A 72,089-nucleotide genomic window follows, 5' to 3' on the forward strand; every position below is an offset into this window, starting at 1 on the left:
CCAGAGATGGAGCCAGGAGGCCGGTGTCCCTGGATCGGAGAGGGTGTGTCGGGGCAGTAATGTGTGAGAAGATGGGAAAGGAGGGGTCCAGGTTATGGAGGGCTTAGAATGCTCCACAGAGAATTTTGTGGAGAAAATCCAGAGCCACTGGAGCTGATCAAACAGAAGGTGACATAGTTGGACCTGGGCTTCAGGAAAATGTCTTTAGTGGCAAGCGGAGGGTGGATAGGAGCCAGGAGACTTGAGGCAGGCAGACTCCCTCCAGTCTCTGCCCACGTGTCACGGGGCTCATTGGCTTCTTTTGATCTTCTGGTACATCTCTTCTAATTCATCCCTGGCTTGGCTTCTCTCACCACTGTCAGTGAAATGTATTGAGTCACTCATTCTGTTCTCTTAAGTGTTGTATTCAGTCTCTTTACAAGCCTCCAGAGCACCCGGCTGGGGAGTGAAGGAGACACAAAACTGAGAGAGTCCCGAATTCTTGATGTTTAGAGTTTGGTATTGCAGACAGAGTAGAATATGTGTTCGCGTTAGCATGGCAGAACCTAGAGCTCTCTCTCTCTCTCTCTCTCTCTCTCTCTCTCTCTCTCTCTCTCTCTCTCTCTCTCTCTCTCTCTCTCTCTCTCTCTTTCTCTCTCTCTCTCTCTTGCTTCTTGGTGAACCAATTGGGGGTAAGTGACCTGACCAGGGTCACACAGCTAGTGTCAAGTGTTTGTTCTGAGGCCATATTTGAACCCAGGTTCTCCTGACTTCAGGGCCAGTGGTCTATCCACTGCACCACCTAGCTGCCCCTCAGGGCACAGTCTCTTAAGTCACAATTACTAAAACTGTTTTAAGATAGCCCTGAAGATTCTAAAGATCTGAATTAAGGGAGCCAGTAAAGTAGGACAGAGGCAGGTAAATTTGGGGCTACCCAAGGTCAGGAGCAACACAGGCATCTGGAAGTAAGAAAATGAGCCCAGCTGAACCAGGGGCCATCTGGTCCCAGAGCTAAGTCACCTGTGTTGGGAGCCCAGAAGCAATCCTGAGCCTTAAGCAGGAGCTGTTGGCCATAACATCGCTTAATCAAAAAAAAAATTATGAGCCTAACCATCATCTATCTATCTATCTATCTATCTATCTATCTATCTATCTATCTATCTATCTATCTATCTATCTATCTATCTATCTATCTATTTATCTATCTATCCATCTATCCATCTATCTACCTATCTATCTAGACTGATTTGTAGCCATATGGTAGTCATCTCTAGGGCCTGGGGGGAGGGAAAAAAAGGGGAAAAAGAAAAAAAAAAGAAATTTACTTGATAACTTTATTATATATTTTAAAGGAATAGCAAGTTATATATAATAGACTTGCAGTTTCATGTGCAATCTTTTTTTTTTTATTATGCTATGGTATTGACAAGCTTGTCAATTCCAAAAATTAAAAATAAAATAAAATTTAAAGAATTAAATTCACCAGGATAGTGACACAATTGCCCGCTTGTCTGGGTCCCCAAATGACCTTCCTTCTGCTCTCCTCTCTGTAGTACTGAAATGTTTCGATGATGCTCAGGACTTTGTTTTCCTCTGTTTATAGCACCACTATCACCAGACACCTGGGCCCATCTCTCTCTGTCTCCTATTCCCCAGAAAAGCCCTCTTGTAACAAGTATAGTCAAACAAAACAAAGTCACCCATTGGCACCATGGACACTGTATGTATCATTCTGAACCCGTAGGCCGTCACCTTTCTGCCTAGTGTTTGGAAGCAAGCACCCCCATTGGTCTTCCAGAGTTCCAGCTGGCCACTGTTCTTCAGTCGTCCATAGCTGTTTTCCTTTACACTCTTGGCTCATGTACATCCTCCTGGGTCTGCTCCCTTCGCTCTGCCTCCGTCCCTGTGAGTCTTCCCAGGTTTCTCTGAATTTGCCTCTTCTCTCATTTCTCACAGCACAGTAAAAGTGCGTTACATTCTCATACTGTAATTTGCTCAGCTATTCTACAGCTGATGTGAATCCACTTTGTTTCCAGGTCTTTGCTACAGGAAAAGATCCTGCTAGAGACATTTTTCTACATCTCTGTCTTTGACTTCTTTGAAATTGCTGGGTCATAGTTTCGTAACTTTAGAGGCAGAGTTCCCAACTACTTTCTAACATCACTTTTTCATGGTCTGGAGGGGCAGATGTGAGTAGCCTTGGACTTATCATCCTAAGGCCTGGGTTTGAATCTGGGCTCTGCTACTGAATATGTGACCCCGAAAAATCCATTTCCCCATGGGGATCTCAGTGTCCTCATCAGCAAAATGAAGAGGTTTGTGCTAGGTGATCCCAATGCTCCAGCTGGGAACCCCTGGGAGCTTAAGTGCATCCACTGGGAGGCAAAGGCTACTGCTGGCTGAGGGTGGGCTCTGCTGTTCCTCTGTGGCAGGGGAGAGGAGCTGGGATTATATAGATGTTCTTACAGCCCAGATTGAAAACAACTTCCCAAGCCAAACATAAATCCCCACTGGGGTTTACCTGGACTGTCTCTCTTCTCTTAGGATGGATAATGAAAAATTGACTTGCTCGCCCTGGGTTTTTTAAGATGACCATAATAATGTCCATTGCAAGCTCTGGTGTGTAGAAAGGACCAGCATGCAATTCATAGGCCCCCCCCCCCCCACTATGGGCTCTTCACCATCATTCTCTGGCTTGTGGCAAGAGCCAGTCTCAGACAAGTGGGTTGTGGCTTATGGATTTCTTCACATGATGTTTCCTGGGTTATCTCCTGCCTCTATGACTTTGCCCAAGTGGTCCCCCAGGCTTGGAATGAACCGTCACCTCACCACCTCATTGTAGAATCCCTGGCTTCCCTCAAAGCCCAGTTTGGGGGCCACCTTCCACACGAGGCGTGGTTTGATTCAACCTAGCTATTAAAACGCTCTCACTCTGAAAAGTAATGTTATTGCTTTGCATATACTCTGTGTATGCTAGAGGTGGTAGAAGAGTGGCTAGAGGTCCACTTTCTGGGGTCAAGGGTCATCTCTGACCTACATGGACTGGCTCAGTGACCCTGGGAAATCACTGAGCTCTCAGGGTGCCAGGCTACTCTGCAAGGCTGGTGTAGAGGACTGGCTTATCTGCATTGGCGAGGGGATCAGGAAACTACAGTTTGCCTCCAGACGCCTCTTCTTGTCCCTTTGACCCTAGTGGTAACTAAGAGAGGCTGTGCTCACCCCAGGACATTTCTACTGGGAGGCCATCTCCTTCCTTTGCTTCCTTCCTTCCTTCCTTCCTTCCTTCCTTCCTTCCTTCCTTCCTTCCTTGCTCCCTCCCTCCCTTGCTCCCTCCCTCCCTCTCTTCCTTCCTTCCTTCCTTCCTTCCTTCCTTCCTTCCTTCCTTCCTTCCTTCCTTCCTTCCTTCCTTCCTTCCTTTCTTCCTTCCTTCCTTCCTTCCTTCCTTCCTTCCTTCCTTCCTTCCTTCCTTCCTTCCTTCCTTCCTTCCTTCCTTCCTTCCTTCCTTCCTTCCTTCCTTCCTCCCTGCCTCCCTGCCTTCCTGCCTCCTGTTTGTAAGTAGCATTTTCAAACACTGGATATGAAGATCCCAAATTGTAGAAATCAGCTAGGATATCTCTGGAGTATTAGGGAAATAACCATTTTTAAAGCATCTATTATGTTCCAGGCACTGTGTTAAGTATTTAACAAACATTATCTCATTTTATAATAAGATATTGATAGGGAAGCCATGATTTCAGTAGCCAATGGGAAGCCAGGGCTTACTCATACTTCCAAGCAGCTACTACCTTAATTAGCTGCTGTTGCGATTGTCTTCCCATCTCTTCTAGGATGGATTTTTCGACCTTTTTTGACTAGTTTGCTCTGTGTGTGTGTGTGTGTGTGTGTGTGTGTGTGTGTGTGTGTGTGTGTAGACATGCATGTGTGTGTGTGTGTGGGTGTGTGTGGGTGGGTGTGGGGGGGTGTAGACATGCACGTGTGTGTGTGTGTAGACATGCACGTGTGTGTGTGTGTGTGTGTGTGTGTGTGTGCGTGCACTCGCGCGCGTGTACTTTAAAGCAAGAAAGCAATTGATTCCTCTATTAATCCACCTGGGCAAGCTGAATTGGGGCAGAAAACGCACTTAGATGACAGGCGCTCTTGCAGTAACGAATCTTAAAACACCAAATACCAGGGAGAACTGATCTGTGCAAAGAGCCCCACCTAATTCAACTCCAGGTGTATTAGGTTGTGAAGGACGAGAGCCTTGGGGGCACTTGTGTGAGGATGGGGAGCCTACACGGTTTCATGGGTTTCAAAGCAGGTTAGCGCTTTGATCTAGTCCTTAACAAAAGCAGGTTGCTGAAGACCATGAGCAGACACGATAATTGTCTCTCAAATATCTGAAGGGCTGTCATGAGATTTGTTCTCTCCGTTGTCCCAGAGGGCAGAACAGGGAGCAGCAGGTGCAAAGAGGAAAAATTAGATTTGACACCAGGAACAAGTAGCTAAGCGTTGGAGCTCTCCTCCAGTGGAATGGCCAGCCTTAGAGGGAGAGGGCCCCCTCCCTGGATGACCACCCTGTGGGCTGACTGTGCTGGGCACTCTTGGTCGGTGATGGCTGACTCTGAGTCTCTTGTCACTCTGAGATTCTGTGATTCTGAACCATATCAAAGGAAAAATGTGTTAAATAAACCATTTAAAGTTGTTGTCAAAGCAATAGCAAATGAAGCATCATTTAGACACTAAGAAAAAGGAATGTGGCTTGTGAGCATTGCAGCCCAATGCCGAATTCTCAGGATGAAAGACACTGGGCAGCTTCACATCCGCTCCAGCTGAATGTCAGCGCTCTCCCATGATCTGATTCACAGCTATAATCACAGCTATCATGGAGCCATTCAAAGCTTATTAACTTGAATTCCCATAATTCCTTCAGGGCAAGGGCAAAAGCTGAGCAAAAGAACTTCTCATTTAAATGTAACATAACATTTAAATAGAGGAAATTTTTAAAAATCACTTGAGTGAAGGAAAGCGAAATAATGGTTATATCTTTCATGAACAGATGGCTGAGGTAAGGATGTCATGTGAAATCTCACAATGCCACAGATGTTACAAAAAGAACTTTTAGAGTAAAACGCCATACCACAGGTTCAAGTCTGGAGCATCTGCCCCATGATGGGGGGAGCAAAGTATTAGCGACTGAAATGTTTAACTGCTGTTGAGGTCATCTCAATGAGTGGAATGAATGAATGAAAAAGCATTTGTCAAGCACCTACTGTGTGCTGAGCGCTGGGTATGCAAATGCACAAGGGAGGCAATCTCTGCTCTCAAGGACCTCCCCTTCGAAAAGGGGGAGACAACACTTATAAGGGAAGTGTGTGGCCATGTTCTGGAGAGTCACAGTGATGGGGAGTCGAGCCACAGGGGAGAAGCACAATTAGCATTGATTTCATTACGGTGCCCAGAGCAAGAGGTAGAACACAAGCCGGGTTGAATGTTGCAGAAGGAAAAAAGGCTAGATGATTGGGGAAGATACCTGTGGATTGGATGTGAAGCCCGGTCTGGGATCACCCAGTGCAGAGTTGGGGAGGGTGCTGAGAGGGGAGGAAATCTGGTCCTGGGAGGCCTGGTCCAAAGGTCCAGGTAAGGGGAAGGGGGCAGGGGTGGAGTAGATGGTAAGGTGTCTAGGTGGATGCTTGTGGATAAGATACCTGGTAGAACCGCTCTGAGAAGAATCGCTACAGAAACACCATAGAAAGAAGAGTCCAACAGATAGTCCAGTCATCATCACATCCGAGAAATTGTCTGTCATGACATTCTGCCCTTTGGGGCCTCTGTGGACAGCTTCCCTAACTGTGCTATCCTGTGATTGGTCTGGCAAGGTGTTCTGGATATGGGAAGGATGAACCCGGGATTTTGGGGGGGCAGGAGCTCCTGCCACCAGTCCTTGATAGCATGCCGACTGCCCATAGCCCAGGGACACACAGCTAGTAAATGTCAGAGGTGGCATTTGACCCACGGCTTCCTGACTCCAAGCTGGGCACTCATCCTCTAAGGTGTGGTACTTCTCTGATGAGGTATCAAAATCATTAAAGTGCAGTGAGAAGCCAGATAAAATCATGTTCTTCTTCTACTTCAGAGTAATTGCCATCTTCCAATCACTCCATGGACATTTTTAGACAAGTCTGTTATGTGAGTAATAGGATAAGTTTTTGCTTCCAAATCTCTGAGCCCACTATACCATGAAGTCCCTACCCAAGTATTTTAGTATTTACAGCAGCAACAAGGATGATGATGAGAAATGCTAGCTGTTAGATTTAAAGACTTTTTAAAAATGTTAATTACTCATACTTCATTTGACATGATTTGGGAAGAATGTTGAAAATGGGCTGAGAGAGTCAGGGGACCAGAGGTCTGGTGCTGGCTTTGCCACCAACTTCCTACATGACTTTTTCACCTTCCTGGTCTTGAGTTCCCTCATCTGTAAAATGAGGTTTGATTAGATGATCTGAGTCCTCATCCTACTTGAAAACCTATGATTCTAATAACAAGTTTAGGTCTTGTTAGCCTCTATTAATTCCTGGGGAAAATACGCCTAATCACACAGTTGGAATTTCAGAGTTGGAAGGAAGCCCAGAGGCTGTCCCTTCTAACTAGTACCTGAGCAAGGACAAGATATTGCTAACAAGGGGTGGTCTAGACCTTGCCTGAAGGAACATGGCAGACTCGCTTTGAGATTCTACAGTCCTGGAGAGATTGGCCCCTCCTCCCAGCTTGAAGCCTTGCCTCAGGGGAGGTGTGCAGAGAGGAGGCAGGTGGGGGGGGCAGAATTTACTCTAGCCCAACCTCTGATAGCTTCCCATTTTAACTGATTATTCTCACTAAAGAGGAGGCAGCTCCAAAAGTGGATAGCCGGCCATGGCCTCAGGAGTCAGGAAGACCTCGGTTCACGGCCTGTCCTGCCACTCCAGAGGAGAGTATGAGGTGGACAATCTGTGTGGCTCTGCCTCACTTAATCCAATTCACCAGAAAACCAAGACATCACCATGATATCACTGGTCCTCTTCAAAAGTGAAGGACGAATGACAATCAAAAGTCTCTTACACGTGCCAGATTTGTGACCTCGGACAAGTCATCAGTAACATTTCTTTCCGGAGCATTTCAAGTTTTACAAAACACGTGACAGATATTATTTCATTTGACCCTCACAACGACCCTGTGAGGTAAGTGCACTATTATCCCCATTTCACAAAAAAAGGAAACAGAAGCTGAGAGAGAGTAGGTGACCTGCCCAGGGTCACACTGCTAAGAAGCATCTGAGGCTGGATTCCAACATTTGTCCAAGATGCCATCTAGCTGCTGGAGGGGAAGCAAAGTATGTACAGACTAAGATGTTGAGAAAGAACAGGGTGCTGGGTTCTGCTGTTCACCCCCTGGGGGGCTTGGGTAAGTTGCCTCCCCTTCCAGCCTCATTTCCCATCTCTATAAAGTGATGGGTCAGGACTTCTAAATCCAGAGAGAAGAGTTTGGTTAGGCACTGACCTGTCGTGGAAGTGCCGTCCCCATGGAAGCCATCCTCACGGGCTGCCAGACCCAGCCGGCTTGTTTTCTTCTGCCAGCTGATTTGATCTGTTTGCCAGTCCTGCCTATTTCCTTCTCCCCTAGCAGGTGGTGGTCAGAGCTACCTCTACTGCAATGAAAAGGGAAGGGGGCTGGATGCTTGGATGGTCCCCTGGATACAGCTGACGGTGGTTCAAGAAGAATCTGCAGTAACCTGGATTTGATGGGCAGAAGAGGCTGGTGTAGCACCCAACTCCATAATCAGTTCTCACCTGGGCACTGTGAGAGGTGCTGGGGCCATAAGGGTAGAAACAGTTCAATGAGACAGGGTCATTGCCCTGGAGCCAAAAGGGACCTTGGAGGTCATTTAGTCTAGCCAGGGCCTTTTGCTTATGGACGCCCAGAGACGGGCTTGTTCCAAGTCCCCCTGGAAATAAGGAGCAGATGTGGGAGCGGGAGCAGCTGCGCCCTCTGACCCTGCCTCACCTTGATGATTCCTTGCCCTCAGGTTGCTTATTTTCTGGTGGGCAGGGAGGGAGTAACTTCAACAGGAAGAGAAGTATGTTCCCCCAGCCCCTACTCCCAAGCCTTCAACTTTCTGGGTCAACTAAACAGTGAAAATGTATTACATCATCCTCATCTTCATCATCATTAACATTTCTTTTTTTTTTTGGTGAGGCAATCGGGGTTAAGTGACTTGCCCAGGGTCACACAGCTAGTAAATGTCAAGTGTTTGGTCTGAGGTCAAATTTGAACTCAGGTCCTCCTGACTTCAGGGCTGGTGCTCTATCCACTGCGCCACCTAGCTTCCCCTTTAACATTTCTTTCTGAGCCTTTTCAATTTCACAAAGCACTTGACACACATTATTTCATTTCATCCTCACAACGACCCTGTGTGGTGGGCGCTTTACCTGTTGCTGGAATTCATCGGGTATATGTACTTCCCATTCAAGAAAGGTCACATTCAGCACCTTTTCCCAGATGCCTTTTAAAAGCTGGGCCTGTGGGGCAAAATTGCCCTGGGATGTTAATAAAGGACCAAAGGCACAGCAAAGGAACCGTGTTTGTGTCTATATGCCCCATTAACTCAGCCAATGAACCTTGGGCCCCTCTTGAGATGGAGAAACCAGAGCCTGGAGCCATCACCCAACCTGGCTCCATTTTTTACAACTCCTTTTTAAAAATTCTTATTATTATCTTTGTAATGAGGCCATTTTATTAGCCCACAGTTTACTGCCAAGTTGATGAAATCTCCATCATGTTTTACAGTGCACAATCAGGGTATAAAATAGTTTTTAACTTTTATTTTAACTATCCGAAGATTGCTCTTTTGCTTCCAGAACCCTGCCTTTCTCCCTGTGTGGTGCCAGAGCTGACCCCTCTGTCACTGCCCCAAACACGGCTAATTTTCTCCTCAACAAAAAATGTTTGGTTGTAAGGAGCCAGAGACTTGACTTGCATTTTCCATTCCCATGGGCTTCATTTTCAACCAGACTTATAATTATGACTCCTTTCATAGTCTTCTTAAGAGGATTCCTCAATTCAAACCATGGAGAAACAAAGAGGAGTCACAGGTAGTCCCAGGGATGTTAAAACAACATCAGAAAGTCACCAAAGAAAGGCCCCCTGGAAAACACGACAGACGCACCACACCAGGACCAAAAAGGAGGATCCCAAGAAAGAGAAAAGCGATGAATGGAACCATTACCACGTCTACCCCAGGGATGAACCATGCAAGGGGGCTCTCAACATTTATAATTTGATTGGAATATAACTAAATGTATGCATTGATCTAACTAGTATAATTTTATTATGTATATTATATTTCTGTGTTATATATGTTATCATGGATAACATGTTATTCTATAATATATATAAAATGTTATTATGCAATATGATACATGTGTTACATATAATACAAACAATATATTATGTTGTAGATAATATTGTTGTACATTATATAATATGACATAGTAATATAGAACCCATCATATTAATATAATATACCCCTAAATATCAATATATTATATCAATATTATATAGCAATATACTATAATAATAGGTTATTTATATGATTACATATTATATTTTCTAAATGTAGAATAAATACATATATAGATACTATATAATATTATTAATATAGCTATATTATATATTATACATATGGTTATATGTTATATATGATGTCACATTATAAATAATATATTATATATTTATTTTATTGGCATAGCCTAGTGATGAATATTGAATTTCTTTCCACTTATTTAAACCTTTCTTTATGTCTATAAACATATAGTTGTAGCTCTATTTATATAAATCTTGTGTGGCTGTCGGTAGGTTTCAATATAACTATAAAATGCACGTGATATCTGAGAGCTCACCAGGTCTATTCATCATTTGGTTCCTGGTTTGCGTTAGTACTATAGAGAAATGCTGATGATTCTTGTGGATTTACTTTGTCACCATCTATTTTACTGAAACAATTAATCATCTCCATCAGTTTCACTGATGATTCTTTGGAATTTTTCAGCTACATCATCATGTCGTCTGCCAAAAGGGATCATTGCTGTCTTGATTCTGTGTGTGTTTGTGTAAAGGAGAGGATTTCTCCCCCTTTCCCCCTTCAATGAGTTAGAATCTCTGAACCCAGAATATAATCCTCAAGTGAGGTGTTGTTTTCTTACAACCTCACAACACGGTTAGCTTTTTAGATGTTTAAATTAGATTCTTTACCCCTGGATACCCTTTTCAGGTAGAATTTCTTCTTTGGGTCAAAAATGGAGCTGGAGTGATTGGCTGAGAAGGTATGTTGGACAAACCTCTAGGGGATTTAAATAGCTGTAGGAATTACAGCAATTCCCTAATCCAGCAGGGGAGAGTCCTGGGTCCAGGAGTTGGAGCCAAAAGTGGAGGAAAAATCAGACCCCTGAGAGACAATTATTTAGGAGGGGCAGTGGAGGGAGAAGTAATTTTCTCCACCTTCCCTTCCCTTGACCATGTCATCAGACAGTTGGAGGTATCTGCCTCACTCAGCTGTACACGAAATGTGAGCTGCCTCTTCCCAGTGTCCTTGTGGAAGAGTGCAGTGGGGAGGGGCTGGGGAGAAGGCTTCATACCCACTGTTCTTATTCTACTATCTTAGCAACTAAATGCCTTTGCAAAAAGTTAGTTAAGTCTACTTTGCGGTTGTTGGCTTTTTTTTCTTTTTTAGGCAATTGGGGTTAGTGACTTGCCCAAGGTCACACAGCTAGTAAGTGTCAAGTGTTTGGTCTGAGGCCACATTTGACCTCAGGTCCTCCTGACTCCAAGGCCGGTGCTCTATCCACTGTGCCACCTAGCAGCCCTTACTAAGTGGTTGTTAATGGGACACACGAAGGTGGTAGGATCATAAGAGCAATAGTATTCAAAGTATGGTGTTCAGTCATTTTTCAGTTGTGTCCAACTCTTTGTGACCCCATTTGGGGTTTTCTTGGCAAAGTTATTGGAGTGCTTTTCCATTTCCTTTTCCAACTCATTTTGCAGATGAGAAACTAAAGCAAACTGGGTTAAGTGACTTACCCAGGGTCACACAGCTAATAAGTGTATGAGGCCACATGAGTCTTCCTGACTCAGGCTTGGTGCTGTATCCACTATACCACCCAGCTTCCTGAAGCATAGCCCCATGGGAAAACTGGGCCTGATATCCTACCTCCATCACTAGCTGTTACCATGGACAAGCCACTCAAACCTCTAAGTCTGTTTCCTCACCTATAATGTAGGGATAACAATACCTATAAAACCTGCCCCACAGGGTATGAGACTAACATGAGGTAATGAATGTAATGCACTCTACCAGTTTTAAAGCTCTATCCAAACAATTTTGTGTAACTATGGGATCAAGGACATACGGTGAGGGTTGAGTCTTGGCTGTGGGGAGAAAGGTCTCTCTCCCCCTGTGCTGGGACAGAGCAGGGAATCTTGGTGAAGACCTTGAGAGATTAGGGAGGGAGGAAATGGGGTCCTTCACTCTGATGACTTTCCTATTCTCAGTGCCCTAGTAAGTGAGGTCATCTACTGAGACAAAGGAGGGAGCTGGGGGCTTGAAGAGAGAAAAGAAGGTTGGGAACAGCTGCTTTTGGGAGGATGACAGAGGATCAGAGCTGAGTCAAATGGTTTCTGTACATCTGTGAGAGCAGAACAGAGGTGAACTAATCATCACGTTGAATGACCCTAGTCAGCCGTGGTTTGATGACTTTCTCTAGGAGCTTTCAGTGGCTGGGCATAGGAGGAGAAGGAGAGAAAGCAGATGGTGGAGCAGGGTGTTACCAGCACGTGGACATTCCAGGTTAAAGGACAGTGTCTTGTTGAACTGCTGAACTCTAGGGTCAAGTTTGAGAAGGGGGCAGTGAGATCAGAATGGAGGTGACTGGCTAAGAGAATGGGTAGAAAAAGGGGTGAAGATGAGGACTGAGTGGGGCACTGGGAGAGCTGGAAGGACAGGAGATTATACTCAGAAAGAGGCATTTCAGAGATATGGAATGACTTTGGGTGACTAAAACAGAGGGGAGATCAATGGCATGGAAGTCAAGTGGCTGATAAATTGGGAGGCCAGGACATTCAAAGGCATATTCAAACCTGTACATTGCCATCCCCAAGTCCGAGGGTGCCTGTGAGAAGGAGAATGACCTAGAGGCCAGTAGGGATTACAGCAGGTGATGGAAGAACAGTGGTAGATTGGAAAGGATGTTGGGATTATAGCCAGGAGACCTGGATTGAAATCCAAGCTCTACCAGCTGTGTGACCTTGAGCAAGTCACTTTGCCTCAGTTTCCTCATCTGTAGAAAAGGGGGCAGGCTTTGAAGTGAGCTTTGAGTCACTGATCCCCACCATCCTGACTGAGTCAGGACTATAGCCAGATGCAGTAAACCTTGGAGTATATGTGACTGGGTGTGTGGAGGTCAGGGGGTACCGAGGGATGGGAACAGGGAGGAACAAGGACTAGGCCAGCTGACCTTCCCAAACCTATATGTGCTGGGGGGATCCACCATTGTCAGGGAGGCAAGAGGTGAGATCTTCAGGAGAAGTCCAGGTTTCTATTATGTCTGGAAGATGGAGGACATGTGTGAGGGAGAGATTAAGCAAGAAGATGTCAGAGGAGGGCTCAGGGGAAGTGGGAGGCCTGGAGGATGAGAAGGGACTGTGGAGGAATGGGGCTGAGCAGGAAACAGTGGACAGGTGGGAGGAAGGGATGGGGGATGGGGCTCAGGCTTAGACCGGCATGTTTATTTTAGCTCTGCTGTTGCCTGGTTCCCGTCCAGTCCTGCCCAGGCAGGCAGAGCCTGGCCCTTTCCCACTCGCCTAGGGAACCCTCCGTTACAAACAGCAGGCAACACTGAGGGTCCCAGCTCCCCCATCCTGCTAAGTTTTCTTCTCCTTCTATGACAGCCCTGGAGTTCTAACCTACATAGAGGCCCAGGAATCTGAACCAGAACCCAGAGCAGAACAAAAGACATGTAGGGAAGAGGAGACACTCCCTAATCCTCAGCCTTCATGGAGCGGCCTGAGCCAAGCAGTGCCGCTGAAAGCTCCCTGACCTCCTGGAGCACATCAGGCTCACCAGCCTCTACAGCCACCCCCGTCTCACCTGCCTTTACAGCTACCCCTGTGGTCTCACCAGCCTCTACAGCCATCCCTGTGGTCTTACCAGCCTCTACGGCCACCCCTGTGGTCTCACTAGCCTCTGCAGCCACTCTTGTGGTCTCACCAGCCTCTGCAGCCATCTCTGTCATCTCACCAGCCTCTACAGCCACCTCCTCAGCCTCTGCAGCCACCCCAGCTGCCCAAGCCCATCCGACTCTCCCTTCCTCATCTTTGGTGTATTCACAAGTGTCCAGGATCATTGCCTCCAGGAAACAGAGGGCAGGGATATGGGTAAGAAAGCTTGGCCGAACCTAGACGTGTTTTCTCCCAGGAGCCCAGGGTGGTGGTGAAAGCCAGTCCCAGAGTCCAGTCCAGTCCATTCCCAGAAACATTTCTGAAGGGTCTTCTCCTGGTCTGAGCACGTCCCCTCCCACAGGCTCATTCATCCCTGTCCTCTTTCACGTACTCCTACTTCAGTGAGAGGGGACAGATGGGCTAGGGGGAGCTTCAAGGTCAAGGGCAGGGTACTTTGAAGACCTTGGACATGGAAATCTCACTGGTTACAATGTAGCAAGGTCACAGCCTTTCCTCATCTCTTCCTCTCATTTTCACATGGAGAAGGATCTTTAATATTTCAGTCATTCCATGATTGAATGACTGCAGCAAAAATCGCACCGCCAACGAGTTAAAAAGCCATATTTCACGGCTATCATATCTAACAGAAGGGTTTATTTCACAGCTATAATGTTATAGCCATTAAATATATTTTTAAAAGAGTGAAATGAAAACGCCAGTGATTTTTTTTTAAACAGCAATTTAATTCATGGAATCACAGAATACAAATGAACCAACATCAGGTTTGTCACTTAGCTGGCAGGGGCGTCATTCCCACTGCTGTGCTAGGAGAAGAATGTAGGGCTGGTGGCAGTGCCTGTCCTGCTCAAGGGTCTGGAGGCAGGAAATGAGATGCACTGGAGGCAGCATTGTACAATGGAGAAAGCCAGGCCGGGCACTGGGAGGGAGGGGAAAAGACTGAGGCTCCTGTTCCAGTGCTGGCTGCTGATACTTACCATGTGCCAATCCTCTCCAGTCTCTGGGCCAAAGCATCCTCACCCATAAGATGAGGAAGTCAGACTTGAGGTGTGATACTGTAAGGCCCTTCTGCCATGACTGTCCCTAGGAATTTTTGCACCTGGGATGAGAACCACAGGCTAAATCCTGGGTTGTTGGCAGGGGAGGGGTAGGGTGAGGGAGGAGACAGTGACCCTGAGACAGATGAGAGCTCTGGAAGCTGCCTACCCCTCCCCTTCGATATCCACCCAGAGGAAGCAGGCCACAGGGGAACTCCTGGTTTTCATTGATTGATTGATTGACTTCATAAGCATCTGCAAAGTCACCTCTACAGCACCAAGGTTTCAAAAGGAAAACCAAAATGACTGTTAGGAGTTCACTTTCTCTTGGGGGGAGGAGGGGAAGAGGAGACAACAGATATATACATAGACAAGTAAACTCAAAGTAATTGGGGGGTACTAACAGTGTGCATGTATGTGTGTATGTGTGGTCCTCCTGGGGGGTGTCACCTGAGCTGAGCCTTAAACAAAGTGAGCAATTTCGTGAGGGGGACCTGAGGAAGGTGCACTTTCTAGGGATGGGGGACAGCTTGAAGCAAAGACTTGGAGATGAGAGATTGTAGACCCTTCAGGCTGGAGCGTGGAGCATATCAGGGAGAAACCCCTGGTAACCATGGAAATGTGGGCTACAGGCAGGTGGTGAAATGGTTTAAATGCCAAATAAAGGATTTAATTTTGAGTAAGAGAGTGGCCCAGCCACGCCCATGTTTGGAGCACCCGTGTATGAAGGATGGTTTCCAAAGGGTAGATGATGGGAACAGGGAAGCCTCGTAGGAGGCCTGAACCAAGGGTGGCTATGTGATGGAGAGAAGGGTATGCACATGAGGCCTGTTGTGGAGGTGGGATTGACAAGATGGCGGCTGGTGAGAGAGATCTGGAGTGAGGAAGAAGGAAAGTGCTGACGTTGTGAGCCAGGCAAATGAAGGGCTGGCAGAAGGCAATGAGGAAGATAGGAGGTAGAGGAAAGGGCTCGCTCTGTGACCCTGTGATTGAGGCTCCAGTTTTCTGGAGGAGACAGAAAGGGAGGAGATCAAGGGAGCGAGTAGAGGCCTTGGCCCTAACCAGGAGAGAGGCCACTTCTTCCTCATCCAAGAGGAAAGGGGACAGTGGGGGAGGATGTCAAGGGGCTCTGAGATGAAGGGGCTGGGGAAAGGAAGCCCCCGGCGGATGGAGGATGGTGACCTCCCAGTTCTCCTTGAGTGTTCACTTCCTTCCATAACTCAGGAATCATGCTGTCTGTCCTTCCATCCCTCCCTTCAGCGCTGCTCTTCTCACGCCATCTGTCCTTCCATCCCTCCCTTCAGCGCTGCTCTTCTCATGCCGTCTGTCCTTCCATCCCTTCCTTCAGTGCTGCTCTTCTCATGCTGTCTAGCCACAAGGACATGCTCCTTAGAATTAGAAACATTTCCATTTGATTCAAGAGTGTTTATAAAGTGCCTTTTGGTGAGGACATTACTATTCTGTCATTTCAGTTGTTCTGATTCTTCATGACTTCATCCAGGGTTTTCTGGACAAAGATACTGAAGTGGATTGTCATTTCCTTCTCTAGCTCATTTTACATGTGAAGAAATTGAGGCAAACAGGGATAAGTGACTTGCCCAGGGTCACACAGCTAATAAGTGTCTGAGGTTGGATTTGAACTCAAGAAGATGAGTCTCTGACTTCAGGCGGGTGCTCTGTGCACTATGGTGCCACCTAGCTGCCCTATTAAGTGTCTATTTGTGTCAAACCCTATGCTAAGCATTGGGGAAACAGAGCAAAATAAAACATCCCCTGCTCTCAGGCAGCTTACATTCTATGGGGTGCTGTGGGGGCCTGCAAGACATAAGAATGGATGGGTTCCAAAGCGGGGGGACAGTTACACAATTAGCTATAGTCCAACGTCATAGATATTCTTCCCCTTGGGAAAAAATATCCTTATAATTTCAAATTGTAGGTGGTTGTCACAATGTGCCAGCAAAACCCCAGGTGCATTTTAGCCATGTTAGAAAAATCTGAAACAAAAGTCTACTACAGCAAGGGAGTGAAGTGAGAGAAGCGGGCACAGCTCACTTTTGTAGCACGTGGGCACTGGTTCGGTGATCCAATCAACTTTTAAACCATTAGTAAGGTCCTGGACTCCACCCATTAGGGCTAGGATAGGTCTAGTTCATTTGAGTTACACTCTTCCTGGACAGCCCATCAAATGTTCTTCCGTGTTCTGTTAACTCCGTCTGCTTCATGGGTCCTATGTTCAAAAATGGTGGCTATCTCTGCCCTTGGGGTGTGTCAGTTAATATTTAATAAGCTTATTAAGCAAGTGCCCTGTAGAGGCCCGTCTTGAACCCGAAGGGTTGCAACTGGTTTAGCCTCTGGGGCTCTTTCTTTTTTTTATTTTTATTTAATTTTATTTTTAAATTTTTATTAATTTATTTAGATTTATCAACAATCGCTTCCATATACTTTCCCAGGTCTCTTTCTTAAGGAACCGATTATTTACAGAACGTTTGGTGTGCCTTCTGATTGGCTGAAGGGCTATCCACAAGATCTTGGAATTCCCTATCCTGCAGTGGAAGCCCAACCCCCTAAAGCCTTTCTTACAGTCACTTCTCACAGGAAGCCTTATGCTGGGTCCATAGAGTCCGACTGGTCTGGTTCTGATCCAGACCTGTCATGTTTTCCAGTTTCCTCACCTCGGTCTGATTGAAAAAACTCCAGAGTCCACCACCACCGCCATGCTGAAGCAGCCTTTCCTCCCAGAAAGTAAGCGGAAGATGGAGGAGCGGCTGCCTTCACGCTACCAGCTCCGCCAGCAGGTGAGTTACCTGGGCAGCTGGAGCTAAAAATGTGGGAGACTGAGGTTGGGCCAGGTAATGCCAAGAGCCTGGACTCAATTCTCGGTCCCAACACTGTGTCTGGAGGCCAATCACTTCCTCTACTCTGGCCTCGGCTTTCTCATCTGTGAAATGGAATATCGACACCTATAGCTCCCCCACTGCATTTTTGTGATGCTCAAGTGAGCTACTATGTGAAAAGGGTTACATGCATTTGAATGAACTACACGCGATCATAGGACTGTAGCATCCTAACTCTGAAAGGCACCTCAAAGGCCATCTATTGGAGTCCCTCCATTCTACAGATGGGGAAACTGATGCCCAGGAGGTGTAGTGATTTGCCCAAGATAACATAGTAAGCATCAGAGATGGGATTAGGTGTAATTACATGCTTTGTGCATTGCACACCAAGTTTGGAAGAGATGTTCCTTCCATTCCCTCCAAGTGAGCCACTTGAGGGAGGATTTTCCCAATGTCTATGAAGTTGGCAGTGAAAAAAATGAGTGTGTGTTTTGAAGTCCTGTGCCCAGGGCAGGCCGACTCTCGCCTTGCTCTTCCCGCTTCTCGTCTCTCCTCATTGCTCCTATTGGTTCCCTAGCCTTCCTTTTACGTCATTAGAATGACCAAACCACCTGAATTCTGTCTGACCCATCCCTTTCTCTCTCTCGTCTCTTTCTTTTCCAGCAAGCCAACAAAAGCAGCTTCCCATTTTCAGTGCACGATAACAGGCGTGGCTTGGAATTCTGTGGCCACGGTCTGGACGAGGTGAGTATTCTTCGCTTTCGTGCCCTGGGGAGACTGCACTGAGACCCGCTCTCCCTGCATGAATGGAGCACCTCCCTGAAAGGTGGCACAAGCTGGAAATCCAAACAGGACTGAAAGCCAGTGTCACAAAGAGCTCAGAAAAGCCTGCAGTCTTTGGCATTCCTAGTCACCTTGCTAAAGCTGCCGGCTTTGGGACTGTCCCTTGCAGCGCTCTCATCCTGCATCCTTTGTAAGATGCTTCTAAAATGCTCTGTCAGAAGGTGGATGTTGGGACATTGGCCCAATGGCCCTTTTCCTGTACCTACCTGCTGCCTCTTTTTCTTACTTCCTAGATCACCAGGCTAAGGCGGTTTCCACCAGTACATGGCTGGTGGAGATCTGAATAAAGATCTAATCCTTGTTTACATAGGCAGGACACCCCCCAAGAGACGAGGAGATACTCTGTGCTTGTCCTTTCATGCTCACTTGGTTTCCTTGGGAGAGCCTGGTAGTCCCTGAAATTCTCCCTTTGGCAATAAGTAATATAAAATAGAGAAAACATTATGGCTTTTCAGTGTAAGACTTGAGTTCAAATCCTGGGGCTGATACTTCTTACCTGCATGACTGTGGGTGTGGGTCTTAAAACTCTCTTAGCCTGTTTTCTTTTCTGTAAAATGAAGGGGTTGTACTAATCATAATCACTAAAGCCCCTTCTGGCTCGAAATCCTTTCTACAAGGAACCACAAGTGGGATGGAAGAGCCCTATGGAAAAGCTGTCTTAGGTGTAAGCAGGAGGCTGGAAACCAGGCAGAAATCAAGAGGCTTCAGGATAGGCAGCTTGAGCAGAAGAGAAACCATTATCATCTTGACCTTGTTTCTTGCCCATCTTCTCCTCCTCCTTCACCAGAGTCTAGGGCGTAAGAAGCTGGAACAGGTACAAATGCACTTCCATTCTACCAATTTCAATCATTGGACAAGCGACTACGTCCCCACCCCAGAAGATAACATGAGCACTTACCAAGCAGCATACACGGCTAAGTCAAGAGCAAGAGGCCTCTTCTTTCCACTCTACCCCAAACATCACTCTGACAGGTGGAATGCTCGTTTTATATGAGAGTGGAGACAGCTCCAAAGAGAAGCTGCTGGGAAGCATTGCATACTTTCCATTAAACTCCTAACCTCAGGAGAGTTTTCTCATTTTTTTATATAAGGCTATGATAAAAAGAGGTCCCTTTCATTTAGCACCACTTCTAAAACACAAACTTTGGACTAGAATGTGGACGTGATAGAGACTTTGTTTCATAATAATAGTTTTGGTGTCTAAGTTTTTTTAAATAGCAAAATGTTCATAGAAGTGATTGTACTGGGGAATAGAACTCTCCCCCTGCCCATTTATCACAATAATGCTGTCTTCATCTGTAGATTTTTTAAAATGATATTTAGGTAAAGGGAAATTCCTTGATTATGTATATTATAACCCAAATTATTTGAGTAAGATACATTGATAAATAGAAATAAATTCATTGACAGAACTCATCCATAAGTTTGCATTGTGACCAATGAAAGAAGTATGAGGTTTGTCAGCTTTTACAAGTGCTCATTGCTGCAGTCCTGCAGCCTCTGCCATAGTTATGCCCCAAAGAGTAGGGAATGATTTGGAAGATTCCAGTGATGGCGATATCTGTTACTGACCTTGTTAGCTCTGCTGTTAATAAGGCCTGAGGGAAGAGGAAAAAGCCTTCTGCTTTCGTCATCTGTAGCGTCTGCTGCAAATCTGTAGGGATACCAGGATTCCTGGAATCTTGTGGGTTTGGTCTTCCAGCAAAACAGAACACCTCAAATGACTAGGGTTTTTCTTTAGAAAGAAGTATTTTGTGCGTTTCAGCAGTATGTAGTCTACTGTGTAATTCTTGGTTCGATAAGGAATACGCTAAGGAATATCAAAAACGACTCCTATATGGTGAAAGTTACCAACAGCTTTCAAGACAGAAAGCATACTCATTTCTACAAGGAGGATTACAATTGATTAAAATGTATCCTGTCCTGTATCCAGAGCCTTCCTGGTTGGTGGAACTCATGAAGTTCCCAACTCTAACTGAGAACAGGTCCAAGCCTCTCCTCAGCCCTGGGGGAAAGAAAGAATGGGAACAAAGGAGAAGGAGAAGGAGGAAGTAGGGGGAAGGAAAGGTATGGGAGCCATGGATGAAGAGACCCACTCTGGTCACAAAGCAGCACACAGGAGAGGAGCGTATGGGAGCAAAGTGGGGGGAGGCCCCAGTGCAGTCCAGAGGCTGTTCCTTTGTCTCCGTTCAGCAGGGGCTAAGGGAGACAGATCAAGGTCAAAGGCCTTATCTATCTTCCAAGTCTTCTAGTCAAGCTTTATGAGGAACACCTCCTACCTACCTCCAATGGAGGCAATGCTTATTTATGGGGGAAGCTGCCAGCAAGGAATCAGTTTGGAAAAGGGGACGGCTGACCCTCATTAAATGGACAGAAACCCGCTTTTTCAGTCCAGTCCACATGATGCCTTGGGGACCTTATCATGGAACCAATCTTACCTTCTCTATGACAGAAAATGTCCCTTTGAATCTCTGTGACCTATTTGGGAACTAAGTGGAGGTGGAGGGCATTATTCAAATAACTACAAGGTGTCAGCTATCAAACACAGTCACAAGAGGGTAGTGGATGGTGGCGGACATCAGCCTAGATGTCACTCACAGACAGCACCTCCCTCCCCCTCCTCCGCGCCACTCCAGGTCACCCCGGCTCTTCCTTACCCACTCACTCTGTCCCCATAACAGAACACTCAGGTCAGATCCCTTATCTGACTGAATGTGACCAAAAGCCCTTCTGAGCCCCTCAGGTCCTGCCTGGTGGCATGCATCACTTCATGTGGAAAACACAAGGGCCCAGACTGCAGACAATTTAGATCTAACAAACACGAAGGACCTGCTTTGTGCCAGGCATGCTGTTATGTGATGGGTATGCATGAGTACCTTTCCATCCAGGGCTCAATACCTAAGCTGCCCAGACTATGATACATTCACTTCTCTGTCTCATTCACCCAAGCCCAGAGCTGGAAGGAGGAATTCTGCTGCCCAGAGCAAATTCAGTTTGGGGGGATGGGGGCAGGGGTGGGAAGACAGGAGCATATAAAGGAAAGCTTGCCCCATCCAGGTAGAGTTATAATGTGTGAACCCCAGGAAGAGGCAAAGAGTGGGGAGGGGTCAGGCAGAGGGAGCATTAGTGGGTCTGAAGGACAGGACCTTTGTGGCCCCACATAGAATGGGACTGGAGAAGGGGAATTTTTTTTTTAATGAGTTGAGCCCCAGCTTAGAAGGCATAGCCCAAGAGGGGCAGAAAGTCTTAGGGGGAGAGCATTGAGAAGATCTGAGTTAAATCTTACTTGAGACACCTAATAGCTATATGAACCTGGTCATATCACCTCCCTGTGCCTCAGTTTCCTTATCTGTAAAATGAGGATCACAGTATCTACTTCATAGGCTTGTTTGGAGGCTCAACTGAGATAGTGTGTGTAAAGCACATTGCAAATCTCTTATAAATATAAGCATTGACTATTATTGCTATTATTATTATTATTATTATTATCAACATTCTTAGAAACACCCCTCTCCATCTGCTGCTCTGCCTTGTTTTGACACCACAGAACAAGATGTCCTTCCTAGGTTAAGCTCATTACCTCTAATCTCATCACCTGCTGCTGAGGAAAATTAATATTGTGCTGTATTATTTAATAATTTCCCCCTGATCCATCCTTCCCTCACTTTGACAGGACCCCCCCTTTGGAAGGGCAGGCAGTTTCTGAAGGGTGTGATGGAGTAAGGTGATCGCTCCCAGCCCCCAAAGCACCTGCTCAATTAATCAGCCTTGCCGAGACCCTTCCCAGTGATGACTCTTAATGTCCTTGCTTTACCTCATCAAAATGAGGGGTGACCTGGTCTACAAGGGGGAGACCAAACCAGGAAAGAACCTGACTGGGATGGCTTTTGTTTTTCTTGCCAAGATTGCTAGAGGCAACTGGGTCTCAGGGAGGGGAGTAATGCCAGCCCACCTTCCCTAGCTACAGACTAATCCTTTCACCTAAGGATTAGCCCTGGGCTCCACCCTTTACAATAGAGTAATAGGGAGGAGCTGAGAACTATTAACCCACCTCCTCATTAAAATGCTCACCAATCGGGATTCCCTTGGGGAAGACCAAATGATGGACTGTCAAGCCAACCCAAAGGAAGACACACCTAGGTTTAAAAAGCTCTGTTGGCCCTCCCTCCAGGTCTTTTGGCACCAATGGAGGCAGACCAGAGATCCCTTTATAAGTAGTTCAGCACACTATTAATAAATATGTCGCGCAAAAAATTGCCTCAGTTTACCTAATTGTCCAATTCCACTCTTAACCCTGCTAATTCAAGTCTTGCCTGACATGACCTGTTTGCAAGGCTAGAAGGCTATGAAACTCCCCCCCACCCTGCCCCATGCCTTCCTTCCTTTGTAGAGGGCAGAAAGTGGACCTTTTGGCTTGCTCCCCTCTGCTTCTGCTGCTCTGCCTGGTTTTAGATACCCTCTGGTCTCTCCCTGTCCCACTTCCTTGCTTTCCTGCCTCCTTTTGTGTGTTATCTCCCCTTTGGATTATAAGCTCGATGAGAAAAGGGACTTTCTTTTTATTGCTCATATCCTCAGTGCTTAGCTCACAGAAGGTGCTTAGTAAATGTTCAAGGGATTGGATTATTGGACTGGATATGTATTGTCTTAATTATTAAATTATTATTATTGGAGACATAGGATGATCTTGACTCCCAGGCTACCCCCTTACACCCCTGAGAAAATAATGTGTGGGTAGATGGTGGAGAAGCCAGAGAAGCAAGGATGAAGTGGGAAGGAGAGAACATGAGGAGGTGATCTGGGGTGGCTTAGGAGACACTATGCGAGACCCAAAAAGATATCAGGGCAGGTGGGCTCAGAGACTGTTTGCTGAGATTTGCTTCCATAGCTTACCCAGAGTGAACAGGGAAGATGGGAGATTCCCTTCTCCCCTCTTCTCTCCATTCTATTTGTCCACCTGAGGGAAAGTTAATCTCCTTAGCATTTATTCATTCTCTTCCTGTCTGCTCCTCCCCCTCCCTATAAATGTTGCTTTAGTTCTTAGAGTTTCTAGCCTGGGATAAAACTGTTGGCCAATATATCCGAGCTTGTGCACTTAGTGTTTAGGAATCTTGATGGAAGTAAGAGAGAGAAAGGTAGTGGAGAAGCTAGAGATGAGAGACTTCTTGTCTGGCTGAGTAAGCCTGTGAGCTTGGAGGTCTTAGGACAAAGTGGGATGTTTGGCACCTGGCATGCAGCAAATGTTGACTATGAGCTCCTTAGGAACTGCTTCATTCATTGTGTTTGTACAGTGCCCAGCACAGTGGCTGGCACATACTAGGTGCTTAATGAATACGTGTTGATTGATTTTGGAATTTAATTGGATTAAAGGCAGAATGGAAATCAATGTCTTGGGAGAGGCATGAAATAACTTGAATTCATTCTATGTTCAACAGATAGTCTCCTGCTACCTTTGTAATGAACACTGTGGGAAATACAATGTTTAAATAAAACTGTCCCTCAAGGTTCTTGTAGTTTAGTAAGTGGAGAATAAATACATAAGCATAGATAACTATAATATATAATGTCACGTGATAAATATAGCCTAGAGAGCTGAAAATTTGCTTTTGAGTCCTGAGGCCCAATTTGAACAGAAATGGAAAAACAATGAAAGGGAATGATCTTGATATGGGGTTGGGAAGAACATCCATCAGCATGTCAGCTCAGCTTGTATTGTCTCTGGGGGGGTACAAGATCCTTTCCACAGAGGTTTCTGCCTCCTTACCCCAGTGGTCCAGTAGAAAAAACCCTTTCCTAACTTACACTGAAGCAAATTACTTGCCTTACTCCCCTTTAGCTGAGGTTAGTTTGATGTTTGAATAAATGAAGAGGTAAGTCGGCTGTAAAAAAGAATCACAGAAAATGTTTCAAATCATTTCTGTGCAAGTGTTTGTAGATTTGTTCTATTTTAATTAATTGGACTTGCACCCATGACATTCTTGAGACCCTTAAATATTGAAGGGACCCAGGGCAATTTTAATGAGTTTTCTTTCTGCTATCCCAAGCAATCACAGCTCATCTTTTTAAATACCACTCTTCTCCTGGGGATGCTGCCTGCCTGCAGATCTTGAGAATCACGAGCTCCGAAGAATCAGAGTGGTGTGGGACCCAAAGGCCAATAGCAAACGCCAGGCTGGACTTAAGTAGTCTATGGATTATTCCCAACAATGACTCCTACGTGAAATTGACAGTGGTCAAGCTGGCTGGCTGGTTGTTTTCCCTTCACTGCCTCTGCACCCCTGTCGAAGTGGTCTCTCATGACCAGATAGCACTTTCTTCTCACCTCCACCTTTTGGACTATACCTCCTTTCAAAGCCCAGCTCTGAAGACATCCCCTTTTCTGATCACTTCCATTCATGCTCTCTTCATCTTGAAACTATTGGGTATAGGGAGGAGAAAGTGAGGTTGGTGACTTTGTATAGCCCTCACTTAAATCCAATTCACTTGCAAGTCATAGCATGACCCTCCTGATGTCAAGGTCCTCTCTGAGAGTGAAGGACAAACAACAAATTGGGTATATGCTTTGTATCTATTTACTTATGGACACATTTTATTTCCCCGAGATGTTCATAGGATCATAGACTTAGAGCTGGGGGAAACCTTAGAGGTCACCTAGTCTAATTCTCTCATTTTGCAGGTAAGAAAACTGAGGCTCAGAGAGGATTAAGTGACTTGTTCAAGGTCACACAGGAAGTAGGAGGCAAAGTTTGCATTTGAACCCAGGTCCTAAGACTACAACTCCAGAAGTTTTGGTTTTTTTTTCTCAACTAAATCGTGTCAATATAAACTCTTAGAAGACAATAACAGCTTTGTTTTCTGTCTTTGGATCCCCAGCACCTCCTGTAGTGCCTGGTATGTGGTAAGCACTTCATAAATGTTTGTTGACTTGCATTAATATTAAAGATGGGGACTAGAAATGTTGATGGGTCAATCATGTAGATAGAAGAACAGGTGGACACTCTAGTGCTTTTTTAGTGTCCATGAAATAGTAACAGCTCCCTGTCTACCCCCCCTCCCCAGAAGAACACACACACACACACACACACCAGACAGCAGGTCTCCTGGGCATGGGGTAGATCTTCCATGGAGGACTGAAAAAAAGGACATGGGCAACAATGGTCTGACAGAAGAGGGCATGGAGCAGCTGTGACTTTGCATTGGAGGAGGAAATGCCCCCATCGTGAGATCACTGATCTAATGGAGTAAGGAAGCTTTCTCTCTAGAACATAACTAGAATGTAGAAGTTAGTGATTAGCCAGCATGGGCACATCGATGCCTATAACAATTTCTATTTGTGCTGATCACTTCAAAGCCGCTCCAGACCCTCTGGTTAAAGTGATGGGGGGATGCACTGGTCTGATGGCTCCTTGGTAAATCAACTCTTCTTTTACTTAAAAGGTCATGCTCTCTTCAGTTTTGATTGTTCTCATTTATTGTAAAAGTCACATTGTACTCACTCTTTGCTTTTTAAGGAAGTTTTGCAAAAAGCCTTTCACCAGAAGTGATCCCAACCTGAGGCCAGTGGTCTAGGATGGAAGCAGAGTTGCACAGATTCAGAGGACTGGCTACCAGTCAACATGGCAGAAATGACCAGAAAAAACATTTGCCAGTTTCCGTGTTTGTGATTTTGTATTGGATGATCCTCTGGATCTCCAGAGACCCTACCCGTAGTCACCCCACCCCCACCCCTGCCCTAGTTCTAAGGGAGTTAGTCCTCTCAGACCTGGGTCTCTTCTTGATTGTATGTGTTAGACCTCACCTCAATCCCAATTTGAGCTTCCCAGACCACCATCCCGTTAGGACATCAGAGCCTAGCTATTGTGGGTGTCTCATTAACCTGCCTGGACACTATACTTATGCCTCTACCCTATGCTCAGGAAATAATAATCTTTACTGCTATAAAAACATGACGCTCTACTACCCCTATGAATCTTCTCAGAATGCCTGTGGTTTCCCCATAAGACCCTGCACCTTTCCTCAGGACTTGATATACTTTCCCTTCTGCCTGCCCTCTCCTGTACACACACTGGGCCAGAAGGAGGAGGGGTCATGTGCCTTGTTCCTCACTGTCATTTTCCTCCCCCTCCCCCTTTTGAGATCGGCATCCATGTCCTGCTCGCCATGAGTGGTTATACCCTCTGCCTTTGTCTTGGGCTCTCTCTCTCTCTCTCTCTCTCTCTCTTTGCTAACTCTTACGGTGATCTCAACAGCAATCGTGAATCCAATGATCTTCCCTATATAGATGGAATCTGTATCAATGCATCCATCCCTAGTCTTTCTCCTGACTTCTAGCAGTGCATCACCGACTGTCTACTGGACATAACAGGATGTCTCATGGGCATCCTGGATTCACTATGTCTAAAAGAGAATTCCCCTTCACCCCTAAATTCAGCCTGCTTCTGAACTTCCTTATTCCTGTAGAGGGCACCACCACCCTTCCAGACACCCAAATTCACAATTTCAGGGGGAACCTGGGCTCCTTATTTCCCCCAGCCCCAACCAATCCAATCAGTTGCCACATCTTGTGTCTGCTATCTCCTCCTTATCTCTTGCATTCATCCCCTTCTCCCTCCTTAGCCCACAGTCCCTGTCCAGGCTCTCATCACCCTTTGACCAGACCATTGCCATAGTCTCCAAATATTCTCCTTGCAGCCAGTTTCTTCTGTCTCTCAAATTTATGCCTCTGCACAGATGTCAAATTAGGATTCCTAGAGGTCGGGTCTGGCCAAGGAATTCTCCTTTGCAAGGTTATTCTGATGGTCCCAATTGTTAATGCCATCTTCTTCTCGAAATCACTTTGCACATACCTTGCATTTACTCCCAGGGGAATGCTGTATCTCTTCCCCACTCCAACCCTCTCTCCCCCACCCCAAGTAAGTTTATTTCCTTCTCATTGTGCCTGGTATAAAATATAAACTCTCCTGTTTGCATTTAAAGCCCTTCACGGTCTAACTCCAGTCTGTCTTTCTGTCATGATTAAATATTATTCTGCCCTAAGCCTGCTACATTCCAGCTGAATTGGCTTACCAGCTGCTCCTCATACACAGCGTCCCATTTCCCACTTTTAGGTCTTTGCATAGACCGTCCCTTCTGATTGAAATGTTCTTCTTCCTCATTCCCCCAGCTCCCTGCCAGGCTCAGCTAAAGAGCCACCTGCCTCAGGCATCCTTTCTTGATTTCCCCAGTTATTAGTGTCTCTCCTCCCCCCTACCCCCCATCACTTGATGTTTATTTTGCACATAACTTACGCGTACTTGTATTTGAACACCCCTTAATTTCTCCAGGTAGATGTAAGCTCCCTGAGGCACAGTCTGTTTTGCTTTGCACGCTTTCACTCCTGGCACAGTGTCCGGGTCATAGCAGACACTTGACCACGACTTGTTTCTCTGGCTGACATCCCAGGCAAGGAAGACAGTGTCGTCACCATGCATTTTTGTGTGAAGACCGGAGCACCAGGGAGAGCTCTCAGTGGGAGAGCTTAGTGTGGGGGAGGAAGAACAAACAGATGCCCAAAGCGATCCAGTGAGCCCAGGCTCTCCATATGCTCTGGGGAGTTCAAGAGAGCCTAGGTGCTGTTATGGTAACACTCTCAGCAAACACGATCTCTCTCCTCTGAGTCACTGCCTTCTTCAAGGCCAGTGCTGGAAACGCAAGGGCCTCCATCCCTGGTGCCCGGTCCCAGGAGTCCTCCGTGGCTGGCATTGCTGAACTCATGGGTGATTTTCTCTGGGGACCCTGAGGTTGGCCCCCAGCTACCCCCTGCAGGGACCCTGGAGCCCCTGGCTGGCAAGCTCATTCTGGGCCAATGTCTTCAGCAGGAGATGCAGCATTGGAAGTGTGAAGTGTTATGCATTTTCTTTATGCGTACCTATCAAAACAAGCAAAAACATATCATTTAGCACAGAGTGTTTAAGTAAATACATTACAGAGACACCAAAATAATCCCCCAAATATTAAAAAACAAATCAACCCCCTGTCAGAGTATGACTCACTGGGTAAATGCAATGAAGACTGATGTAATTCACTCACTCGACTACGGGCCTGTGATTGTGGCTTGGCCTGATCTCACCCATGGCTTCTTCACAAGAAAGCCTGAAGGGTAACCAAGAGCAAGTGGCCTGGGGGCTAGGAGACCCCTCTGGAGACCCTACTCTGATATTCACTGCTTGGGTGACCCTCCACAAGTGACTTTGCCTCTTGTTGGCCTTAGTTTTCTCATCAGCCAAATGGGGCTAAGAAAACATGCCATGCTGATTTCACGAAATTGTTGCAAAGAAAGTGGTTTGTCAGTCTGCCAGCCCTGTGAGGTGGGTGTTCTACCCCCTCCCAAAAATACTTCCAAATTTATGCTTTTCTACTTACATACGATTTATACAAGTTCTTAGAACACTCAATGACTCTTTCTGCCCCATACACGTTATCCAACCATATAGGCAAGAGAGTTGTGTAATTCCAGAACAGCACTCAAATAGACGACAGCCTCAAATTGGGCAGGAACCTAGTAAGTCTTTTTTTTTTTTAAGGCAAATCCTCCCTTGAGCTCAAATAGACTTACTATCTCTAGTGTCATTGGTTATTTCTGGTGTATCATTGCAGAAGCTAACAATAGGGTGAGATATTCTATGTCTAGCTAACATTTTAAACCAAAAAAGAGAAAGACCATCATGACTTCAAAGGACTTGTCATGGAAGAGGAAGTAACCTTGTCATGCTGGACCCCAAAGAGCAGAACTAGAGACAATGAGGGGAAGTTGGGGAAGAAAAATTTAGGCTGATTTCAGGAAAAACTTGTTGAGGATGAGACCTGTCCAAAAGGAGGAGTGAGGTGCCTCAGGAAGGAGCACTTCCCCCCTCAACCTGGGATTCTTTGCCTTTTTTTGTGCCATGGACCTTTTCGCAGTCTGGTGGTGCCTATGGAGCCTCTCTCAGAATAATCTTTTAGGCTGAATAAAACAGAACATGTGGGATTACAAAGGAATCCAAGTAAATTGAAATGCAGTTATTAAAATATTTTTTAAGCTCGTGGACCCCAGGTTAAGAGCTCCTGCATAGGTGGGAATCTTGAAGCAAAAGCTAGATGAAGATAACTTGTTGGGGGTGCTTGAGGATAGGGTTTTTATTCGGGTACTGGTTGGACTAGATGGCCCTCAAGGGTCCTTCCAACTGTGAGCTTCTTTTAGTTTTTGTTTAAGACTTTACATGTTGTTGTTACGTGTACCTTTTGGTGTTGGGTGTTGGAGTGGTGGTCAGAGGGTCGTATCAGCAGCAGCCAGCTATGACAGCTAGAGAATACCGGGAGGGGCCTCCAGGGCCAAACAGAAAGGCCTGGAGAGATGGGGCCAGCTGGAATGTGCCCTTTCCCAAGATTTGCATGGAATAGTCCAGCAGCCCTTTGCCCATTTCACTGCTTCAGCCACCCTGGACCTCAAAGGTAGGGCATTTAACCTGGCTAGGGCTGACATGCTGGGAACTGTTAGTTGTTGAGGTCAGCGGAGAGGAGGACTGAGTAGTTGGCAGAGGTCAAAGCCCATAGTTACACAAAGAACCTGGTATCCTTTTGGTATGAGTGAACTTGCCCGGAAGTGGTTTTTATATTATTCAATAAACCATGTAATTGGGTCAGTTTTATCCATCAATTAACAAACCAGTAAATGTTTAGTAACCAGTGGCTGTGTGCCCAGACACTGTGCTGGGTGTTGGGAATACAAAGATAGAAGTGAAAGTCTCTGCCTTCAAAGAGTTTGCATTCTAATGGGGGAGGAAACATGTACCTCTCTAGGGATATACAGAATAAATGCAAAAAGTCCATTCAAGTTAGCTAAATGCAAGGCAGATTGGGAATAAGGCCACTGGCAGTTGAGGGAGGGAGAGAAGTTTTGAAAAAGAGCTGGGAAGAAGCTAGAAGGAGAAGATAATGCCCAATACATGCAATTCTTGATGGGACTGGGGTGGGTGGCAGCAGCAACATAGATACTGGGACAGCAAGATGGAGTTCAGTTCTCCCTCCACCAGGCTCCCCTTTAGCTCCATCCAGACTATGTGTATGCAGCGTGCTACTGGTTGATGCATCCAGCCAGGAGTTTTCCCTTTTAGCTCTGATTCTTGCACAAGGCAGCCATGCAGTTGGCTTTTGTGCTCTGAAGTTCTGGAACCAGATCCCCAGGGAACTCTAAGAGATGCAGGAAGATTTGCTACCACCTTCCATGAACCACTGAGCAGTCCTTCCTCTTGCTGTGTTAATGAGTCAGTCTACGAACATTTATTAAACACCTACCATGTTCTGGGCTATATGCTAAGGCAAAAGACAGTCCCTGCCCTCAAGGAGCTCCTATCCTAATGAGAGAGACACCATACAAATACCTGCACTTCCAGGATAGAGATGGGGTAAATGGAAGATACTCTCTGAGAGGGAAGGCTCTAGCGGGAGGGCAGTTTGGTAGCAGGTACAACTGGCCTTCTTCTCCTATGGGACAAAGAAGAAACAGGGGAAGGCCTCATGAGCTGAGATCTGGGAGGGGTTTGCTGTGTGATTCCATGACAGAGTCTACCCCTCTGTGTGTGGTGGTGGTCGTGGATTTCCTTGTTATTGATTTTCCTGTGCCATTTAATGATTAAATGTTTTGTACTTTCGTTGTTCAGTCATTTCAGTCCTGTCTGACCCTTCACAACCCCATTTGGGGTTTTCTTGGCAAAGACACTGGAGAGGTTTGCCATTTCTTTCTCCAGTTCATTTGACAGATGAGGAAACTGAGGCAAACAGGGTGAAGTGACTTGCCTGTACTCACACAGCTAGTAAGTGTCTGTGGCCAGATTTGAATTCAGGTCTCCAGGCTGATGCTCTATCTACTGTGCTACCTAGCTGCCCACTTCTTGCTTTGTGCTATTCATTTTTGGCTGGTCTAGTAAAAGGAACCTTGATGGGGGTTTGGGAACTGTGACCATAGGTGGATGCTGGTCCAAGGCATACCATGCAGTTTGGCTTTCTTTCAGGGGGCTCATGATTGAGGGAGGTCTTAGGCTAAAGCTGTGTTAGGAATGATGCCCATGCCAGTCAGTCTCTAATAGAATTGCCATGGAGATTCCCAAGGAGAAACAAGAAACGTTGAGCTAAGCTAGGTTCTTGAGGTGCGGCAGTGTTCTCTTTGGGCCATCATCATTCCCACTTGACAGGTAGCAGAAACAGGGGGAGTTACTTGAATAAGGTCACACAGACGGGGTGGCCTGGAATGAAATCCCAGCTCTGCCCACAGCTGATCCATACTCTACTCCTTTGTGGTCTCTGCTGAAGCCAACAGCACTAACTTGTCAGGCTTAGCACAGTGCCTGGCACACAGTAGGTGCTTCATGACTGTTTGTTGTATTGTTATTGTGAATCAGGTGGGAAAGTAGCATTGAGATGGTTATTTACACATCAAGCAGCATGATAATTGGGTGAAGCTTTTATGGTTCTTTTACAAAGTTTGCTCACAAAGTCTCGAATGTTGCTCTAACGTCAGCAGCAATTGTGAAGCAGGCTCTGTGGGCATGAGCGTGAGAAGAGTTTATAAAAGAAATGATGGAGATGGTGAGGGGGAGGCTGGCAGGCAGTGCTGCCTCCTGCAGAGAATGAGCCTGGGACTTGTGAACGGGAGGACCCGGATTCAGACCCCGTCCCCAACACTGGCTAGCGGTCTGACTGAGGACAAATCACCTCACCCTTCTGCTTCCTCCTCAATGAGATGGAGGTGATGCGATGCCTGTGCATCTGCCTCTCAGGGTTTTTGGGGGGCTCAGCTGAAATCATGAATGTGAAATAACGTGTCAACTTTGGAGTGCCACAAAAGCGTCAGTGATGCTCCCCCAACGGGAGAAGGACGCAGATGCTTGGGAGGACCACAGAGCAACCTCTCAGTGGAGCGACTGTCAAAGTCAGACCACCTGGCTTCAACCTTAGCACCAAAGTCAGAGGTGGCCAGGAGACATCCTGGGGTCACAGGTAAGTCCAATCTTTGTGTCTACACATGCATCCTCATATCTCCCATCCTCAGCATATTAATTTTTTAAGGTAGAATTAGTCATAATGGCATATCCTATTGGGGAAAAAGGTTGGATTGGAAAGGAGAAAAACTAGATTCAAAGCCTGGCTTTCCACTTTATCTTTGTGTGAGCTTGGGTAAGTCACTTCCTCTGTAAAATGCATGTGTTGAGGTCGGGGTGCAATCAATGGCTTCTGAGGTCCCTGCCTGCTCTGACTCTGGGATCCTATGATTCCCTCAAATCCTATTAGTATTCAAAAATAGAATGAGTCAGATGGGGCCCCGGTACATGGAGCAACTCAGATTCTCTGCTCTCCCTTCAATAGATGTTTAAACAGAGAATGTGAAAGCCTGGGGCTACTTTCTCTCCCCTCATTAAGTCATACAGTATTATTTCAGGCCCCTCAAGCCTGAGGATCTGCAGAGCTTGCTTGGATTTGCAGACTAGCTCTCATCCTGCAGATTTACAAGTCCCCCTTAGCCTCCTTTCCCTTAAGTGACCGGATGGGGATAAATCCTTCTCTCTGGAGGCTTTTTCCCCCTTAACATTTGAACCTCAAAAATAAAGGCCCTCATTGCCAGAGGAGCAGTCGTGGGCCTCTTGGAAGTTACCCTCGGCATGAATTAATGACCCCCATAAAACACTGTCTTGCCTTATTGCTTAATTAATCAGGGACCAGACAGCCCCAGGACACTTGGACTGCTTTTGTTTAAACCGTGCCTTCCTCTCTACTGCCGACAACTCAGGTAGAGTTGAATCCATTTATGGGAAAGCCCAAAGCTAATAAAGGAAAAGTTTAATTTCCTGGTTCCCTGAAGTCTCTGGGGCTTAAAAACAGCTCACGGATGCTTCTAAGAGCAGTATTTTTTTTTAAAGATCACGCAAACAGCTCCTTCTATCATATTTCATTGTTCTTGAAAGTTAATCAGTAAAACATTTTTAAAAGCACACATAAATACTACTTCTTAGAGGCTAACAAAGGTCAGCTTGAAGTACCCAACACAAATTTGGAAGGCCTGGATTCAGGGCCCAGCAGGGACATTTCCTGGGCAGTCACAACCTGCCTGGGCCTTTGTTTCCTTCTCTCCAAAGTGAAGATAAAATACTTTGGGTCTACACTTCAAAGGAATATTGTGAGGATCAGCCAAGATAAGGCATTAGAAAGCTCTTTGCAGACATCAGGGCGTTATGTAAACATCACTGTCACCATTTTTATTATTACTAAATGCCAAGCATCTAGTGAAAACTCTGACATGTCCCTTGACATCCCTTGAGGGGGTTGTTTTATTTCTATCTGGATAGACCCAGCCTATAGAACCAAACCAAAACAGCCACTTGGCTCATTTTTTCCCATTATTTCTTTCAGTTTGTTCACTTTAAGTGGTTTCCACATAGGTAGAGTAAAGTAGAGAGGGGGAGTGATTCTTCAGATAATTTAGGCCCTCTATTAAGAAAACAGTGTCATTTCTATTAAGAAAACCACCAGAAGTTTCAGATGGGCTGTCTACATCAGTCAGATCTGATGCTTAAGGATGCTCTACTTGACTAGTGTAGACATAGCTTGGTGGGATTTACATTCAGTGGAGCAGAGCTATCCCCTATTCATTTCAACCACCATAAATGTTGGTTTCATTTCTGGCTGCCTGAATGAATGAGTAAATGGATGGATGCATGGATGGATGCATGGATAGATGGATGGATGGATGGATGGATGGATGGATGGATGGATGGATGGATGAATGACTCATAAACCATGAGCTGAACCAATCAGCATGATCTTTGCTTTCAGCGTGGAGATCAGAGTGATTGAATGTCCAGGACGACAGAGGAGGGATAATCTATTTGGAGAGCTAATCCACTAGAGAAGGAAATGGTGAACCACTCACTTATCTTTGCCAAGAAAACCCCATGAGCAGTATGGTCCACAGGGTCACAAAGGGTTGGACACAACTGACCACCTGAACAAGAATCTATTTGGCAGCAAGTGAGAACTGGAAGATCTAGACAGACATTCTGCGGTCTCTCCTGGAGACGCCCATCAAAAAAACAGCCCAAAACTTTGTTTCAACAGATGTTGCTAGAAATACTTTCCCTCTCATCTCACTGAAGTGTACCACAAGAGGGCAGGTGCAGATGGTGGGTAGAGCCAAGGAATCAGCAGCTAAGCTGTTCATTCCCCTGGACGGATGGTTTGTGATGGGATTTTGCAGACAGATCCTAGTCTCTTGTGTCAAAATCTTTTCCCTCGGCTTCTGTTTTTTGTCCCATCTTCAGATTCCCAATTAATCTCTGACCTTTAACTGAGTACACATTTCAGAAGCAATAATTCAATAATCCAATCAGCACTTACATCTTCCCATATCCAGGAAGAGTTACACCCCAAATCTGAATTAATTTAATTGTCCATCATGTTTCCCAAAACATATTTCATAGACACGCCCTCAGTTTTATCACTAAATGCCATGCTGCTTTTTAAAATGCCAGTGGGCTCAATGCCCCAGCCCCTTCTATCATTACTCAAGTCTTTCTCTGCCACTTACTTGAATCCCATTGGTTTTAGAATGGGATTAAAGAATGTTTCATTATTTCATAATGAGCTAAGTAAAATTGCGTTAAGAAAAAAGAAGACATGCTCTATCTTTTCCTGGCAGCTCAGAATATTCTCATTATATTTTATGTCATTAGAGGCTCTGAGGTGGACCTGAGAGGTCAGTTCATCTAGCTCCCTCGTTTTACAGATGAGGACACTGAGGACCAGAGAGGGCAGAAGGCTTGGCCAGAGCTGCACACACAGGAAGAAGAGCCAGGCTCCCACCCCATCTGCCCACCCCAGACCGGCTAAGCTGTGGAACCCTTCCTCCCAGCATCAAGGTCAACTGGTTTGTTGACATGTAATTTCAAGTTCTCAGAATTGTTCCCAGGAAGACACAAGTATGCTCTTCTTAAAATGGGGTTTTACACAACTGTGCTCAATCTCCTCAAAATGTTTCCAGTAAAAAATAGAGAGGAAGGCAGTGTGCTGTGGTAGATGCCATGCCGGGCTTAGCGTTGGGAAGAATCAATTCAAGGCTTGCTCTGTCAAGTACACAGCAGCCGTGAGATGTCACCTACCTTCTCCGAGACTCTCCCAGCCCTCTAGGATTTGACTTCTAGAACGCTATCTGCCTAGGTGGAAGGACTTCTCACAGTGTGAGTTCCCCACTCTGATGAAAGCACAGATCCTTCATTTCACTTTAGCTCTACAAGCATTTATTAAATACCTACTGTTTTTTAAGTGCTGGGTGAGCCACCGAGGTTCAAAGGGCCATAGAGGGAGAGCTGGGAGGGACCTCAGACCTAATCCAGCCCCCTCATTCTATCCATGAGGAAACCGAGGCCAAGTAACCTTATATGATCACAGGCTCACAAATTTAGAGCTGGAAGGACCTTCGCAGACACCCTGGTAACCCCCCCTAATTTTATAGAAGAAGAAATTGAGGTTTGAAGAGGAGCGATGTTGGATCGCAAGACCATGGATTTAGAGCTGGAGGGGATGGTAGAGGTCATTTGGCCCAACCGCCTTATTGCACAGAGGAGGAAACTGGGACCCATGGAGGGGAAAGTACTTCTCTAAACCTACACTGGTATGCCTGATTTGAATCCACAGCCGGTCCTCTGAATCTAGAGCCAGTTCTCTTTCCACTGGCCCACAATTACTCAACAACCACACCACAACAGACATACCCATTCAACTGAGGCCTGAAGAGGTTAAACAATTTGCCTCTAGATAGCAGATTTAGCTCTCTTTTTCACTACCACTTTTCTCCTCCCCCCTCCCCACCTCCCCCTCTTTCCCCTTCTCCCCAGCCCCTCCCCAATTCCATTACTCATTAAAAAAAAGATTCATTATGGATTTAACTTTAAATTTAACTTGTTAAAACCACATAAAATGCCTACTGTGTCTAAGGCACTGAGCTAGTCTCTTCTGAGCTTACTTTCTCTAAATTATGTTGTAACAGCTTTGTGGATGTGCTTTATCATACCATTGGAAGATGAATTGAGAGTTCCCAGGTATCTTTATATTCCTAATTAGAGATCTAATTCCATTATAGCATTCTATGATGCCAATACTGAATCCCAAGGTCCTCCACCTGTGCCCCCCATTCCCTTCTCTCCTAACTTCTCCAGGAATTCTACTCCATCAACCATCTCCCCCTCTCTGTCATGCTTTGAAAACACATTTATTTATCTTTTGTGTTGACATCACCTCCATTTACAAATGTTTCCCTATCCCATTCACTGCCCAGAGCTAATGAAAAATTTAAAAAGAGAGAGAGGAAAAAAAAATACACAGTTTGCCCAAACTACCAGACTCTTCAGCTCAGTCTGGCAGTCTATGCAAGGTTCCACACTCACAATAAGATAATAATCGTAAAGCGCTAAGCACGGTGATTGGCCCATAGTAAGCACTATATAAATGTTAGTGATTATAATTAATCTGATCTTTACCAAGAAGAGAGAATTTTTTCACCTCTTCTTTGGGGATGAGTCTGGTCCGTATAATTGGGTAGTGTTCAGGTTTTGTAGTTGCTATACTTTTACTCCAAAACAGTCCATATGAATCTTTTCAATTTTTCTTGCATTCTTCACATTTATCATTCTGAAGACACAGTGATATTTCATCACATTCATGTACCACAACTTGTTTAGCAGTTTCCCAGTCAATGGGCATCTATCTTGCTTCCAGTACCTTGTTACCACAAAAAAAGTGCTGCAATAAATATTTCATTGTTAGTGGAGAAGACTTTCTGACTTCAGCCTCCTTGGGGTATATGTCTAATGGTGGGATGATCTAATGATCTCTGGATCAGTCAGTCAGTCAACAGTCAATCGATAAGCATTTATTAAACTCTTACTATGTGCCAACATGGTGCTAAGGTGGGGAAATACAACAAGCAGAAAGACACTCCTTGCCCTCAAGGAGCTTATATTCTAATAGGGGAAGAGAATACCTAAAAGGAAATTGAAAAGCAGTTGAGGAAGAATTTTGAGGTTGGGAGTGGGTGGGGGTGGTAAAGGAAGTCGAGAGAGAGAGAGAGAGAGAGAGAGAGAGAGAGAGAGAGAGAGAGAGAGAGAGAGAGCGAGAGCAGCCTTGAGAGGAAAGAAACACAGCCGACCTGGGTTCCCTCCTTAAATGGAGGTTTTGGAGGAGCTAGAGGTAGAGAACACTTCCAAGATATCAATTCCAGGGCTGGAACAACCTTCCAGGATGAAGGAATTTCTAGGTCTTGGTAGAGAAAGTCTGGATTAAGGATCAAAGAGTAGAAGGTTCTTTCACGCATTTTCAATCCCTCCCTCTATGCTGATTCCTTCCCCTGAACCTACAGCTATGTTCATGTCTCCCTGCCCCCTTTCTTTGTGTCTGGACTTCTTAGCCACTCCGCTTGGCCATATCACCCCATCCAGAAAAGAATTACTTTCTCTTTCTCTCTCTGGAGGCAGTAGGGGTTAGATCACTTGCCTAGGATCAATCAGCTAAGTAAGTGTCTGAGGTCACATTTGAATTTAGGTCCTCCTGACTTCAGGGCCACGTGCCACCTAGCTGCCCCACCCTGCTGTCTCTTAAAGCAGTCCTCCTAATTCTCTAATTCTTTCTTCTTCCTGGCCAAGCAACTAGAAAGAATAGCTTAGATTAGGTCTGTATCTGCTCCTTAGGCTTCTGTGAGCTGACTGACCCCATCAGCCCAATGCAGCTGCTTTCTCATTCTCATTCTCACAAATGACCTTGTGACTAATTCCCGTGACCAGTTCTTACAATTTTCATTCACCTGGACCTCTCTGTGCCATCAAATTGTGTGGACTAATTCCTCATTCTCCTGATGTGCACCTTTAACACATGTAGCTCATCGATCCAGTTAGGCTTTCTTATAGTATATGGTGTGAGAAGCCTCTCCAATTCCATTTGTTGCCAGGCTGCCATCCAATTTTCCCATCAGTTTTTAACAAATAATGATTTCTTTCCCCATGGTTTTGTGATGCTGGACTGATCAGATACTTGTCTATGCCTTTATTGTCAATTCTGGTTTACGGTCTGTACCATAAATCTACTTCTTAAAAAACAAAACAAAACAAAATAAAACTAATACCAGATAATTTTTGATAACCTTTCAATATAATTTGAGATTGTGTAAGACAAGTTACCCCACTTCCTTTCCCCCACAATTCCCCTGGGTATTGTTCACTTTCATAAATATTTAAAATGACTTTACTAGACCACTGGACTTTTTTTTTATTAGTATTGCATTTAATCTTTGAATTAATTTGCACCTCACTGCCATCTTTGCTATAGTGCTTTGACCTAGCTACGAACATTGGATAGGTCTCTAATTATTTATTACTTCCTTTATTTCTGTTTAATTGGTTTTATACTTAAGTATTATGTGTCTTAGTATGTTAATTACCAAGTATTTGAATAGATTTTGTCATCAATTCAATTAAATTCAACAAGGATCTCTTAAGCACTTGCTCTGTGTGTAACATATGTGATCTTTTTCTTTCTATCCTCTCCAACTGGTTTCTGTTAGTGATTTATAGAAAAGCTGGTGATTTTTTGTGGGTTTATCTTCTGTCTCACTTTGTTGCTACAGTCATTTATTATATTGATTCATTTTTCTCATGCAGCCTCGTGGGCTGTCTAAATATACCGTAATGCCACTTATAGACAAAAATGCTTTAGCCTTCTTTTTGGTTAAGCAGATTCCTTTAATTTCTCTTTCTTGGCTTACTGATATAGCTAGCATTTCTGAAATTGTGTATCACAGCAGTGCTATAACTAGAAATTCTTGGGCTGTGGGCAAAATCAGTTGAGTGTTGTATATGTGAATGTATGTGTACACACATGTGTAAGTGTTAACTTACAAACCAAACACCACCAAATCTACTCTTAAGAAGAGAATATGAAGAATTAATGTGAATTTAAACAGTTTAATTCCCCAATTAAAACCTGGAGAAAGCTGTTGGGGTCAACAGCTTCCCCATCCCACCTCTTACTGTGAGTCCCAATTTTCTTTTCTCCAGGCTAAATATCTCCAATTCTACATACAGTTGATTCAATATATTTTTCTTCTGACGTTTTCCACCTCTGTTTTTTTTTTAATCCATAACATTTTTTTCATCATTTAAGAATTCTTTTTTGGTTTGTTTGAATGAATGAGCGAATGCATGAAAAGCATTTATTAAGAGCTTACTGTGTGCCAAGCATTATGCTGAGAGTTGGGGCTGCAAATACAAAAAGTGTCAGCCTCAACCCTCCATGAGCTCGCATTCAGATAAGAGAAGCTGTGGCCAAAGAGAGGTGATTGGGTCGGAGAAGTTACAGGGATGATGGAGGGAATCATAGAACAATTAAGGGATTGTTGCATTTGAGTTATTTTGAGTCATTTACATTTTTCTTGAGTATTTCTTATTCTTTTACTTCTTTGGGGGTATTTCGTTTCCATGTTTCACAGGCATTAGTTAAGCACTTAATAGTCAAGACACTTTGCCGGCCACTGAGGATCGAGAGAGAAAAATGAGAGCAACCCCTGCTCTCAAAGAGCTAACAGGCCACTGGAAGAACGTGCCCGGGTTAGTAAATGCAGTAATGTGGAAGAGGGAGAGAGCGTGACAGCCGAGAAAGGAAGAGTCTGGGGGTGGGCCGCGGCAGAACCGAGCCTCGAAGTAAGGGAAGGGTGCTGAGAAAGGTGGATTTGAGGAGCGTCAAGCTAGCGTGGAGGTGGGAGGTGGGAGGTAGGAGGTTGAGGCTGGCTTCCTTGGAAGCCAGAGTGCTTGGACGATGGCTTTGAATGAAGGCGGAGACTGCAGTTGGGCTGAGTTGGGCAGAGCCGGACCTCATGGGCTGGCTGAGGGGTCTGAAAGTTCTCTTGGCGGTCATGGGGAGCTCGCTCCTGAAGGTTCTGAGCAGGGCGTCTCTCTGTCGGGTTTGGCGATGGCGGAAGCGTCCTGTCCTTTACCCCTTTTCTCCTGGCACCTGCTTCTTCTCCCTTGGCTTCCGACCTTGCATTGTCATGATTGTCCCCCTCCCCCCCTCCCCGGCTGCTATGTTTGCTCCTCCACGTTCAGGTCTGGGCTCTATCCTCATTTCCCTGCCTGCGGTCTCCCTTCAACCCACGTCCACGACCATGGCTCCATAGTCATTCTATGCAGATGACTCCTAAATCCATGATCCTACTCCCAACCTCTCCCCACAGCTCCAGGTCCGGATTTTCAAGTGCCTGCCGGAGTCTAGAACCTGAAACTCAGCATGTCTAAAACTGAACGCTTCATCTTCCCATCCCAAACCTGCCTTCCCTCTAACGTCTATGTTCTCTGAGCAGCTGACTGGGGCAGGGAACAGATCATGGAACTTGGAATCAGGAAGGTCTGAGTTTAAATCCTGCTCTGGACACTTATTAATTATGTGATCCTGGGCAAGTCATTTAATCTCACCCAGCCTCAGTTTCCTCATCTGTAAAATGGGAAAAATAGTGGCACCCAACTCCCAGAGTTATGAGGATCAAGTGACTTCATACACATAAAATGCTTCTCAAAGAATAGGTAAGTTTAAAACTAATTTAACAGAAATAAAGGAAGTAATAAATAATTGGAAACCTATCCAATATTCATGGCTGGGTCAAGGTAATAGAGCCAAAGATGGCAGTGAGGTGTAAATTAATTCAAAGATTAAATGCGATACCAATAAAAAAAAAATCTAATGGACTAGCATATATTATGCAATATATAAATATTAGCTATTATAAGATCACCATCTTCCACACATTCAGGTTTGCAATCCTAGAGTCAAATTTGACTTTTCCTTCAGCTACCCCACCCTTCTCCTACCCAGTTGGTACAGGAATCCTGTCAGTTCTCCTAAGCTGTCAGTCTCTCTCGCTCTGTCCCCTCTTTTCCACCCTCACCAAGCCTATCTTGGTTGAGACACTTGTCTATCCTCACTTAGACTATTTGAATACCCTTCTAAGTGGTCTTCTTGACACTATTCTCTTCTTTTACTATCTACCCTTCATGAGCTTCCAAACGATTATTTCTAAGACAGAGGGATAGGGGTTTATACCACATTCATTCATTCAGTAAACATTTATTAAGCAACTACTAAATGGAGGTCACTGTGCTAAGGGCTAAGGATACAAAAAGAGGCAAAAGACAGCCCCTGTCCTCAGGGAGCTTACAATCTAATGGGGGAGGTAACATGTAAACAAATACATATAAAGCAAGCTATCTACAGGACAAATGGGAGATAATTAACAGAGGGAAAGTACTAGAGTTAAGAGGCACTGAGGAAGACTTCCCATAGAAGGTGGGATTTGAGTTGGGACTTGAAGTCAAGAAGATCAGTATTCAGAGTGGAGGAAGACAGCACTCCAGGCATGGATGACAGGGGGAGAAAATGCCGGTGCTGAGAGACATCATAAATTTGTGATTGTGGCACCCTGCAGCTTAACTTCAATCTCTATTTCTACCTTATGTCTTGCTGAACTTTCTTCTCTAAACTTTTATTTTGCATTTTTGGATTCCACCCTGAAATAGCAAATATTTTGATGTTCTTTACATGAAATTTACTGGTTCCATGGATCCAAGTTTTGAAAGAAACTAGACCAAACAAACCTAAGAGAAATACCGGCTGAGAGCAAAATAAAATAATAAATGGCACTCTAACTCACGCTGCATTAGTTGTCCTTCCATTCACTGCCATCAGATATATTATCACTGATGTTCTGCAAGTCTAACCTGAGCTGAGGAGCATTTTTGCCAGCCTGGGGGAGTGTTCACAAGATGATACCTTGTAAAAGCCTATCTGCAAGGTTGCCTGAAAAAAGGCTTCCGGACACCCCCCAAATCATTTTGACCAAGGACAATGAAAAGAGTCATTGTCTCTCAGGCACGGGCTTATTTCTTCCATGTTTCATGGTCTGTGACATACTGCTTTGGAAATTACTTTTTAAAAAGAAATGTTATCAATTTCATCTCTAGTCCATTTGGCCACATGCACATTTATGAGCCATATCTTCCCCCCCCACCTCCCCAACAGCATTCCTCCAGAACGGATGTTTCCTTTATGTATTTGTTCTGCTCCAAAAAGACAGAATATTTATGAAAAGCATCTGGAAAAATCAAGGCTAGTGAAAAGTATCCGTCCGATTTTTCTGCTGGCTTTGCTAGCACAATACCTAACGTCAGGCTATATTGCAAATGGCCATCACTTCCAAATTAATTTTGCTTTGTTTCTGTTGTAGGATTTTTGACATATTTTGTGCCATTGTGACAGGAAGCGATACCTGTGACCATAATGATAAAGGGGCTGCATTTGGTCTTGAAGCTCCACCCTAGGCCATGGATGACTTATTCCTATCTCTGCAGCCCTCTTTGTTCAACCTTTATGGATTAAGATCTTTACAACATCAGCCATGAGGATGAAATACAAAATGAAGGATGAAATTAAAGACATGCTTACAGAGAAACTTCGTTAATAGCTTTTGTTTTCTGCCTGACTTTAAATATGCCTTAAATATATTAACAGTCCAATAGTTTATTGATCAGAAAAGCTGGATTTTGAATGGAGAGCTCATGTTTGCCTTTAGATTATGAGGTGATTCATTTGATAACTGGCCAGGACACACTTGCATCCCAAGCTGACAAGGCTGAGTGCTGAAGGAGTGCAGAGACACAAGCATCAGGAAATCTGGCTTTGTTTCAGTGGCAAGACGCCCCAAGTTCACGTTTATGAATGTATAATACAGAGTTGCCCATGTTTTTAATCTTTTCTCCTCCAGCTTCTTACTCCTATCATAAATAGGAATCAAGTAACTTGCAGAGGGCAATTAGGGCTTTGGCTGAGGGCGTCAACATGGGGAGGAGGCTTCCTGGGAAGGAAGGGGGTCAGTTCTTCTTCCTTGTTGTGACTGGTATCCCTGGCTTCATTTTGCTGTCTACTGCTGACTGGCTCAGCCAGGTTGTGTGAATCCTGTGCCCTGCCCTTGTTAAACAGATCTCTCGTTGAACAAACTTTACTCACTGTTGCTTTGGTGCTCTGGAACTCGGTGGACACCACGGTGCACAGATCACCGAGTCTGAAATCAAGAAGATCTGAGTTCAAATCCAGCCTCAGATGCTTACTAGCTGGGTGACCCTGAACAAGTCGCTTAACCTCAGTCTGCCTCAGTTTCCTCTTTGTAAAATGGGGATAATACCAGCACCTACTTCCTAGGGTTGTTGTGAGAATCAGATGACAGAATAAAGCGCTTACCACAGTGCCTGGGACGTAGTAGGTGCTATCTAAATGTTAATTATTATTATTACCTCTTGGGGGCCACCTTTCTGCCTAGGTCTTTTAGCAGAAGCCCATCCCCTCTCCATGCATGCCTGCCCCTGCTGCCGGACTGTTCCTAATGTCACTGGCTCCCTCTCACTCTCTCCACACTCGGATCAATTCCCCTCAGGACCAATGGTTCCTTGTCATAGCTCTGAAGATGTCACCAAATGGAAGAAATGCTGTTGCTCTGATGTCTTCAACTGAGCAAACACTTGCTAAAGACTAGTTGGGATACACAGACTAAGAAGAACCGAGCCCTGCCCTCAGGGAGCTTATACTCTCTCTGGGGTGGGGTGGGAGATATCCCACGTAGGATATTAAATACAGACCATATACCAGATAACTTAGCAATTCAGACTTTTAGAAACTTATAGGTCAAGTGTAACAGACTCGGGGCTGAGTGCCAGCTCTGATGCTAGCTGTGTGTGACCTTGTCCAAGGTAGGCCCTCTCTGGGCCTGAGTTTTCTCCTCTGTAAAAGGGGCAGGTTGGTCTGATCAGGGATGGGGAACCTGTGGCCTCCAGGCCACAAGTGGCCCTCTAGGTCCTTGGGTGTGGCCTTTGGACTGAGCTCAAGTTTCACAGAACAAATCTTTTTATTAAGGGGATTTGTTCTGTGAAGTTTGGATTCAGTCAAAGGGCTGCACCCAAGGACCTAGAGGGCCTCAAGGCCACAGGTTCCCCACCCTTGGAAATGATCCCTAATTCCCCTTCCAGCTCTGGCAGCCTGTGATTGCATTCAGGGAAAGGTATCAGTCCAAGGCGAGGTGAGGTTGAAAAGAAGGGAGGAGGAGAATGGAGGAGGCTGCCCCACTGATGCTTGCAGGTGTTTTCATCCTGTGGTCTCCTTAGTGACTGCACCTTCCTGCTCCTCTTCCTCCCTCCCTTCTCTCTCACCCAAATCCCACATCTTTCAAACACTACGTGCGGAGGTGAGGGAAGCCTGAGCAGGGAGTGAAGAGGGTTGGACATCCTTGGGGAGGGGCAGAGTCTCATGAAGTCTTTGTTCTCCCCAAATAGCCCCGTGTGAACACTAGGATCAATGTAAAAACCATATGTTCTGTATTCAAATGTAAAATATTCATTCTTTCTTTCGACCAACATTAATTGTGTCCCTACTATGTGCAGGACACTCTATGAGGTATTAAGGAAGATACAAAGATGAGTCTTACATAGTCTCTTGTCCTCCACAAGCTTACCTCATTGAGGTAGATGCCAGTTATATCCCAAGGATGATTCAAATGAAACACCTTGGTAGCTCAGAGGTGAGAGAGAACTTTGAGGCTGGAGTGAAGAAAGGAGGCTGCCTGGAGGAGGTGATGTTGGAGCTGAGATATTGGGGAAGGCATTCCAGGTGCAGAGTGGGAAAGCATAAGACATGTTCAGTAGGTCGTCCAGCTTGGCCAGAACAGAAAGTACACGTGAGAAGATGGTCAGCCTTGAGAAGGTTTTGGAATGTTGGACTCCGTCTGTGTGACTCGTGATGCCACTGAGTATGTGCATATCAGGAGAGGTTCTCTATGGCTGTGTGAGCACCCCCACGGCAAGGCCTGGGACCTCCCTAGACTTGGCATCTCTTCCAGGCCAAGCACAGAGCCCTGCATGCAGCCGCTGCTTAGTAAAGACTTGTCACCACTTTTTCCCATGGGTTGAAAGGTTCTAACCTAGTGCTCGTGTCAAATGCAGACTCATCCAAGCATGGGGTAGGGACTCCCACCTAATTCAGGGGACCCAGGTTCTGCTGCTCTTTTTTTTCTTTCAAAGGAGCTAGGGTACTTTTGTCAGGACCCACTGGATACCCAGCGGGGAGGCAGCCTTCATTCCAGGGGAGGGATGTGTAATGATGGTAACATCAGCAGCAGAAGCTGGTATTGAGAACTGCTGTTTACACAGCCCTTTAAGGCTTGTAAAACCCTTTAGGTACATTATACATTAGGAACTCAGTAGTCCTACGGGGTCACCACTACAGGTATTATAACTTTTATTTTACAGAAAAAAAAAGAACTGAGCTTAGAGAGCTGGGGTGATCTGCCCAGGGCTGCCTAGCTAATGACTGACAGTGTCAAGTTTTGTATGTTGGTCTCATTGATTCCAGGTCCAACACCCTACTCACCATGCCACACAATATTGCACAGATTGAACATGTTTCATCAAAATTATTCACCTCCAAATCACCCTCAAAAAAACCTTTTAAAATCCCTGGGCAAACACTTCACAATATAGGAAGTGTTTTTTTTTTAAATTTAGACCATTGATCCACTCGGAATTTATGGTTGTACAAAGTGTGAGATATGGATTTAATCCCATTTTTGCCATGCTTCTGTTCCATTTTCCCAACAGAGGTTATCAACTAGCAGTTCCCTTACTGAAGGTTTTTTGATATTGGATTTGTCAAACTAGTCTATTCTCTGCCACTGGTTTTCATCTTGCATTTTTTCTTCCTGTTCCATTGATTTTTTTCCCTCTGTGTGTGTGTGTGTGTGTGTGTGTGTCTGTGTGTTTATCCAGTCCCACTAGTTTTTGATAATTATCACTTATAGTACGATCTCAGATCTGGCGGCAGTCCTTCACAACATAACGCCCCCAAAGATGCTGCCTAGAAAAGAAAAGATCTTGAAGTGATCTCCTCCTTCTGTCTTTCAGAATACTGTCACAGGTAACTTAAGGCATGTCCAATCTGAACTCATAAAGGACCGTGTAGAGTCAGGAAAGGAGGGTTTTTTTTTTCTCTCTCCCACTTTGAAATCTGCCAAGGTTTAGCATCCATTCATGCGAGCAACCCAGGTCTGCTCAGGCAGCCGGTCCCAACTCCCCTTAACTGTACTATCAACCAGCCCACCGCTTTTCATCTTGTCCACAAGGACAGCATGAAAGACTGTTAGATGCTTGGCTGGAACCCAGGCTACTATTTCTATGGCACCTCCTGGTTGACAGCTCTACTGAGTGCCTTGGAGGCACAAAATCAGAGACCACCATGGTCTAGTAGGAAGAGCGATGGAGCCAGAATCTTAGGGACTCTGTTAGAATTCTGACTCTGCTTTAAGAGCTGTGGGACCATGGGCAGGTCACATGACCTACCTGAGTCTCAGTTTCTCCATCTGTAGAGTAAGGCTAATAATTGCCGGAATAACTGCCCCCAGGGTTATTATGAGGTTCACGTGTCATCATGAAGGTAAAACGCTTTACAAACTTGAGCTGACACATAAGTAGCAGCCGTGATGATCACTTTTGTGGCTGTTGGGTCATTATTTATCCCTTACCTTTGGATAGAGGCTGCCTTCCCCAGTGTTTTGACATTTGGTCCTTCGCTCTGCTGGTATCCTGACTAGAGCTGTCTAGTTCTTTAAAAAACAAAACAAAACAAAAGCCCGACAAAAGCAAAACCTTGAACTAAGTGGGAATCCCCATCTCATGAGTGCTGGGGGTGAGTCACTGAGTCACTGCCTCAGTGCTGCCCACCCTGCTGGGAAATGGGGGAGAGGGGATACAATGGGTACAGAGTACAGAGGGACTACAGCAGCCAATACAGTGGGGTAGAGGTAGAGCCCAAGATGCCAAAAAGGAAATGGGTTTAATGCAGCAAGAACAAGTCCGTTCCATTGTAACCATGATGGCCATCATCATATGTGCCCAGCACATGGTAGGTGCTTAATAAATGTTTATTGACTTAATAAATGTTTATATAGGCATGAGCTGGGGACCAATGGATCACACAGGATTATTTTGGATCAAGGCCACACTTTTTTCTACCTGCAGAAACAAGAGCTCATTGGATTTTGCTATGAAGAGGGTACCTAAAAAAGCAATAAGTCTATGAGAACAGAAGCTCCTTGAAGGCAGGGATGTTTGATTTTGGTATGCTCATCCTCGGTACCAGGGCCTGGCACTTAGTAGGTGCTTCATAAATGATTGTTGACTGATGGAGAACAGGGATTGTTTCATTTTTGGCCTTATGTTCTCAGCAACAGAGCCTGGAACATCGCAGGTGTTTAAAAAATGTTTGCTAAGTTGAACATTGAATTGAATCCTGTCTGTGCCACTTGCTAGCTCTGTGCTCTTGACCTCTCTAAAAGGAGGGTGTTGGCGCAGATCTCAGATGCTTCAGCCTCCTAAGCCAGAAGCTCCAAGTTGATCCTTGGGCCACAAAATCCTCTCCAGCTCACAAAATGTCATTTGGAGCCAGGCATTGAATTAAGGAAACACTTTTAAGGCTACTCCAAGGTGAGGTTAAGGGTGATAAACTACCTCTAACGCCTGATACAGGCAGGAGCTGGGGACCGATAGATCACACAGGAAATCTAGCCCCAAAGCACGTAAAATTATCACTAAGACAAATGGATGGATGAAGCAATCTTCTGTGGAAACCAAAATGAGTGTCTGGGGAGGGTGAGGGATGGGGGCAAGCCAGTGAGGTACAAGTGAGGATGCAGCTAATTTGAATCATTTGCTGGCACAAAAGAGCAGATTCCGTCTGTCCCCTGCCCTTCCCAGCTCAGGCTAAGTGTAGATGGCCTAGGGGAGGGTCTAAAGTCATCCTGGATTTCCCTGGCATGTTGAGCATATGCAGATGCCCCTAACCAGTCACTACTCATGTCTTGAATGAAACCGGTTATTAAACTGATTTGTACCAGCTAGAGAAATGGACTTGGGGGGAGGGGGAGGGCTTAGGAGACCACGGTTCTAATTCTGGCTTTGGAGCTAACCAGCTCTATGCCTGTGGCAGAGGAAGGCACCAAGCCTGGGGGACTTTTGTTTCCTCATCTATAAAACAAGTGGGAGCAGACTGCTTGATCTCCGAGGGTCACGGCAGCTCTAAAGCCAGCAGTTCCAGAGCAGGAAGGGACCTCAGAGCGATTCTCTCTATAACGCCGCTGGTCAGGTGGTCACTCAGCCTCGGCTTGAAGACTATGTCCCATCTCACCGAGGCAGCTGGGTACGGCGGAAAGAGGACCGGCTTGATGGGAACCCTGCAGGAGGTTGACACTCACACGGTGTGCCACGCTAGGCAGGTCATCTGACTACTACAGACAGAGGAGATGGAGAGTAGCAGGTGGGGAAACTGAGAAAAGCCCTGCAGGAGGCGGTCCCTGACCCAGTCTTTTTTGTTTTTGTTTTTGTTAGGCAATGGGGTTGTGACTTACCCAGGGTCACACAACTAGTGTCAGGTGTCTGAGACGAGTTTGAACTCAGGTCCTCTTGACTTCAGGGTCGGTGCTGTATCCACTGCGCCACCTAGCTGCCCCACCTGACCCGGTCTTAAAGAAAGGCAGAGGAGGGGAAGTAGAACATCGCAGTCTCGGGGGGCAAGCAATGCAAAGGACTGAAGACAAGCGACGGGACTGAAGACAAGCGACGGAGGGCCCTGGGAGAGACGTGAAGGGGCAAGAAGTCGGGAAAGGTTGCAAGGAGTTAGGCTGTGAAAAGCTCTAAATACCCCACAAAGGGCTTTTTCTTTGCTCCTGGAAGTGTTCGGGAGCTGCTCGGGTTTATTGAGTAGGGCAGATGACATGGTCAGATGCGCACTTCAGGAAAAGCTGAGTGGAGGCTGCAAGGACAGGCCGGGCCGAGGTGAGATCAGAACAGGAGGGATCGGGATGAGGCGCGTGGTCCTGGCTGCTGCCGGAGCCGCACTGAGTGAGAGCCCACGGCCCACCGGCCTTGCTTCGGAAACCTTCATTCAACTGCGAAAGGCGCTGTGGCGTCTCCTTCTGCCACAGTCCATGGTCCCTGGCTGTAAGGTGTGTCAGGGAAGTAGAATCCCCGGGCTGAAAGCGGGCAGGAGCTCCGTGGACCCCAAGCTCACCCAAAGGAAGGCCGCTAGACTGGACCTGCGGGGTCACTTCTCCAGCCTCTGGGGGCCCTAGTACAAAGTGACATGTCCCAAGACCTTTTCTGTCGCAGTCCCATGAAAAACCATGAGGCTAGTGAGGGAGTAAGGATTAATTGTAATAATTGAATTTATAGTCCGGCTTTATCATTTGTAAAATGTTTTACCTACATGATCTCGTCTGAGCCTCACCAGAACCCTGTGACATAGGGGCTAAGGTTACTCCCATTTTAGGTAAGGAAACTGAGGGTGACAAGTTAAGAGACTTGTCCAAGGAGCATAAAATCATCGATCTCCATCCAGAAGTTTGTGAAGAGGCCATGTAGGCCAACTCCCTCATTTTACAGATGAGGACGACCAGTGCTTATTAAGCACTTACTGCATGCCAGGCGCAGTGCTAAGCACAGGAGATAAGAACACCAGTCTTAAGAACCTTACCTTAGAATGAGGAAGACAACACACACAGAAAGGAGCTGAAAGCAGGTTAGGGATGGGAGGTTAAAAAGGGTGAGGGGAGGTAGGAAATCTAGGGAGTCAGAAGCGAAATAGAGGCTGCAGGAGTAACTGAGGAGGAGAGATGTTCCAGGGTGAGAAGGTCCTAGGAGCATGTGTGTGTGATAAGCATTTATATAGTGCTTTATATGGGCCAGCCCTGTGCTAAGCACATGTTTACAAATATCTCATTTGTTTCTCACAACAACCTGTGAGGTACTTATGATTATTCTGCCCATTTTACAGTCGAGGAAACTGAGGCAATAGGCTGTTAAGTGACTTGCCCAGATTCACACAACTAGCCAGTGTCCTAAGTGTTCCTGTGTCCACACCCAGAGCTCCATCCTCAGAGAAGCCCAGAGCACCGGAAGCAGAGCTGGGACAGCAGCTGGTGCTGGCGGACCTGAGACACCTCCAAGAGAACTCAGGTCTCTGCCTGCTGCTCAATTCAGGGTTGATTAGAAACACCACACTCTCGGACCGCTCCCTCCCGCCCCCCCCCCATTACCATGAGTTCTTAAAGCTTCACACTGCAGAGCAGGCATTTCTGTCCAGGTGCCAAGGAATTTTAAACCCAAGAATTTTCTAAGTAATTCAGTGAAAATGATGCATTTTGAGGGGTGAGTTGGGTTGGACTTTGGAGCTTTTCCAGCCCCTTCCCCTCCACTTTGTTTTATCTTTTTAAGATAGAAGGGTTTTTGCAGACCCCCCCCCCCCAGCCTGCACCAAGGTCTGGTCACCTACTCTCAGTGGCTGATGTTCACAGAGTCTGCTCTCCTTGGCTCAGGAAGCCAGCAAGGCAAACGGAGGAGGAAGCAACAGACCTGTGTCACTGTATGGCCAGACCCGCCTTTCTTGTCCACGGGGCCCTTCAAACACCAACACTGGCTGGGACTCGGGATATGTCATGTCCGTCCATAGAACAGAAAATGGTGGTAGCCAAGTTCCATTCCGAAGCCCAGAGGATTCAGAACTGTAAGATTCAAAGTTTAGGATCACCTTCTGCGGGCCGGAGGGCTTCCCTGAGACTCTCAGTTCTCAGTGCATGCACTCTGTCTCTGTCTCTGTTCATCTCTTTGTCTCTGTCCCTGTCCCTTCCCATTCCTCTTTCTTTCTCTCCTTATCTCTGTCTCCCTGTCTCTCACTTCACTCCTTTGATATTATTTTCTGTTTATTCTGTAAATATTTTATTTTATTTTATTTTTTTATTTGTTGTGAATATGTTGCTTCCTTCCAGAAGAACATAAGCTCCTCAAGGGCAGGGACTTCTTCATTCTTGCACATAGTACCTAGCACATAGTAGGAGCTCATAAAACTCTTGTTGAATTGACTCCAACACTGGACCAGGAGAGAGGAGAGCTCGGTTCTGACCTCATTCTTTGCTCCTCCAAATAGACATGTTTAATTAACTATGTGACTTTGGCCATGTCACAACCTCTCTTGGCCTTAGTGTCTTCAGCCATCAAGCATCCATCCAAAGGCACGGGGACCAGAGAATAACAAGGTCGTTGGATCAATAGCTTTAGAATTGGCAGGGACCTTGGAGGTCACATCTTGGAGTGCCCTTCTAGTGCCAGGCACTGATTCTATGGCACTTTCTTCCATCTCACTTGACATATGCCCACAGTGGGCTTGAACAGCTTCATTTTGTTCTCAAGGATTAAGACTCAATGAAAGGGAGTCATTGTCACAAGGCTCCCTGGAAGCCAGATTCATGGCACTGCAGAATCTCAGAGTCAGAAAGGCTTTTATACCTGAACAAGAATCCCATCTAGGACGTACCTGAAAACTGGTCCTCCAGCCTTACCATTGGTGGCACGGTGGAAAGGGGTCTGGGCCTGGAGTCAGGAAATTACGGCCTCAGACATTTCTAGCTGTGTGACCTTGGGCAAGTCACTTCACCCTGTTTGCCTCACTTTCTTCATCTTCAAAAATGAGCTGGAGAAGGAAGTGGTAAACCCCACCAGTATCTCTGCCAAGAAAACCCCAAATGGGGTCACGGAAAGTCAGATGTGACTAAAAATGACTGAACCACAGCAATGACCCTGGGCAGGCCAGTTAACCTCTCTTTGCCTCATTTTCTTCAACTGTGAAATGGGGCTAATAACAGCACCGACGTTGCAGGGTTACTGCGAGGATCATTGAGATAACATTTGTAAAACAGCACATAACACAGCACCTGGTATACAGTTGGTGCTATGGAAATACTTGTTTCCTTACTCCCTTCCCCTCTCAGATTGAAGATCTCTAGTGAAGAGGGAATCTACCACTTACCAGGGCATCCTATAGTCTCCTTTTGTCAGCTTCAGTGTCGTGCCCCCTGGAATGTAAGCACAAAGGATGTTTCCATTCTGCAGCTGCGTCTGCAGCCCTGCAGCTGAGTGGTTGGCACACAGGAAGTGCTTAATAAATGCTTTCTGAGTGATTGACTTGAGGACATTAATATACCTGACAAACAAGCGTCCAGTCCTTCCTGATGCCATTCTGTTTACTTTTTTTTGTGCCAGAGCTTCAAAACACCACCAACAAAAGTAGTCTCAGATAAATGAAACTGCTTGCTGAGGTCAGATACTAATGTAAAGGGGGCCCAACGGGGAGAGCTTACTCAAGGAATCTGGAAATGTCACCATCTTTTTACTCATCATTCTGTGCTGGTCTAGTCGGAAATAAAACTCATTGCATCTTGGAATTCCTGCCTTGATTTAAAGCTCAGCTTGGCTGTCATCTGCTCAATGAGAGCCGTCCTGATTCCCTCCAATACTGATGTTGCCTCTTCTGATTACTTGGCCATACCATGTGTACAGCTGATATTCACTGGGCTGTACCCTACCATCCACAGAATATGAACTCCTTGAGCTCAGGGATGATTTCCTTTACCTTTCTATCCCTAGTGTCTAGGGTAGTGCCTGATACACAGCAGGGGCTTAGTAAGTGTTGTTAAACTGAATTACCTTCTGAATAATTTCTATTACAAAGATGCTTTGGCAATGTTCTAAAGTAATTCCAGATTTCGCTTTCCTCCCCAACTTTCCAACACATTGAGTATAGCCTTTTCTTTGGTTAGTGATACCCGATAAAATTACAACAGTTTTATAGCACTCAACACAGCTGGTTGACAAAAGCAACCATCTTATTGTTTGTCAAATCTGGGAGCTAAGTTTGCCCCTGTTCTGCCCCACCACCTAGTAGGATTTAGGATGCGTGAAGGCCGGGAATGTTTCTCTTTTCTCTTTACACCCCCAGTGCCTTGTGTGCAGCTGATATTGAATAAATACTTGTTGAATGGAAGGAAGTTAAGAGAAACAAAGTTCACATGGAGACAAGTCCTTTATATGATTCAAAGGCTGTTGCAAAAAAATCAGATAATATGCTTGGAAGTATATGACTAATGAGAATATATATATAGCCCTTTGGAGACAGCACCAGTATATAATTATTGTGAAGATTTCACAGACACATAAATATAACGATCTCGGCTAAGTAAATTGCTAGCTACCGATGAAATCAATGCAGCCCCTTCAGAATTAGAAATCATTTGGATTGGTAGGTGGTGGTAAATGATTCACCTTCACAGTTATCTCTGGAACAGTGATAGAGAAGCCAGCCTGCTAGCTCGGTTGCATTTACATCATTCTTCATATCCTGTGGAGTTTATCAGCAGATCTCTGGTCCCTGCTGATTCTCAACCCCTTATTTTGATAAGCCTCAGCCCAGCATGACTCAATGGTGGGTTGGAGGAGCTAATATTGTTTACCACAGTTGGCATCCTCTCCATAATATTTTTCCAAGAAACACTGATGTGTTTAAAGGTCAGGTTGATACTGATTTGACGGCATAATATGAATTCATCTTTCTGGGAGGAAAATGGTGTACATGCCTTGGGATAAAGGTTAAACTGTTTTTGGTGCACAGAATAGGTCAAAGATATAAGACTTTAATACACAAAGCGTAATTATGAGTTATGGACAGCTAGATGAATGCAGGCCAGGCTTGCATAGTGAAGTCTTCAATCTCACTGCATCCTCAAGGTTATTTGATGTACTTTATTCGAGGAAAATTTTGCCCCAGATGGAGAGCTTGGTCAGGCAAAGATTGCTACATTCTCAGCTTGATGGATGGGTACCTACTGTTATGATATATTCATGATTTGAGGGACAGTAAAGGCTGACACCTCTTTTGTCTAAAAAACATGGAGTCCAGAGGTGAGAACTACCATCTGCGAACCTGTGGCTGTAGTAAAATGAAAAGAAAGCTTCTTCTGGTAATATATATTTTACGTGTGACTGGAAAAGAACAAGCCTTGGAGCAGAGGAGCTTGAATTTCACCTGGAACTGTAGCTGAGTGATCACAGATAAGTCACTTAACCATTCTGAGACTCAGTTTACTCATCTGTAAAATGGGGGTCTGTAGAACCTATCTTATAGAACCTGCGTGTCACAGGAGAGCTTATATATAAAGGAACACATCAATGTTACTTAGAGAAGGTGGTATAGTGGATAGAGAATCTATGTCCTATCAAGTCACCAGTGCCCCAGAATTCTCTTAAGACTATAAGTTACAAATGAATGAATGAATGAATGAATGAAAAAGCATTCATTAAAGTACTTACTATGTGCTTAGCACAGTGCTAAGTGCTGGGAATAAAAAGCTAAAAGTAAAGATAGTCCCTGCCCTCTGGGAGCTTACTCTCTAATAGAGGACAATCGTGTGAGCCGGAAGGGATAATTGGCTTTGGAAAGTCATCACATGAGCGGTGAGCGGAGCTGTTGGGGGCTGATAAAATTATCAAGGCTCCAGAATTAGAAAGGGGGCAGGAGTGAGGCGGGCATGGTGTGGCCACTGATGAGAAGCTCTCTGGGGAACACAGAGAAGTCCGCATCACCATGGCAACCAGCAGTCATCAGGAGGGAGCTGAGTGTTGGTCTGCATCAGGGTGTCCCACACCACTCTCTGCCCTCCCCTCAAACAACTGCAGCCATTATTACTTCCTCTGGCTCCGGCTCCTTTTCCTCCCTCGCATCGTCTCTACATTCTGGGCAATGTTCCCCTTTCTTTGGTCCTGGGAGTTTAGAAGCTGATGGTCAAGCTCCCAGTGTGCCACAGAAGAGCGTTGATTCTCTGCCCTTCAGTGACTGAGCTATGTGAGGGTTAAGTTGTGCAGGGGAGTAGCATAATGGAGAGAGTGCAAGGGGTGTAATGGCCTGGAGGCCAGAGGCCGGAGGCCTGGGGTGGAATGCTGTCTGGATACCTTCTGGCAATGGCCACAGACAAGTTGCATAACTGGCCTTAGTTTTCTCACCAATAAAATGGGAATGATTCTTGCTCTTGTAAGCCTTAACGTGCTATCAAAATGTGAGTTGTGATTTTAGAGGAAATGGGCTTCCCTCAGCCCAAATGCCAGCTCCAGCACTTAGCACAGTGCCTGGCACATAGTAGGCACTTAATAAATGCTTTCTCCCTTGACTGACTGGTTTATCCTTAACTAAAAATAGAATCCTGCCTGAGGCAGCCTCTTGGAGTACAAGGCTTACCTTCTGACGAAGACAGATGCAGCTGCTTTGGGACAGAGAGGCTTTCCCACAAGACAGAGTCAGGCCAGTGATGCTAAAAGCAATAGGCCATTAGTACTGGGTGTGTTTTTCCTTACACAAGGGAATAATAATAGTAACAATAACAGTAATATTTGACATCTATGTGAGATACGGTGCCCACATGTCAGATACGGGTGTGGGTTGCCTAAATATATAAATGTGGCTCTAGGGTGGCGTGGAGCCTGGCCCACCCTCAGAGAGCTGGAGAATGGCCACGCTTGCGCTGCGGGCGTCACGGCTGGGGGCGATGGTGGCCAGGAACAGGCAAGGTTTGGGACAGCTGAGTCAACGCAATCTCTCCTCCAGTTTTCACAAGGGCTATGGGGCTAGAATTACATTTCTGGTCTAGGGTAATGAGCCTGCAGGGAAAGTCATTTCCCTGATTCTCTTCAAAGGGAGGATAGTCCTTGCACTCACCAGCTTACACTTCCCACCAAATGTTAGTTACACCAAAGACCATTACAAATAGAGAATAACAAGTAAGCCCATGTGTCCAATAAAAGTACAAACAGGAATTGGAGAAGTCCTACAGATTAGAATATGCCAGAAAATACCCAAGAGTAAATGAGTCCTCCGGCTGGGAGCAAGATAAGATCTCAGCTCATTCAAGGAGAGAGAGAACACTCTCACCAACTGAGCTTCTCTCTCAGGCGTCTAGAATTTTAGACTCTGGAGGTAAAAGGACATGGATGGGGCTAGCTCCCATGCATGGCCGTAGCTTATCGGGTGTTATCTCCTATCCAAAGCCTTTTTCTCTCTGTTGCCTCCCCAGGCTTCCTTGCTTCATGCATCTCTTCTGAAGAGTGTCTCCCATAAATTTCTTACACAGGGATGTAAGTTGGCACCCAATGTTCTTTTGGTTGTCAGGGGCCACATGTCCCTTCCTGTCCCACCAGCACACCAAACTCCTAGGGCTTGAGTGGAAGCCAGATTACATTTGTGGCTCATGTTATCCCAACTCCCACTCCCACTAACAAGTTGGTCCTCAGAGCTCATCCTCTCAGGGATCTGAGGGAGGGGAATTAGGGAGGAGGGCGTGTCTTTCTAGTCTTATGGCTCTGAGCTCCTGACAATGTACTTTCCTCTATGATTATGGTGGATTATCATTTGGTTGGCCAGACTCAATCGGCTTTTAGAAGGGGGTATTTTTGAAGGTACTGTATCTGACACAATTGGTACAAACATGGTCCCCCAAAGTTTGTGGCACTCACACCAGTACATACAAAATCCAGAGGAACGTGGGCTCCAGCTCAGAAGGCCATGTTGCCAAGGGGTAAGTCACAAGTCAGCTCCTCCCGATCCTTTTCGATGTCCCTCCTGGGTCTGGTTCAGCTTTTGCTGGTTTTCTGTGGAGCTGTGAGATTGCATCCCGTGCACTTTTGCCTCCAGATGCAGACGTGACATAGGATGGTGATGGGAAGATGGGAAGGCCCACACCCTCATGATCTTTCAAAGCTAGTTAGGTCCTTCTCTACACAGCTGGGGTGGAACAGAGGACATCCAGCATGTGGCCTAGGTTCTCTCCTCCCCCAAACAACCACTCCTTCCCAGGGGCTCGGCTGGACTTGCCCTCTTGGCTTACCACTTACTCAAATCTCCTGAGTCCCAAACCAGCTTCTCTTTTTGTATAAGAAGCCCCTCAAGCAATTGGAACAGACTTCCGGTCAGCATTATTCCAGTTCACCTAATGGATATCAAGGACTTTGCACTTAGTTGGAAGTCCTTGATTAATTGGGATGTGTTCTTACCTAGTTAAGGTGTCAGGTTATAGTATCTTATAATTTACTTTCAGTAGGGTGGTGTGATTGTTCAGTTTGCCTAGCAGCAGTGAGGGCCCACAGGAGGTTATATAGCTGGCTCTCTGAGTCCATTGGCCTTGGGAATTCCTGGTTGAAAAAACTCTCTGCCCAAGAGGGTTGGCAACTTCTCTGCAGGTCATAGTCTCAGAGAGTTGCCCAGAGCCCTGGAAGATTAAATGATTAATCAGATTCACACAGCCAGTATGTCTCAAGTGAAACTTGAACCCATGTCTTCCTGACTTTGGAGCAAGCTTTCTATCCACTACCACACTAATTCCAAATTGGATAATTGATGAATTTTAGATTTGGAAAAGATTGTGGGTCATCTGGGGCAAGTCCACCATCAACAAGCATTTATTTTTTTAATTTTATTAATTTATTTTGATTTATCAACAATCACTTCCATGTGCTTTTGAGTCTGAAATTTTTCTCCCCCTTCCTCCCCACCACCCTCTCCAAGACGGTGCACAATCTGATACAGGCTACACATTTACATTACTATTAAACATATTTTCACATTAGTGGTGTTGTAAGTAAAAATTAAAACCAATAGGAGGAACCATCAGAAAGAGGAAACAAAACTCAACAGAAGAGAAAAAAAATAGCAATTCAACTTCCATAGTGCTTTCTTTGGATGTGAATAGCATCTTAGATACTTGTATTGCTGGGAAGGGTCAAGTTTATCAATATTAGTCATCGCACAAGATGGCTGTTATTTTGTACAACATTCTCCTGGGTCTGCTCACTTCACTCAGCATCAGAACATGTAAGTCTTTCCAGGTTTTTCTGAAGTCAGCCTGTTCATCATTTCTTATAGCACAATAGTATTCCATTACATTCATATACCACAACTTGCTCAGCCATTCCCCAATTGATGGGCATCCTCTCAATTTCCAATTCTTTGCCACCACAAAAAGAGCTGCTATGAATATTTTTGTACATGTGGGTCCTTTTCCCATTTGTATGATCTCTTTGGGATATAGCCCTAGAAGTGCTATTGCTGGGTCAAAGGGTATGCACATTTTGATAGCCCTTTGGGCATAGTTCCAAATTATTCTCCAAAATGGTTGAATCATTTCACAACTCCACCAACAATGTATTAGTGTTCCAATTTTCCCACATCTTCTCCAACATTTATCATTTTCCTGTTTTCTCATGTTGGCTAATCTGATAGGTGTGATGTGGTACCTCAGAGTTGATTTGCATTTCTCTAATCAATAACTATTTAGAGCATTTTTTCATATGACTATAGATGGCTTTAATTTCTTCATCTGAGAACTGTCTGTTCATATCCTTTGACCATTTATCAATTGGGGAATGGCAACAAGCATTTATTAAGCTCCTTTTGTATACCCTGCACTGTGCTAAGTGCTGGGCCAATCTCCTCATTTTCAAAATAAGGCCTAAAAAAGTCAAGAGGACAAGTTCATATAGCTAGTTAGTGAGGGAGCAAAGAGTAGAACCCATCCTCAGACCAATCTGTCTGTAAAATGCTCATTAAGAATCTCGACCCTAAAACTCCACTATCTCCAGGATTACAGGTATTAGTGCTCCTGGAATTCTGCTTCAAGGACACAGAGAATGGACATTCTTGGGACACTGAACATCGCCCTGAGAAGCGGCAGTATCAGTGTTCTCCCTGACAAAGGTGAGGAGGTCCAGGAAGATCTCCATAGCCCTCTCTGTGGAGATGTGGGTGGGGGCAGAGAATACAGTTGAATTTCTCTCAAGCCTTCTCAGAGGTCACTCAGACAATTCTTATTCCGACGACGACGACACCTCAAGGTCGCTGACAGATGCCAACCCCAATTCTGCCCAAGGAGGAGGCATCATGGACCATTGCCACTTGGCAGGTCCCTGCTGGCCTCTGGGCTTCCATTTATGGAACTGTGGCAGTGATTATCCAACAGAAGTACTTACCATCTTTCTAAAGCGTTCTTGAAACCAAGCAGCAAACCCCTAAGTACCATGGAGGGACATAAGTAATTATTTTGCTGGAAACAAGTATAATAATTCACATGTCAAGGCTAATGCTTGGCTAATATCCCCCAGCAGGGAAGAACAATTAGCAAATTCATGAATTATCCTCTGTCTATACTTCAAATAAACAAGCTAATTGTTTCTTTAGCTAACAAATTGTGTTTAGATTATAGGCCATAAGTGGGACATTAATAAATGAAACTATGCTTAGAGTGAGAAGCAGCAGAAGGGTAGAGGACATCCAGCCACATAGTAAATGGGTACCTGGCCTTGGAGGCAGGGAAATGGAGGTTCCTGGCCTTCCTCTGAGAAGGCTAGCCAGCCTCTCACTGCCCCAGACTAGAACCTCCAGAGAAGTTCATGATCAGCATGGGTAAAAGCGTTCTTCACCAGGTGTTCCCACAGGTCTGGAACCCATCCCTCCTCTCACCCTCCTAATACCAGAGGTTTGAACTTCACAGTAGGAGTCAGAGCTGGTCAGCCCAGATGGGAAAAAAAGCTAGTGTTGAATGTTTGTAAATGAAGGTCAGTGTAGCATGCTCTCCTAGAGGCCATTCTATGCCATTCTCTCCTAGGTGAAACCTTCTAATGAGGCAGGGCCTCTTGAAATCTCATCAGCCTCATTTCTGCTAAGAATCATCCTCTCCAAAGAGAGAAATGTCATAGGGAGGGTCCAGCATGCACTTAGGAATTGGCCCAGTTGGGCTTTCTTTCTTCAGGCACCAAGTGTTAGCTACAATTTCATCTGAGAGGAGAGACAGCATGGTGTGGACCAGAGGCATCAAACTTAATGAGAAAGGGGACCACTGAACCACACCCAATGATCCTTGGGTGCTGCACATTGACTTAGAAAAGCACATGGTAACATTAGCTATGTTCTATTGTATTTTTATTTATTTTGTTCAATATTTCTCACTTATTTTTTAATCTGGTTCAGGCAGCACTTAGGAGTGTGGCCTGGGGGGCCATCTTTTGACATCCCTGGTGTCCAAGACAAGGGCAAGGGACCTGGAGTCAGGAAGACCAGGATTTGGATCTCGCTTCTGACACTCATTAGCAGTGTGACTAGGGAAAGCCTTCTACCACTCTGTGTTTGTCAGTTCTCGAAATAACAGTCATACTATCCTAGATGCAGAGATGAAGGACCTGAGAGGCTCTTCATTTTACAGACGAAGAAACTGAGGACTGTGCCCAGGGCTGAGCTTCATGTTGAGCTTTGTGTTGAGAGATAGTCCGAGATCTAGATGATCCATTAATAATAGAGATAATCCCTATCATTGGGACCTTGGAGTTCTCTGGTCCAGTCCCTTTATTTTACAAAGAGGAAAGGGACACACTGCTGAGTAGATAACAGAGTGAGGATTTGAAAGCAGGTCTTCCCCTGCTCACTGGACCACAGCTGGCTCAGTGTTACATTCTTCACATTATTTCACCTGTGAAACACCAAAGGCTCATTTTCTTCCTTTCTCGTAAGGCAAGAGTTCATGCACCTCGCGAACTCTAGCTGGTGCAAGCGAGGTAAGCGTGGATGCGGCTTTTTCTGCCCTCCTAAGACTAGGGAACTAGAAGCAGAAGGAGTCCTCAAGTCACCGGCGGTTCAGACTCATGCCAGCTCTGCCGGCCCAGAAATGGGGGCTTCATCATGCCTGGGAGCTGAGCTGAGTCCTGGGGAGACGAGTCACACAAGTGGCAGTCGCTATCAACACGCATCTCCTGCTACTTTCTGTCAGCCTTCCAATTTACCCATGAGGTCAGGGGTTGACATTTTGGAAATTATCTGCTGCTCTCTTCTAGGAGGGCTGGATCAACCACAATGTGTCTCTCTGAAGAAGTCCTTCCTCCCTGCTCTGCAATTTGAGACTGACGAGGAAGGAAGAGGGGTATCCTGGGCTGACCAGGAGTGTCTGTCGGTGGGATGGGAACTTAGAGATAAGGGTCATCGGTTGTGATCATTTTATAGCTGAGGAAACAAGCCCAGAGAGTAAAATATTTTGTCCAAAGAAGCAGTTCTCAGGTAGTCAATAAACATTTATTGAGCACCTACTATGTTCCAGGCACTGTTCTAAGTGTTGGAGATACAAAGAAAGGCAAAAGACAATCCTTACTTTTGTTGTTGAAATGTTTTCAGTCAAGGTTGACTCTTCATGACCCCGTTTGGAGTTTTCTTGGCAAAGACACTGGAGTGGTTCTTGAGCTCACTTTACAGATGAGGAAACTGAGGCAAACAGGGTGAAGTGACTTGCCCAGGGTCACACAGCTAGTAAGTGTCTGAGGTCAGATTTGAACCCATATTCCTGACTGATAGGCCTAGCACTCTATCTACTGTGCAACCTAGCTATTAGGTATCCCAGAGACTTAAGGTTAGTCATCTGAGTAGACAATGTCCTTGTGAGTGACTCAGGTTCCTGCCTGAGTCCTATCCTTCCTTTAAGATGGGCTGAAGTCCTGCCTCCAACTAAGCCCCAAAGCCTGCCCTGAGAGTCTCCTCCCTCCCCTAGTCTCCCCAATAAAGGATAGAATATTGGGGGGCTCTAATCCTTTGGGTCACTGTTGCTCTTCCTTTGGTCATCTGTCATTAAAGAGACCATTGCCGGACATCCAGAAAAGGAGCCATGGGTGGAAATTGCCAATAGGTGAGCTTTAGGCTGATGACAGGGACTAGAATTTCCCTAACAATTGCCTGCTCACAGGTCAAGGCAGCCGTCAGAGTAAGGGCACAGGGCGTGTTGATCTTAGGGAGGACAGGACTCAGGGAGGGTAGTTGTCTTTGAGGACTTGAAAGGCTATTATACAGAAGGATTAAATTTGTCTTGTCCTTTAAACACTCAGTTTCTCAGTTTCCTCATCTGTAAAATAGGGATAATAATAGCACCTACCTCACAGGTTCATTGTGAGGACCAAATGAGTTAACATATATAAAGCACTTTATGCCCTATATAAATACTAGCTATTATTATTAATGTGATTAATGATATGATCAATAATTTAATTAATATTGTGATCCCAAGAACTCTGCCAAGCATACTTCAGCTACTTGGGTTGAATGAATCTTCTGTGCCCTAAAAACCTAAAAGATAGGAATGTAATCAAGTGTTATTGATCTGTCTATCTATCTACCTATCTATAGGTATATATGTATGTGTATGTGTGTGTGTGTGTGTGTGTGTGTGTGTGTGTGTGTGTGTGTGTAGATAGGGGAAAACTTGTATGAACTGATGCAAAGAGAAACAAGTAGAACCAGGAGAGGACGGACATGGGGAGGCATTTACAGGATGATCACAGCAATATTAAGGAAAGATGTCTAAACTCTGATCTTTGCAGTCTATTGTGACTTCTAAGGACTGATGCTGAAAGATGCCTCCAAACTCTTGGTAGAGAGGTGGTAGCCTACAGGTGCAGAGGGAGGCACTTGTCAGGCACAGGCAACAGCTCATTTGTTCCTCTGAAATGTACTTTGTTACAAGGAAGAATTCTATTGGTAGTGGAAGTGGAGGGAGGGAAGTCATCAGGAAGTGACAGCAACATAAAGAAAAACATTAATAAAGTACTTAAAAAGAAAAACGTGAAAATCTCTTTTTCATATTAAATGTAGGCAATAAAACAGGAATAATGACTTCCCACTATGTACAAAGGTCAGGTAAGGCTTCAGATTTGTTGGAAGGGGAAGTTAACTGCCTTGTGGAAAAAGATTTATTTCCAATTTTTTCTGGATTGTTATCTCAAGATAAAAGATGTGAAATTCACATTTTCAACTATTCGGACAGGTTCTTTTTACTTGAGAGGCACTAATTAGACTAATGAAGTAAGGAGGGGTTAGTTCAAACAAACAAAATAGAATTGTAAACAACACCCTAATTAATGAATTTCCTCCTTGGTTATCTCAGCTTGGGGGATATTTATCCTAATATGGAGATCTGAAATTCAATGTAATGTTTCAGTACTCCAATGGGTTTGTGATTCTGAATTCCCTCTAGTGATGCAGATAACAACCCCTCAATTACCTGCCCCTTCTGCTCATCTCATCCTTTGTCCATCACATCTAAATGCAAATGTCATGAAATCAGAATGTGGAGTTGGAAAGGAAAAATGTGGAATTGTAGATCCCACATTTGTACCTTCAAAAATTCTTGGTTTCATCTATGGTTGCTCCTTCTGTGGATGAAGGTTGTGGCCCCTCCACATCTACATGGACAGTTCACAGGTTACTGTAGCCAAAGGAACTAATCACCATTTGGCCAGCCTTCTGGTGAGGAAACTTTCAGAATTTTGCTATGCTCATCACTGGATGAGAGACAGGCTCCTCCAAACCTTCCCAGACAGACCTGGTGCTCCATTAGCTACACGGCCTCCAAGTATCCAGGGTCAGCTCTATGCCAAGATGTCAGCATATGATGTTAGTGGAAGACAAAGTTCTAAAAAACGAAGTCTTAACCTAAAATTTTGATGTGATAAGTGAACACTGACTTTATGTTCACCTGGGAGTTGGTTAGAGTTCCCAGAGACAATACAGGGGTATCAGTTCCCCCTCAATTCATTATGGCCCTTGGACTGTTTTCATCTTATCTGCTGCCATCTTGTGCTGTAGAAGTTTTGGCTCTTGTCTCTTTGACCGTTGCTGCCTTCCTTTCTATCTTTTCTCCTATAACTTAGATAGGTAGGGGGTCCTCAAGTGCAACAATGCCATGTGTTCTTATGTACTGCAAGAGTAATGGTTTCCTGGAAATGATGATGATGATATGATGATGATGATGATGATGATGATGATGATGATGATGATGATGTAGGTACGGCCTTCCTGGAGAGATCTGATTGGGAATGGGGTTTTGTACTAGAAATCCTTCTTGCCCCAGGGACAAAGACGACAGTGGCTTCAAGACTCAGAAACCCTAACACCCCAAATTGCCCAGGGCTCACCAGGGGAAAGCTTTTCCTATTTGGGCTTGTATTTGCCTCAGTGGCTTCTCTAAATAGTTTAGATTCTCTCCTCTCCCCTCTTTTCTCCCCTCTCTTTTCTTTTCTCCTCTCCTCTGCTCCCTTTCTCTTCATTCCCCTCCACTTCTCTTCCCTAAATGAGTTTCAACAACATATCTCACATATGTAATCAAATAAGCATCCTTAGCTATGTCCATCGCTTCATCCACTTTCAGTGTATAATAGAAAGATTTCTCAATTAATTGATCACAAAGGTCATAGACATAGAGTCACTTCTTTTTTCCACTCTATTTCCTGTAAGCAGATGGATCCATTTTGAAGCTGCTTTGGATATGATTTGCCAAGTATCTTTCTGACCATATTAATAGCTCCGTTTCACGCCAATATTTCTTCTATTGAGTGAGGCTTTTTCACATTCGGCCATTCTGTGAGTAGCCTCATAAAGTATAAGCAATCCTTTTGATCTCACAGACATGGTTTTTGAAAAAATTGAGTTTTGCTCATTAATAGCATCTAATTTTCTCTGGAAAAATTCTCTTGCCTTGCCAATGTATTCTGCATGTATATTTTCAAGATGTCATTTCAATTTATTATGTTTTAGACTATCTGGAGCTAAAGAATTGATATAAAGCAATCACAGATGTCTTTCCATTTCTCCAGTAACAATGTAAATCCCAGGGATAAATACGGTTGATTGGATTTTCTGGATTTGGACTTTTGGCTTTGGGCTTCTATATTTCTGCTGCTTAAAATGTCTCTACAATCTTTGTTTGTACTAGTTTCTGCTGCTCTGGTGGATTTTCATTTTAGACTAGTTGTAGATTTATCCTTCAGAAAAGGATTTCTCTTCCAAAAAATGTGAAACAACAAAAAACTTGAGAAAATTACATTTAAATGTAATTGTTGGAAATGTAAAAATAACTATCTATAACCATTTTTGAGTTATTTTAGTTTTAAAAGTTGAGTTTTTTTTTAAAAAAGAACACAACTTATTGTATTGTACCAGATGAATGACATTGAGAAATATAACTGATATGGTATTTTTACCTTCCACATGAAAATTGTTTAACCTCAAGTTGACACATTCCACATTCAAAAACAGAAAGTAGCTCAATGATTCAATTTACACAAGTCAGCCAAGATTCAAACAACTCATCTCTGTCATGAGACTAACAGACTGGCTGTTGACTGACTGTGATGGTTGCAGACCATACCCACCTCAGAGCTTGACATGAGTACCCTCACATTTGACCTCCGGTGATTCTACTTTCTTAAATCATTGCTATGTGGCCGTCCCAGGAAGCTTGAGCAAATTCAAATTCACTGTAGTCTCATTTTTGTTGATTTCCCCTGCTTTTTTTCTTTTAAATATTCTATGGGTGATACTATATAGCAGCAAGACATATAACAGCACAATCTCCGAAGAATTAAACATGATTTCAAGGAAGAGGTCAATGGGGAGGAAGATGGTGGCCAGGAGCAGGTGACAATGTGGAAACAAGAAGGAATTCTCAAGAGGAGCTCAGGTAAAAGATGCTGTCACAGAAATGCATGATGGGAAGAGAAGATGGGTTGGTCACATGGTGGGCACAAGGGATGACTGGTGGCCAGTCTTGAAATGTCATAAGAAGTACAAGAAGGCCTCCAGCATGTTTGGCAGACCCCTTGTGGTGAGCTTCTGGGAGGACATGGATGGAAGTCACCTGGGATGGTTTGCTATCTTTGCTGTTGAAGAAAAATTCCCAAATCAAAGGGATCCCAGATCCATTTGATTATTGGAGTATTTCCTTGAAAAAAGTGAATTTTTTTGTGCAGCAGCTGTATTTGAAATAGTTGATATTTTGCCTCTAGATTCACAACCTACCCTACTAAAGACTTCAACCCACTGCTCCCACCTGAGATGCGCCCCATAGTTGGAAAAACTTTAGGTTGAAACTATTTGCCTTCTTTCTTTACATCACCAGAATTCAAGTTCAATTCCTGGCATAAGATAAGTGTTTAATGAATGGCCATTGACTTGAACTGAATTAAACCCTCATACCCCTCAACTCCCTCCATTTTATGAATGAGGAAATCAGGGTCCAGAGTAATGACATTTAATCTAGTCTAAAATACACATGGAATTTACCGGAAATGAGTAAGGGATTAATTGGGAGCAGAGTCAAATATTTTATCCTAGGCACCAGTAGCACCTCAAATATTGGAGTCTGGTTGAAGGTGAAATGGTAGTCAAGATGAGTCAGTACTCTCCTGCACCTGATGAATAGCACCCCCTGTTGAGTGGTTGAGTGTTGTTTGGCTGAACAACTTTACTTCTACCATCTTTTTGAGGTAGATCACCCTTCCCATGAAGCTGTTCTTCTGAACTCCCATTTGTGTCTTCCAAAGGGTCATTGGGGGGAGTATAAGCCTCCACAGGTCTTGCCCTGCTAGAAATGCTTTAGGAGTACAGGTCTGGTGACAGATGTTATGCCTAAAATTTCAAGGACTAATCCAGCTAAGTTCAGAGCAGTTCTTCTTCCTGTTGGTTACACAGTTATGCATTTTTCATCTTTTGTGTTTCTTGAAGACAGTTGAAGCAAAGTTATGATCTGCATTGGAAAGGGCTAGCCTCCAGTTAGTGAAATCCCAGATCCTTTAATTAAATGCCTTTTATGGAAGAAGACCATGGCTGTCTTCTCAGTAGAGAAAATTATTTGCTGCTTTCTGTTTTATTCCCAATGTCAAGTTCACGATGAACATATTTTTAAGGCCATTTTGTTCTCATAACTCCTAAAGTGAAAATCTCACTTCTTCTTTCATTGACAAATACATCCATTACAGGATTTACACCTATGAGCATTTCAAAAGGTTTCCCTTGGTATTAGCTCTTCAGGGCCAAGGACACTGAATAAAAACACAATGTATGCAAAGACATTAAAAATGGAAAATGTGGCGGGAAGTTCCCAAGGTTCTTCTTTCATCAATGCTAGTTTCTTGTGAGTCCATTCATTCACAGTGAAAGGGGAAGAGCCTTGGGAATGTGAGCCAGGATGCTTACGTTGTAGTTCTAACCCATGGCCCACTGGCTTGGGTGAGCCCCTTCTCTGCTCTGTGCCTCACTGACCTCTTTTATAATCTGAGGGTATTTGGTTAGATGACTTCAGAGGTCTTTTCTGACTGAATCAATGATTCTATGAACATGCAGTCAGATAGCAAGCATTTATTAAGCACTTTCTGTGTACCAGGCCCCTCGCTAAGCACTAGAGTTACAAAGAGAGGCAAAAATAGTCCCTTCCCTCAGGGAGCTTACATTCTAATGGTAGAGACAGACATGAAAATAACTAGGTACATTCAAAATAAAAGCAGAGTCAATTCAAGGTAATCTCAGAGAGAAGGCATTGGTATGAGTGGATCCCCACTTGGTATTTGAGTTGATTCTTGATGGCAGCCAGGGATGTTCAGATGAAGAGAGGATGAGGGAGAGCGGTCCAGTCATGGCAAAGGCACTGAGATGAACAGTGTTGAGTTCAAGGGTCATAAGGAGGCAATGGAAGGATCAGAGAGAATGGAAGGAGAACAAACTGTGGGAATACTGGGAAAGGGCTGTGATGTGGAGGGCTTTACATGCTAAACAGAGCTTTACTTTTTGACCTTGAAGGCAAAATAGTGAGCCATTGGAGTTTATTGAATGGAGGTGGGAGAAAGGTCATGTCTGAGTTATGCTTTAGGAAAATCACTTTGGCACTCAAGTGGAGGTTGGATTCGAGGGGGAGAGATTTGAGGTAAGGGGACCAGTTAGAAGGTTATTATAACAGGCATGAAAATGGAAAGAACCTGAACCAAGGTGATGGCTGTATAAGTGGAGGGAAGAGAGGTTGTGGAGATAGCATCAATAGGGAATAGCAACAGAGTGGAAACGGTGAGGAAGAGCTAAGAGTTAGAGCTGACTCCAGGGTTGTAAACCGGAATGACTGGAAGATGGGTGGTGTCTTCCACAGGAAGAGTGGTGGGTTTTCAGAGACAGATAATGAGTTCCATTTAGGGTGTGTTGGGTTTGAATTTGAAATGTCCACGTGAAAAATAGTTGGAGATGTCCAATGGGCAGTTGGTGATGCAGGGTAGAGCACAAGAGAGACACCGGGGCTGGGTCCACAGATCTGGTAGTTTTCTGCATAGAGATGAAAACAAGAACTGGTGAGATCATTGGGGGAGAGTGTGGGGTAGAAAAGAAGAGATCTCAGGATGGATTCTTAGGGTCAACATGACAAATGAGCCATCATCACAAAGGCTTTGTAACGATTTGGGCATTCCCTTGTTCCCCTTGTAAAAGTCAAATAAAACAGTTAAAGCGATTGAAAGCTTGTCTAGCTCCTTTCTCCTCTTCTTCCCCAGTGACAAACTGCTTGTAAATCACCCTTGAACATCCCACTTTACAGAAAGGAGAAAGCCCAGCAAAACCTCTGCTCCATGCTGGTGCTCACAAGTTACAATTTGATGACTACCAGTTAATCACCTCTGATCTAGCCTCATTCTGCTGGGGAGTCAGCTAGACAAATCCAGAGGCAGAGAAAGAGAGTTGTTTTAATTGGAAACCCAATGAAAAGCATCAGATAAAGGTGAGAATGTAGTAGAGAGAGCAAATGTGCTCTTTTCAAACTCCTCCCCCATCAGCCCAGTAGGATCCCAGTGTTCACACACCTCCTTTCTCCGGGGTGACGTGAATTCTCATTCTCCCGCCTGCAACAATCTACACATAATGGTAGTGATTAACTCCAGCTCAGAAGGCAACTGGTTATTAAGTAACCCCAGCTCACCACTAGGTCCTTCTCCAGCACAATAGATGAGGGGAAAAAGCAACGCTCTTCCACCAAAAATTAAGGAGAAAATGTTTATCTGTTTAGTTTGGGTCAACTTTACCACCGAACGTATTTACCGGCTGAGCAACCGTAAACGAGTCAGCTTGCTCCCTTGAGTCTTACTTTCCTCCTGTGTAAAATAGGAATTCCATTCAATATTGAGGCAGGGGACCCATTAGAAGGTTACCAGAGCAGGCATGACAACTCGATACAATTCACGAAGTATTTACCAGACCACGTTCCAAGTCCTGAGCGAGGTGCCGGGAATGCAAAGACAAGGTCGAATCAGTCTCTGCCTCAAAGAGCTTCGATGCTGTCATGACGAGCTCAGGCAACAGAATGCGTGCAAAGAAGTCAATTCAAAGTCTATGGAAGGAAATGAATTTGTGTGCGAGCGGAGGAAGACCAGGTGGCTGAATCAGGCGCACGCAGCCAGGGAGAACTGTGGACTTCAGCCACTCGCGGTGTTTTTAAAGAAGAAATATACATGCGTACATACACACGAATCCCCGACACATACGTCTAACAGAATTGTCACAGATCGCTCCGTGCCCTTCTCTACATCTCCCCTCTCTCCCTTTTATGCACTTTAAAAAATACTTTATCGATGCTCTTCCTTTAAAATGTCAGGCAGACGGGAGGCAGCAAGCATCAGCTGAGCACCTGCTATGTATCAGGCGCTGTACTAAATGCTGGGGATACAAAGAAAGACAAAAGGAAAGTCCCTGCCCTCAAGGAGCTCACACTCTAATGTAGGAGGTGGCAGTGAATTAGGTTTAAGTGAGGGAGGGCTGGGCAAAGTCACTGGCCTCACTTTCTCCTCCAGAACTATCTGGGTCCAGTAGCCAGATATTCATCAGTATGACTGGAGATGGCCCATGATGCAGTGGGAGACCTTGATCTGTTTAAGCTAAGGTCTCTCCCAGGTTTTAGTTTGACTGAGGAACTGGCCATTTGTGTTCCGGGGGGGGGGCAGCTCGTGCTACTCACAGGCTGCTATTTGTCCTTCATCCTCAAAGAGTGACATGAAATGTGTGGAATGGCAAAGTTTGGCTGGAACAGGGAGTGGGGGAGGGAGGCAAATGGAGAGGAAAATGCGAGGAGCCTGAAAAGATAGACCGGAGCCAGATCGTAGGAAGGCTCTTAATACCAGACATTTGAGGGGAATTTGCATGTAATCCTATAGTGAAGGGAAGGGAAGCTCTGATGCTGTTTGAGCAGGAACATCTATTTGGCAACTCATCCAGGTAGAGGGGTCCAGAAGGCAAGTGGAGATGCTCACCAGGGGCTTAGCCAAGAGATAAGGTTGGAGATGTAGATATCTAAGTCATCACCATCCAGATTATAGTAGAAGCCATGGCAGCTCATGAGAGAGACAGAGACAGAGACAGACAGAGAGAGGGAGGGAGGAAAGACAGGGAGGCAGAGACAGGGCAGAGATAGACAGATGGACAGACAGTCGGACAGATACACCCAGGACAGAGTCCCAGGATGATCTTTGTCACTACCTTGTGGGTCTAGGTGGAGGAAGAGAATGTTCTGTGAACATTAAATCATCGTTAGAATGTGAGCTGTTCGTGCTGTTTTATCACCCAGATCTGCTCTCCCAAGGCTCAGATATAATCAAGGGAAGGCACAATGCTCAGTGATTAAACTCGTTTCCTCTGATCCCAGCCCCAGAAGAAGGGCCCACTGGTGGAGTGCTGAATAATGAATGAGAAGAACCAGGCGAACCAAAGAACAGAATGGATGGGGACCACTGAATGAGCACCGGCTTGACTCCTTGGGGGAAGACCGAGAAATTCTTTGAATACTTGAGTGCACCGAGGGCTTCAAGGGCAAGGCATCCCATCAGTCAGGGTGGGAAGCAGAAGGTTCACTCTAGAGTCCGACACTCAAGTCCTGTGTTAAATGTGCCCATCTGGCTGATGTTGAAGTTGTCGCTGTGAAGAAATCACTTGATTTTAAGAGTGAGGAGCAGAGTCAACAAATAATATTGGGGGAGGGGAGGGAGAAGCTGGTGGTGGAGTCAGCTGAGCACGTGTCACAGAGGAGCACATTTAAGGAAAGATGAAAATTTGCTGAGAGGAATGTTGGAACAATAATTGGTATTTAATTATTTTTGCTTATGTAAATGAAGAAACAATAATAGTAATGATAGATGGCATTGATAATACATCCTTTATTATAAAAATACCACATATTCCTAAGCACTAGAGACAAGAAAAATCTTCCTTCCTCCACCCTTCCCTTTCTCCCTCCCTTCTTTCCTTCTTCCTTTCCTCCTTTTGTTTCTCCATTCCTTCCTGGCTTCCTCCTTCCCCTCCCGCCTTCCCTCCTCCCTTCATTCCTTTTTCTTTTTTTATTATGAATTCTGTGATCATCACTGATTACAAACATTTCAAAGTATGAGGAACAGGGGAGAGACTGTACTAGAAACGGTGACCTTTAGCCATCTATGGTATTTTTTTTAAAGAAAATATATGCATATGCACATACATATAAGACAAGCCTATACGTTTACAAAGCTGTTACTAATTGCTCTGTGTCCCTTTCTACATCTCCCTCCCTTCCCTTTATGCACCTTTTAAAATACTTCATTGATGCTCTTCTTTTAAAGTGTCCTTATGCTGATGTTTAACAGCCATGTAAAGCTCCTTAGATTTTGCCCTCCTTCCTTACCTTCAGACATTCCATACTCCAGCCAGATTTGCCCACTTGCCGTTCCTTTGAACTCAGCATTCTGTGTCCCCCCTTTGCACCTTTACATTGACTGTGCCCCATGCCTGGAATGTGGTCCCTCCTGACCTCCCTCCCTGAGATGCTCTAGTTTCCTGGTAAAAGCTGAACCCCAGATGCCACATCCTCTGGGAAGCCTTTCCTGGTGCCTCAGTTGTTAACATGGTCTCCTTCCTCAAAATGTCCCTCACATGCTTCTTGGTGCCACCCTGTAGCTGCTAGTTAGCACCACCTGCGTGCAGGTCACTTTCTTGGCCACTTCCCACCGTACCACGTACCACCGTTGTGTGTCAGAAGCCCCAGGTGTGGGATGCGACTTCATGAGAAAAGGTCCAGCTTCGTTTGGGATCCAGTGACTCACAGCACATCCGGGCAAAAAGGCAAGTTTCTTTTGTTTGTACAGAATTTCAGAGCCAGAAAAGAACCCACCGTTATCATCATAGTCACCCTTGTCCTGATGGATTGTTCTGGAGCTCTTCAAAGTTGGCGTATATTAGCTAATGTAAGTATCGTGGCAGTCCTGTGAAGGAGGCACTGCTGCCTGATGGGATT

The 72,089-nt window shown here is 45.1% G+C and overlaps 1 protein-coding gene across 1 annotated transcript; it reads left to right on the forward strand.

The window, feature by feature from the left end:
* Positions 1-12,835: 12,835 nt before the first annotated feature.
* TEX36 (testis expressed 36) lies at positions 12,836-19,004 on the forward strand. The gene is made up of 4 exons (XM_020973631.1): positions 12,836-13,425; positions 16,928-17,059; positions 17,762-17,842; positions 18,729-19,004. The coding sequence occupies exons 1-4, from the start codon at positions 13,045-13,047 to the stop codon at positions 18,933-18,935; spliced, it is 801 nt and encodes a 266-aa protein (XP_020829290.1). The 5' UTR covers positions 12,836-13,044; the 3' UTR covers positions 18,936-19,004.
* Positions 19,005-72,089: the final 53,085 nt, after the last annotated feature.

This window comes from Phascolarctos cinereus, unplaced genomic scaffold, assembly GCF_003287225.1.
Source record: "Phascolarctos cinereus isolate Bilbo 61053 unplaced genomic scaffold, phaCin_HiC Scaffold_3;HRSCAF=262, whole genome shotgun sequence".
NCBI lineage: Eukaryota > Metazoa > Chordata > Mammalia > Diprotodontia > Phascolarctidae > Phascolarctos > Phascolarctos cinereus.

Coding starts and splice junctions, on each gene's coding strand:
- TEX36 (XM_020973631.1), top strand. CDS start 13,045: ATGGAGCGGCCTGAGCCAAGCAGTGCCGCTGAAAGCTCCCTGACCTCC. Junction 13,426..16,927: donor AACAGAGGGCAGGGATATGG/GTAAGAAAGCTT, acceptor CATGTTTTCCAG/TTTCCTCACCTCGGTCTGAT. Junction 17,060..17,761: donor GCTACCAGCTCCGCCAGCAG/GTGAGTTACCTG, acceptor TTTCTTTTCCAG/CAAGCCAACAAAAGCAGCTT.